Source organism: Chanodichthys erythropterus, chromosome 8, assembly GCF_024489055.1.
Source record: "Chanodichthys erythropterus isolate Z2021 chromosome 8, ASM2448905v1, whole genome shotgun sequence".
Lineage (NCBI taxonomy): Eukaryota > Metazoa > Chordata > Actinopteri > Cypriniformes > Xenocyprididae > Chanodichthys > Chanodichthys erythropterus.
The window spans coordinates 31,477,687-31,549,775 of record NC_090228.1 but is presented as its reverse complement, the minus strand read 5'-3'; the positions used below and the strand labels follow the sequence as shown (position 1 = coordinate 31,549,775).

The 72,089-nt window shown below is 40.6% G+C and overlaps 2 protein-coding genes across 2 annotated transcripts in view; both read left to right on the top strand.

Moving 5' to 3' along the window:
* LOC137024768 (membrane-spanning 4-domains subfamily A member 8-like) overlaps positions 1-5,289 on the top strand; it is a 12,046-nt gene extending 6,757 nt beyond the window's left edge. The window contains exons 2-8 of the mRNA XM_067392642.1: positions 916-1,120; positions 1,332-1,442; positions 1,529-1,603; positions 3,515-3,658; positions 3,992-4,105; positions 4,415-4,480; positions 4,866-5,289. Of these exons, the coding sequence (XP_067248743.1) occupies positions 941-1,120; positions 1,332-1,442; positions 1,529-1,603; positions 3,515-3,658; positions 3,992-4,105; positions 4,415-4,480; positions 4,866-4,949 (774 nt within the window). The 5' untranslated portion in view covers positions 916-940 and the 3' untranslated portion in view covers positions 4,950-5,289. The remainder of the gene's footprint in view (positions 1-915; positions 1,121-1,331; positions 1,443-1,528; positions 1,604-3,514; positions 3,659-3,991; positions 4,106-4,414; positions 4,481-4,865) is intronic.
* Positions 5,290-39,310: 34,021 nt separating this feature from the next.
* On the top strand, positions 39,311-55,991 carry LOC137025141 (membrane-spanning 4-domains subfamily A member 15-like). The gene is made up of 7 exons (XM_067393172.1): positions 39,311-39,436; positions 42,059-42,263; positions 42,477-42,587; positions 42,674-42,748; positions 43,163-43,282; positions 53,018-53,119; positions 55,950-55,991. The coding sequence occupies exons 2-7, from the start codon at positions 42,084-42,086 to the stop codon at positions 55,989-55,991; spliced, it is 630 nt and encodes a 209-aa protein (XP_067249273.1). The 5' UTR covers positions 39,311-39,436; positions 42,059-42,083.
* Positions 55,992-72,089: the final 16,098 nt, after the last annotated feature.

Below are 72,089 nucleotides of genomic sequence, written 5' to 3'. Positions count from 1 at the left end.
ACTTTCATGAGGGTGGCCTGAGGGCCCAACGTCCTCTAGTGGGTCATGTGCTCACTGCCCGGCATTGTGGAGCTCGATTGGCATTTGTCATTGGACACCAGAATTGGCAGGTCCACCACTGGCACCCTGTGCTTTTCACAGATGAGAGCAGCTTCACCCTAAGCATGAAAGGGTCTGGAGAAGTAGTGGAGAATGTTATGCTGCCTGTAACATCATTCATCATGACTGGTTTGGTGGTGGGTCAGTCATAGTCTGGGAAGGCATATCCATGGAGGGATGCACAGACCTCTACAGGCTAGACAACAGAATCCTGACTGCCATTAGGTATCCGGATGAAATCCCTGGACCCACTGTCAGACCCTACGCTGGTGCCAGCAATGCCTGGCAGTTTCTGGAGGATGAAGGACTTAAAACAATTGAATGGCCCTCATGCCCGCCTGACCCAAATCCAATAGAACACCTCTGGGACATTATGTTTCGGTCTATCCAATGCCACCAGGTTGCACCTAAGACTGTCCAGGATCTCAGTGATGCCCTGGTCTAGATCTGGGAGGGAATACCCAAGGACACCATCCATTGCCTCATTGAGAACATGCCCCGACATTGTCAGGCTTGCATACAAGCAAATGGGGGCAATATAAACTACTGAGTACCATTTTGAGTTGCTGCAATGAAATTTCAGCAAATGCATCATTTTTTCAGTTTGATTTTTGAGGTGTCTAGAATTCTGTCCTCTGTAGGTTGATAATTTTAATTTCCATCAAACAATGTGGCATCCTTTCATTCCTAACATCAGATGTGTTTTTTAAACATGTTTTTTGATCAGTGTTTAATATTTTAATAAATACACTGGTATTTTATGTTCTTATTCTTCACATGTTTTTTCATGTCTTCATTAACTGTGATTTTGTACAGGTCAGTCTCATATTCAGAAACAAGAATGTCCAGTACCGTCATACCCACAAATTCTGGGACGCTGATCATCCAGTTTCAGCAACCAGAACAAATGGCACCAGCTGAAAGAGGGACAAATGCTCCAGTGACTGTTCATGTCCCACAGGCAGCTTCACTTCCTCGAGGACTTGAGGCATTTCTGAAAGGACAACCAAAAGCACTTGGGGTAATAAGAAATCATTCAATAATTAATTATCATATGTGTCTGTCAGTCTGTAGAAGAAAGTGTACGGGAACAAATCCAAAAAAGCAGGAGTACAAACATTAACTGTTGAGATGGGCAGGTTTTGTTGTGCAGATCTGGTGACCCTGCTCAGCTGACAACTGTGATTAATTATGACCCCTGCAATAAATATCTGTTTTCTGGTCTTATTCAGACTGTCCAGATAATGATCGGCCTGCTGATTCTCCTGTTTGGCATTGTGTGTACAATCTATGCAGAAACCATCTTTGTCTTCAGTGGTATTCCTTACTGGGGATCTCTCATCGTAAGCAAAATTTATACAATTAAGTACAGTTCTGTCTTTTATAAGCTTAATATTCTAACTGAAGCTTCCTTTCTCTCTTCTCTCAGTACATTATCGGAGGATCACTGAGCATTGCTGCAGAAAATGCACTCCATGTCAAAGGCCCCTGCAGTCTGTGTTTGGTATGTACACATTTTTATTTATAGAACACTTTAAGTACTTCGATACCACTGCAGCAACTATAAGTCTTATCAAAGACAAGCGAATAGACAGTAAAAATAAGACTACACATAATGGCTAATTGCCTATTTTTTCTAAACGCAAAGTCCAAACATTACAAAACTTGGTGGACCACAAGACATTCTGAGTAAACATGCAAAATGTTGTCCACAAGAGGGAGGCACGGGATAAAATCTTTATAAATGGTTAATTTGAATGACCATGCATAAAATTCATTATATTTTCATAAAGCTTTGTGAAGTCTAATCAGTTTGAAAAGAAATCAGTGATCTCCAAATGACCTTTATTTTTACGATACAGAAAACATGTCAAGGTGCCAGTCAAGAATAAATGTATTTCTATCCAATTAAAATGAAGAGACAATATTATTTGTCTGTTGTAAAATAGTTGTAAGGCCCGCCAATTGGTCCAATGGCGGTTTCCCACAGGACGGGGAAGGTTAACGCGTGTATGCCTTTTCAGTGCCTCTGTGAAGTTCACTTAATTTCACTCGTTTAATCTGACTCCAATTTCAAATGATTCTTATTCTTAGGTTGTGCTTCCAATTAGAAATTAATCATTAGTTATGCCTTAATTTAGATTTTTGATTATTCTGGATATCTCTTATTATCAATTATTCTTTCATTACAGACCCATATCACTAAGAAAAGTCACTTCGGCCGTTAAGTTCTTTTCACGATCACAAACTCGCCAGTTCTGGTCTTAGTCAGAGGGTGCAGAGTTTACTAATGCATTTGAGTCGAACGGCCACATGCTTGTTCATACAAAAACACAGTTTTCTTAGTCACGATACTTAGTCACGATACTGGCTAAGCCAGATGATAGACCAAAATCAAAAGGTCCCATGATCTGCAACATGCTCCTTTCATTGAGCCTTTAGTTTTAATTTATCCTGACGCAGATTTGTGGAAATATGGACTCCAATAATTTACCGGTCATAATGATTTCAGAAGAATCCAGAGTAAATCAAATATAACATTTTATTTGTCAAGTAAACAATGTCAATTTCATGGTTTTACAATTAGAAGCCAATTCAGAAATAATAAATGCATACCTTCAATGACTCAAAGAAATGCATATACACACAGTGGTGGACTAGTGTTTGAAGACACTTGTCCATCACTGCGTGGGGGTCTCTGACTACAGACAATCCCCCCTTACTGCTTTTGCACTTTACCTTTTATACCAGACCAGAACAAAAGGGTTGTAAATATTTACTACACCAACACCTGTTTTGGGGGAGAGAGGAATGGGCTTTCACAAAAGGCACCACCCAAAAGAGGACAGAATTTTCCTGAGTTTTCAATCTTCTTCATAATACCAGTGACCGCTGAGAAATTGAGACCGTTTTACCATTCGCACTGAGACAAATTAAATGATACCAAACATGAAAAGGGAAAAACAATAAATACACAAGTTACATTATTGAATAACTTTCAGTCTGGGGGAAGGGATAGTGTGTTTGTGTGTGTGTGTGTGTGTGGTGGGGGAGGCATTGTCCTTTTGCTACTCCTTTGAGATCTTCTTTCCAGATTAAAGTTTTATTACTTTATTGCAGGACGCTTGATCTCAGTTTCTGTCTAGCAGGAAATTCAAGCCTTAAATAGTACATAGAAGAATAGTTCCATACAGAGACACCTGTATTATGTTTGAAATTCTAAGACTTGTATTATATTTGAAGAGAGATATTGCCATTGAATAAATATATTGTGTCTTTATGAGTCATTTGTATTTGGACCCCGATTATTGCCATATATTAAAGCGTCATATTGTTTCATGATCTGCTTTAACACATTGGGTTAAGTGCTTGCTAACTTATTAACTTGTTTTTTGTTACTGTTTTCTGCCCATAGGTGAAAGGTTCACTTGGAATGAGCATCATAAGTGCTATAACTGCAGGCATTTCCATTATTATACTTTCACTGGATTTGTCTATAATACAACCATACTCTTATTGCAGTGGTTATGACTGTTATAGTTCAAGTTACAAGTATGAGGTATGTTAACAACTTTTCTATTCACTTCTATTTAGTAATTACTATAAGATCACTGTGTTGTCAGTAAAGTTAAAGTCCAGCTGTAATCTGCAATAACCTGTCCATTCTGTGTTTACTGACATTTACTGGCATTTCAAATATGTAATAGATCTACTATTACTGATCATAAGAAGGAATTAACATTACACATTAATTGTAAACTCAGTCTAGTTTGTTATATTACCAAATGAACCTCAAGGATTGTACATTCTGCACTTTCAGTCAGTGTACCAGTGTGAGTAACTATCACTTATTTGATTAATATTTGTGCTAATGATGAGTGGTTTGTTTCAGACCCTCTTCCGGGGGATCAGTGGAGTGTCTTTGGTATTCACTGTCCTTGAGTTCATCATCTCCATCTGTCTGTCAGCATTTGCCTGTAAAGCCAACGCCTGCTGTTCTTCTCAGGTGAGTCATGTGTTCAGGTCTAGAAGATGAGTGGCCACTATGGTTGCTAGGCAGTTGCTACGGTGTTCTGGGTGGTTGGTAGGACATTGCAGATTGACAGAAAGATGGGTAGTTTTTAGTTTCAATAATCTGCACAAAGACACAAGTTTCCAAACCAAAACATTTCAGCAGGATTTTTGTTTTTTCTTTGTTCTATTTCTGTTTGAAATACAGTTCTGTCTATAAACCTGTAATACTGGAACTGCCAATGTTATTGAATTTATATCACAGTAAGAAGGTATAAAACACTACATGTGCATTTCTCCAAAGGTGCTGAATGTTCACCATGTTGTAATTCCACAGCCCTTTCAGTCACATGATCTTAACCAGTCAGAGGTAAGAGAAGCTTGTAGCCCCAGTCTAATAGGACTTTGTGTAAAATCGTAAAAATATATGTATGTACATAACTGGCAAAAAGTCTGGGATTGGTAAGATTTTTAATGTTTTTAAAATAAGTTTTTTCTGCTTACCAAGGCTGCATTTATTTAATTAAAAATACAGTAATATTGTGAAATATTATTACAATTTAAAATAACTGTTTTCTCTTTGAATATATTTTACAATAAATTAGTAATTTATTCCTGTGTGTGATATATATATATATATATATATATATATATATATATATATATATATATATATATATATAAATTATTATGTTCAAGAATTAATTGAACATAAATAACCATTGAAGCTGATGGCACGCTTGTTTTTCGTGCAGGTTCCTCTGGTCAGCATCTCTTCTATGCCTCACCTTCCTGCAGAAAATCCCCCACAATACAGTGAAACAGCTCCGAAATATTAATCTTAAAAAGTGGACAGAGCTCTGGTCCTGCTGTTGATTTACCAGTGATTTACTGTCCTTTATCTCTGCTTTCCTTTCTCTAAAAAGAGGATAACTGATTTATTACTAACGTTTGTGTAAACAAACTATTCAAGAAAAGATACTGTTTCGTAATTTTGTTTATATCAACAATGCTACCTGATCATCAGTGAAACTCACTCTTTTTTACTTTATAGATAATAAATAAACTCTTTAAATACCTTAACAAATATTACTGATACAAACTGAATGTTTAAAACTTTAAAAGCAAAAGAAAACGTTCATAAAATTCATAAAATTACTCAAAGTCTCAGTCTTTTGTGTCTCCTTTAGCAACGGCATGAACTCTAGAAGCCACTCAAAACTGAATTCAAAGAATTACGGCAGGGGTGTCCAAACTCAGTCCTGGAGGAACACCCCAGCAAACAAGGGACGTCCCCCGGACGTTGTGAACGTCCGTTAAGGTCCGCGTTTGGTCCGCTTTGTAACGTTCGCTGGCGGACGTTCGGGGGACATTCAAGTCCTTGACAGTTTGCGAAAGTCCTACTGACGTCCCTCATCTGGTATTTCCATAACAACACTTGTAAAAAAAAACAGCGTTGCCTTTTATCAACAGACCTGATACCTTGAAACTCAGACAAAGGGCAAATGAAACTAAACCTACTGGATTTAAAGGAGGTTGTGTTCCTTAAAAATCCCTAAAACATGATAATGGATTTACAGAAACCATGATTGTTTTGTTGTGCAGGTTGATATTATGGTTTTACTTCAAGTAAAAATAGTTGAATTCGGGTCATTCTACAGAAAAGTCCACTTTTGGTATGACAAAATGTCTTAAAATGTATTTATTTTTCTAACGTTTAAACTTAGACCACATTATTATATTACACATTGACTTTATGAATACAAATGACAGCTTTATGATTTATTATTATTATTATTATTATTTTGTGCATTTAAAGACAGCATGTACCATTTTTTTGTCACTGGTGTTACCATACTTCTCTGGCATTTTAAACATTTTTATGAAATTATATTTCTCAATTTTTTTTCAGCACATGCAGTCAGTTACAGAAAAAAAGATAATGAAAAAAATAAGGAGATTGTGTGTGTTTTTTTTTTTGTTTTGTTTTTTTTTAATCAGGTTAGTTAAAAGTGATTGAATTATGCTAATTTATTATGCATGTATTTGCTATAACAATGGAAATATTTGAAAAACAGTTAAGTAATGCAATTCTTTACATCTTAATTCTTGAGTTTAGCAGAATTCAATGAATGTAAAAGTATTATCATGTCACATATGACACATTTTATTTAATGAGACAGACAAAAAACAGTAACAACAGTGACACAATGAATCACCAGTGACAGATACGACCAAAGATAGCCTACTATTCTTCAACTAATCAAGGAGAGGAGACTACATTTTTTACATTTTTTATACAATCAAAGACTTTTCATTGACACTTAGTGAAAGCAGTCAGTAAAAGATCATAAACAACATTTTAAAAATGTCTGTAAAATACGCTGTCCATAAAGTCGCTGCTTCTCAGCTTCTCAGTTTAGCCAAATACCCTCAATTTAGCCATATCTGACCAAAGGAGGATTAACAATAGGAAAAAAAGTTAGAATCACATTATTTAGTGCTATTTTATGCAAAATAACTAAATAAATAGCTTTGAATAAAGTTTTTTTTTTTTTTTTTCTATAAACAACACCAGTGACAGTAACACCAGTGACATTTTTCATGAAAAATGCATTTTATGGCTGCTGCAAGGTATCAATCCACGTGTTGTCAATCATGGTATATTCACTAAATTAAGTAGTTTAATCCATTTGTATTCTAGTTTTTTAAAATTCCCTAATAATAAAGTAGGTCACACCAGTGACTTCAACTAAAAGCTTCATATGAAATTATGATTTTCTAATTAAAATTTCTGATAACTGAAAAGAGATTCTTCATGGATCTTCAGGAAATAGGAAGAAGGTAGTCAATTGATGTCAACAGTGTGATTTTTATTTCAAAATAAGAGATTTTTGTTAAAGGTAACACCAGTGACACAACACCAGGCTTTATATATATATATATATTTTATAATATTTATTCAGCATTTGTTTTTGTTTTTTTATGTCATTTACATAATATATTTGACAGTTATGCATATTATTGTATTTAAACCCTGTTTCTGAGCTCAAAATAAAGCACTTTCCCACATGACTGTGGGGACGAGCACTTCTGTGCTGTTTGGAATTTATATAATTTAAAAAACAAATACTGCCACATTGATGCGCAAGAAGGTTTAATTGTTCAAATATTGTTTCATATTAAAATTAAAAAAAAAAAAAATGTTTTCAATATAAAAAAAAGTGTTTTCAAGTGTAATATTTCTGTAAAGGGACAGAAAAGTTGACTTTTCTGTAGATTGACCCATTCATTGTAAAATGAAGCAGTAACTTCAACCTACTACTAACTAATTAAGGATGTCATCAGATCATGTGTGCTTTCAGCAGTTAACATTTTAAACATTAAAATCATGATGCCCCCCAATAGTAGGTTACTGAATATAAGATGTGGGATAATATAAGAATGGGACATAAAATAATGTTAATGACTTCAACTGATGAATGCAGCCAAACAAAAGATGAAGAATGGAAAAGCACTTTGCTGGCAAAGAAATTGGAAAATAACACAGGTAAGACAATTCCTATACCCATAAATACCTGTCAAACATGTTTTTATTAAAGAGAAGTTATTTTTAAAAAAATTACTTTAATTTTTACACATAAGAAAGGTATAGCATGTGGCAAAAAGTGTAATATAGCCACACTGAGATACAAGCAAGTGACGCTCGAGTGACGTCATTCTTTAGGTTACGCGCATGTATCCATGGCAACGCTCGGCTGCGTCGACAGTTAACGGTCCTGCTGGTGATTTTCTCAGATGAGGCCTTGAGTTTTCTCTTTCGTCGGTCGAAAAGGTATTTTAAATTTTAGTTTAGCAGACATTAGCTACCATAACCACTGTTTATCTTGTAAAGTTTAAATTATAATATATAATATAATATTAATATTAATTAGACCGTTACGGCCTATCTTCAAATGTACGCTAATCTTGGTCTCACGATCCAAATTGTCAGTAACAAATGTTTCTTAATAGACAAACGATACCTGAAACATTATTGAATGTGTTCATTTTGTCGTTTTAGGTTAGAAGCCATCGAAAAAACGTCTCGGGTTACAGATGTAACCCTGGTTCCCTGAGTAGGGAACGAGACGCTGCGTGACAACGCATTGGGAACCTTCTGCGTGATGTCGTCACTGAAGCACTCATGTATCTAACCAATCGCGTAGCGAGACGTCAGAGACGGGTGACGTCACGGACCAGGAAACTATAAAGCACACCTGGATGCAGAGCACGGTAGCTTCTGGATAAGTCTGAAGCAAGCACTCACAAGTGTGCAGGGGTACGGCAAGAGACGCAGCGTCTCGTTCCCTACTCAGGGAACCAGGGTTACATCTGTAACCCGAGACGTTCCCTTTCGTGGGAACTATCGACGCTGCGTGACAACGCATTGGGAACGCAATCCCAACTGAGCCGTAGCTCAAACACTTGTCAATGATATCGGCTCCACCCTAGGGTCCTCCGGGTTGTCAAGATAACTAAGTTATAATACTTAATAAATGTGTGCTGGTATGACCATCCAGCTGCATCACATATATCACCCATGGAAACTCCTGACATCAAAGCTTTTGATGCCGCCATACCCCTAGTTGAATGGGCGCGAACATTCAAAGGAGAAGGCTGTCCGGCCGCTTCATAGGCAAGTGAGATGGCCTCGACCACCCACTTGCTCATTCTCTGCTTTGATGCTGGGCCGCCTTTTTTTTTAGGGGACCAATAACAGACAAACAATTGATCTGACTTACGCCACAGGGCAGCTCTGTGGACATAAGCATCCAAAGCCCTTACTGGGCACAGCAGATTAAATTTTTCCTGATCCGCAGATTCAAATGGAGGAGGATAGAAGGCCTGAAGCACAATGGGGCCTGGGACATTGGTAGGGACCTTTGGGACATAACCCGGTCTAGGATACGGGAATGCTTTCACCATTCCCGGAGCAAATTCAAGAAAAGAAGGAGCAACAGAAAGTGCTTGTAAGTCTCCTATCCGCTTCAGAGAAGTGATAGCCAATAAAAGAATCGTTTTAAGAGTGAGGAACCTCTCAGGAACCTCCTCTAGTGGTTCAAAAGGGAGCCTCAGCTAACCCCTGTAAGACCACGGCCAAGTCCCAGGCCGGAACCCTTGTGCGCACTGGAGGCCTCAACCTCAATGTGCCACGGAGGAAGCATGTGACGAGGGGGTCTCGACCTACCGAGATATTCCCCTCAAGAGGAGCATGTTATGCTGAAATTGCTGCAATGTAAACCTTCAAGGTTGAGTGAGATAGGCCCTCCGAGAATTTTTCCTGGAGGAATTTTAGCACACAGCTAATAGAAGAAAGGACAGGGTCCGTATTATTGTTTCTACACCAGGTAGAAAACAAATTCCATTTGTAGGCATGCAACTTCCTCGTGGCGGCAGCATGGGTCCCTGGGACAGGAATCAAGGCTTTTTCCACATGACCCGAGCACGAAGGCATCGCTGCGTGACTTCGATCATGCGAAAAGGGTTTCCCCTCAGGGAAAACCCCTTGGTCCTGTGCCACCACTGTAAGGGTCTCATGTGCAGAAGGCCAATAGTAATCACGTTGGACGCAGCTGCCATCAGACCCAACAGTCTCTGAAACTGTTTTAAAGTGAGAGTGGTTCGAAGGGAGCCTCAGCTAACCCTTGTAATACCACAGCCAGGTCCCAGGCTGGCCTCAACCTCAGTGTGCCACAGAGGAAGCGAGTAACGAGGGGGACTCGACCCACCGAGAAGCCACCCTCAAAAGAAGCATGAAAGGCTGAGATAGCCGCAACGTAAACCTTCAAGGTTGAAGGCGATAGGCCCTCCGATAATTTTTCTTGGAGAAATCTTAGCACAAAGCTGATAGGAGGGTGGACAGAGTCCATATTATTCTGTCTGCACCAAGCAGAAAATAAATTCCGTTTATAGGAATAAAGCTTCCTCGTGGCGGGAGCTCTGGAGTTAAGGATGGTCTCCACAACCTCAGTTGGAAGACCAGCATCTATGAGCTTGGCCCCCTCAGAGGCTAGGCCCATAGCTTCCACAGTTCTGGGCGGGGATGTATTATCGAGCCGCCCGCTTGCGACAGGAGGTCCTGTCTAAGGGAAAGCTCCATTGGGGAGCCGTCTAGTAAGGACACTAGGTCCGAGAACCATATTCTGGTTGGCCAGAAGGGGGCTACCAGTATTAGGCTGACCCCTTCCCGGTGTACTTTCTCCAGAACTCCCGGGAGCAAGGTGATCGGGGGAAATGCATACAGACGTAGCTTCGGCCACGTCTGTACCATGGTATCCAGACCCAGAGGTGCTGGATGTGTTCGGGAGTACCAGAGTGGTCACTGGGTTGACTCTCCCAAAGCAAATAGGTCGACTTCCGCTCGACCGAAATTTTTCCATAGGAGATCCACCACTTCTGGGTGGAGTCTCCACTCCCCGGGCCTCGGCCCCTGCCTCGACAGGGCGTCTGCTCCCTTTATGCCCCAGGATGAAAGCTGGCTTCAGAGAGAGCAGCTTCCCTAGGGGCCATCGGAGGATCCGACGGGCCAAGTAGTAAAGTTGGCAAGACCGCAGACCCCCCTGATGGTTTATATATAAGACCACTGCCGTGTTGTCCGTGCGGACCAACACGTGATGGCCTCTCTGGTCTGGGAGAAAGTGTTTTAATGCTAGAAACACCCCCATCATCTCCAACCGATTTATGTGCCGGCCTGGTATGCAGAAAGGCTTTCACCATACCAGGTGCAAACTGCTGACAGCGCTTGTAAATCACCAATTCTCTTCAAAGAAGAGACGGCCAGGAGAAAGATAGTTTTAAGTGTCAAGAACTTGTCTGACACCTTCCAGGACCTCCCATAGACCCTGAGCTGAGCGACCACTCATGATCGCCCCCCAGCCCGTGAGGGAGGCATCTGTCGTAAGCATTACATGACGACCAGAAATCCCCAGCACGGGTACCTGGGACAGGAACCAGGGTTCTTTCCACATGGCCAGAGCACGAAGGCATTGCCGCGCGACTTTTGATCATGCGAAAAGGATTTCCCCTCGGAGAAAATCCCCTGGTCCTGAGTCACCACTGTAAGAGTCATATGTGCAGAAGGCCAAAAAGGTATGACGTTGGACGCAGCTGCCATAAGACCCAACAGTTTCTGGAACTGTTTTACAGTGAGTGACTGGCCTAACTTCACCCCCTTCACGGCTGCGAGAATGGAACTCACCTAGATAAGTGGTAGTCTGAGCCGGAACTAGCACACTCTTTTTTTTTTTTTTTTTTGGCATTGAGCCTCAGCCCGAGCCTTTTCATGTGGTACAGAGCAGCATCTCGATGCTGAACTGCTAGTTGCTCTGATTGAGCTAGAATCACTTTCTATGTAATTCAGTACGCGGATGCCCTGGAGTCTCAGTGGAGCCAGCACTGCATCCACGCACTTCGTGAATGTGCGTGGTGATAATAACAGGCCGAAAGGAAGAACCCTGTATTGGTAAGCTTTGCCCCCGAAAGCAAACCTGAGGAACTTCCTATGGGAAGGATGGATGGACACCTGAAAGTATGCCTCTCTCAGGTCTATCGCCACAAACCAGTCCTTGGACCTGATCTGTGGGATAATCTGTTTAAGTGTAAGCATCTTGAATTTGAGCTTTCGTATTGAGTGATTTAACACATGTAAATCTATGATAGGACACATCCTTCTTTGGAACAATGAAGTAGCGGCTGTAGAAGCCTGACAGCTTGCTGGGAGGAGGAACCCTTCTATAGCTCCATTTCGCAAGAGTGTCATAACCTCTTGTTCCATAACCAGAGACTGCTTGGGGGTCACCACTATGGGAAAGACCCCATTGAATCTGGGCGGGCGAGACCCTGTAACCCTCTGATGAGCAGCATCCATTTTGATATATTCGGTAGAAGTTTCCATTCTACCATAAAATCTACTAAGGGAACCAGTCTCTCGAGACTGACCTCTGGTGTTTTTGAGCACTCGATTCAACGTTCTGGAGCGGCGCACCGGCAGAAAACAGACGAATCAAGTCATAACCGGCTCTCCTCGGAGAGTCGGTGGAGACCGTTGTGCCCTGACGCACACTGGGTGGCAGGGTTAGCATAACGGCCCCCTGAGGGCGCCAAAGGGGGACGGGTGTCAGATATTCTAACACAGGACCCCCTCCGGAGGGGGCTGCCCTCATGGATCCTGGCCCACAGATGTCAGGACCTCTTTGAAGCCTTCTTGGTGGTAATAACAGTCCGCAGATCTGTCCTACTTCACAAGGACTTCAGCTGTGTCACCTGTCCCGGTCCCCAAGCTTCCTGCGGGGGAGCAAGGGTGGTGACACCCTTTTTTTCCTTTAAATTCCTCAGAATTTAATGTATTCAATATTTCATTTAATCATTAAATTAAATGCAGCCCAAAACAGTCAAAAATGACAGGCTGAATATATTAGAATACAAAGAGAATTATAGCTCGTAATAGTTTGCAAGGTATTATAGGGAAAGAGAGAAAGGGAAACTCCCGTCTGCTCAGTTCCCTCCAGATATATATATTATGTATAAACATTATATACAATATATACTACGTGCACGCAATCTATGCGCAGCCTTGGCAAACGCAAGATCCGAGCGAGCCGTATATTTTTTTGTTGCACACTTAATCTACGCGCTGCCTCGGCAAACGCGAGATTCGAGCTATATATTCCTTATTGCAGGCTTAATCCACGCGCTGCCTCGGCAAACGCGAGATCTAAGCCTCGTGTTAGACTTTTATTCCCTCGAGAATAAAGCCAACAGGAGTGGAGATAAAAACTCCCGCTAGTTCATTTCTTTTACACTCCGGGACATTTTTATGAATGAACCGTCAGCTGCTTTGTTTTTGAACTGACGTGCATGCTCCACTCCCTAACACGATGTGTGTGAGGTGGCGAGTCCTCAGATCGATATCACAATATCCACCTCCTCAGAGCTGGCATGTGAAATACCGGTGCCTCAACCCGGGGAAGAAACCGCAGAGCGTGCTTCCACCTGGGAGACGGCACTGAACCTGGCAGGTAAGGGCAGAGAAAAGGCAACGCCCGTCTCTAACCCCTCTGTCAGATCCATTTGTGAACCCCACGAATGGCTTCTTTTCCGCGATCCGCGGGGAACACTGGAACACAGTATTCTGAGAGCGAGTTTTTTTTTTTTATTATAGTGCACACAGACGGCTCCCTCGAGGGCTGCCCAGGCTTACTCAACTCCCATTCAACTGCTGTTTCTCGCCATAATACGTGTCTTTTTTATATATATATATATATATATATATATATATATATATATGGATTGGTGTGAGATACTCTTGTCCTCAGACAAAGATATCGTGACTTGTTTATATGAAATAAGACAAACAACACCAAATAAGACACACGATAACATAGAGTGCTTGCTGAAGACACAGAAGCTACCGTGCTCTGCATCCAGGTGTGCTTTATAGTTTCCTGGTCCGTGACGTCACCCGTCTCTGACGTCTCGCTACGCGATTGGTTAGATACATGAGTGCTTCAGTGACGACATCACGCAGAAGGTTCCCAATGCGTTGTCACGCAGCGTCGATAGTTCCCACGAAAGGGAACTGCCATCGGACTATCACAGCTGACGAGAGACGCGCGTGCACAACTGCATAACACACACACACACACACACACACACACACGGAAAGAGCACAACAATTATGAAACTGCTCATTTATTATAAATAAATAAATGTATTTTTCTCCTTACAACGTGTTTGTGTTCTTTTGTTAACCTAGAAGTAAAATAAAAAACAATAAGAGGACTTAATCGAAAGTCCCCTAAACGTCCCGAATGGCCGCTGAACGTCCTGTGAACGTCCCCATCCCCGGGACAGCCAGAGGACCCTACACATGGACGTTCGGGGGACGTTCGCAGAGGCCATTCAGGGGACGTCCTGGGGACCTTTTTTTGTTAGCTGGGACTGAAATCATTTCTTGTCAGGTAGGTGAAATATTAAGCTAAAAACTAATTTTGCTGTGTAAGACACTCATATTGACATTACGTTGATGTTTGTTAAATTCTTGGCTAAAAAATGATTCCAATCTCATTTAATAACCTACTCTGATATTACAAGACTTATTTTCTGAAGACATAATTTATAAGACATTTTCTGTAAAATGTTACTGAAATTTAGTTAATGGTGCTATATTTACTATTATTGTATTGTAGGTAAAAGGTCTGCCCTATACAAGAAGGATGATCCAGATTGGGTGCCAAGCGTCAATATGAGAGGAAAGCAAGAACCACAGCCACCTAAGGACTCCCTGACATCACGCTACACACGCCGTGTGAATCGAGCCCAGCAGAAACTCAAGGATGCTGCTGCCCATTCTTTGCTTCTCATGGACACACCAGATGATGATTCTGCTACAAGTGACTATGTCGGCGATAACCTCTGCAGTGTAGGAATTCAAACTGAAATGACTGCTGATTTGATTGATTCTATGACCAGTGAACTTCAAAATCTGAGAACAGAAAACATTCAGCTGCGTTCTTGTGTTGAAAATTTGTCCTCTTCCTATGACCAAAATGAATTTGAGGGTAAAGATGAAAAGGTTTTATTTTTCACTGGTCTACCTACATACCAGATTTTGTTAGCACTATTTACATACATTAGTCCCCACCTCCCTGTGAAGAAGACACTCAATGCATTCAAGATGCTCATGCTGACATTAATGAGACTAAGGCTTAATGTTTCTACAACATTTCTGTCTTATGCATTCAACGTGTCAATCGCCACTGCATCAAGGGTATTCACTGATGTTATTGATGTCATGTTTATTCGGATGAAACCTCTTGTTATATGGCCAGAAAGGGAACAGTTGGTGAAAACCATGCCAATGCAATTTACAAAAGAATTTGGGAAAAATATGTTGCTATTATCGACTGCTTTGAGGTCTTTATAGACCGTCCATCTAACCTTATAGCCAGAGCAGAAACATGGTCATCCTACAAGCACCATAACACAGTCAAGTTCTTAATTGGTATTACACCACAGGGCACAGTCTCTTACATATCAAATGCATGGGGAGGAAGAGTAAGTGACAAGTACATCACAGAAAACTGTGGCTTTCTGGACAACATTTTACCTGGTGATTTAGTTCTTGCTGATCGTGGCTTTGACATTCAGGACACTTTAGGTTGCATTATGGCTAAGGTAGAAATGCCAGCCTTTACCCGTGGGAAGTCACAGCTAGCTCCAGTTGATGTAGAAACCACAAGGAAAATCGCTCATGTTAGGATTCACGTTGAACGTGTGATTGGTTGTGTGCGCCAGAAATATTGTATATTGGGGGGGACATTGCCAATTGATTTCTTGATGAGAAAAGACGATAATTTTTGTACAGTAGACAAGATCGGACTTGTCTGTTGTGCTCTGGTGAACCTTTGTCCATCAGTTGTTGATTTTGACTGAAGTTGCTTGTTTTAGGCAATGTTGGTAAAAAAAAAAAATCCTTGAAATTTCATTGAAAATATTTTAAACAGTACTGTTTAGTACAAACACATAGATTACCACCCAGCCAGCAATGACATGTGGGGCCCAGATGAGGGCTTCATGGGCGGCAAATGTGGGCCCCATTATGGGCTTGCACCCGGGATCCACATTGGGGCAAGCCGTGGAAGCCCAGACGTACTAAAAGTGGGACCTGTAAGGGTACTGCATGGGTCTTAATTGGGCAATTCATGTCAGACCCATTTGGGCCCCACCTGCCCAAAGGGGTTTAAAGTGGGCTTGCACCAGGATTCAACCGTGAATGCCCATATGGGCTTAAAGTGGGCTCTGTAAGGATCTTATGTTGGTCCTAACTGGGCAATTCATGCAAGGTAAGCCCAACCATTCATTTAAGGAAACAATCTAAGAAAAATTAAAAATGAAGAATGAATGTAAGTACAAGATAAATACAAGACACTTGATGCTTTGAACTGCAAGAAATATATTAAATTGAACAACAAAAATTATCTTTAAAAAACAATGTCACAACATACGGTAAACTAAAAAATATATTTTAAAAAAATCTCTGGAAAAAAACCTAATCTTTAACAATTAAAATTTTACAACGTACCAGTAAATAAATAAAAAATATATTTTTTAAAAAAAATGTCTGAAAAAAAGAAAACAAAACATCTCTCCAAAAAATACATCCAAAACAGTCATGGCGTTTGTGTTGTCAATGTTCTTTTTTACCCATAGATATATGAGCAATATCACACTCGTAGCCGTGCGATATGGCTGTATATCAGCACGCTGTGATTCGTCCGTAGGTAATCACTGCGTGCTGATATACAGCCATATCGCACGGCTACGAGTGTGATATTGCGTTTATACAACAGTTCGACGGCACGACTTCGGTAAAGTTGGTTTTATATTTGCACATTCGGACTTATGATAAATTCAAACTTTCCAATGAATGTGCAATAAATTAACCCATACGGTAAAAAAAATTATTTTCAAATATATTTTTAAATATATTTCAAAATATACAAAAAATGGCCAAAAAATATATTCGCTATAAATATATTTTGACATATTAATATATTTTCTAAAAATATATTTTTTGGCAATTTTTTTGTATATTTTTTAAAAATATATTTTCAAAATATATTTTTTGGCCATTTTTTTGTATATTTTTTAAAAATATATTTTCAAAATATATTTTACAAAAGCATTTAAAAATATATTTTGCCCTACATATATTTCAACCCAAGAAAATACATTCACATGTCACATTTGAAAAACTTTTATTTGTTGTCTATAACACGTGAACATTTGAATAAAAATCAGCAAGGAACATACTTTACAATGTTCAAAAAATTACAATATTCAAACAAATATAACTTTTTCGCTTTCAAGAAGTCTCAGATTCCCCACGTCAAATCCTCAAAGCCTCTTTGGACACATTTGGAAATCTCTTCTTGACTGTGAGACAAAAATCAGTTATTTTTTAGAACTTAATGTTTCTAGTAAATTTTCCTTTCACTAAGTATTAACTTACCGTATATATGGCTGCCATGGTTTCCTCATCAAAGGCACTTCTTCTCTGTCTCTACCACTGTACTCATACAAAAGACAAAACACAATTACTGAACATCAGTACAGGTACAGAGGGCATGCACTTTGTCCTCTAACTAGTTTTGGATTTCCTGAAATTTTTGTTTACACTGGAACTAAAACAATTACAGGTATACTGGATTTTAAAGATATTTAATGGGCATATTTTTAGACAGTACAGTAAAGAAACTGATGATTGAGGAGAGGTCGAATTAGCCTTTCTTTACACTTCTGCATTGCATTTTCACTTTTACAAATGAAGGGATAGTGGAATATCACAAAGTCACTCAGTTAAGCTAACTTAACAAAGGGATATTTACCCTCATGCTGTTCCAGTTGATTATGACATTCTCTCAAAGTCAACATGTTGTAATTTGTGATGTGTTTTAAAGCTTGAGGAATCATTTGCATGTACAGACTTTAAAATATTAGTATTTTTCTAACACACACCTAGTGTTTCACTTCAACTAGGGTCATGTTGACTATTTCATGTTTTTTACTGTGAAGCTGTTTTGTATAAAGTGCCACAGAGATGAAGATGACTTGACTATGAACATTATCCTGTACCTGTGACTTGTGGTTCTCCAGCACAATCGTTGGGCTGGTGGGGCGGACAGCAAGTGGACAAGCGTCTTGACAGATGGGTTTTGACCCGCACCTGTTCCAGACAGAAACAGATATTAACACAAGTGCAGAGAACATATCAATTCATAAATTACACAAATAAAATAATATAATTTGCTTAACAGTGCTTAATTAAAAAAAAAATCTACTTCTTAAAGTGTCTCATCATTCTCACCTTGTTGCTGTTGCACAAACCGTCTCTGCTTCTGCTACTGAAAGTAAAAAGGCAGATTTTTTCAGTAATGAATGACACATGTAAACCTGTAAGTCGTGACAAATAAGCATCTTCTGTTACAAGCAACTTACTGAATCAACTGGATAATCGAAAACAGCTTCATTCAGCAGAAAGTGAATAAAAATTATATTATAGTAAGGCTATATTAATATACTAATGATAATAATAATAGTAGAAAAATTGAGCGTATGAAATGCCATTAATGCCAAACCAGCATATGCCTGAACTTTAATAACGAGAAAATAATGTGTGCCTAATTAACAAGTTTAGTAAAACATTACGGAAGCCCTGAACCGCATGGTGAAAAAAAAAAAAAAAAAAACTTGGTAGGGAGAAAAAAAAAATCGAAAAGTTATCTCGTTATTTCAACATAATAAGTTGTTATAACGACATAATATCTCGTTATTTCAACATAATAAGTCGTTATAACGACATAATATCTCGTTATTTCAAGATATTAAGTCGTTATAACGACATAATATCTCGTTATTTCAACATAATAAGTCGTTATAACGACATAATATCTCGTTATTTCAAGATATTAAGTCGTTATAACGACATAATGTCTCGTTATTTCAAGATATTAAGTCGTTATAACGACATAATATCTCGTTATTTCAACATAATAAGTCGTTATAACAACATAATATCTCGTTATTTCAAGATATTAAGTCGTTATAACAACATTTTATCTCGTTATTCCAACATAATAAGTCGTTATAACGACATAATATCTCGTTATTTCAAGATATTAAGTCGTTATAACGACATAATATCTCGTTATTTCAAGATATTAAGTCGTTATAACGACATAATATCTCGTTATTTCAACATAAGTCGTTATAACGACATAATATCTCGCTATTTCAAGATATTAAGTCGTTATAACGACATTTTATCTCGTTATTCCAACATAATAAGTCGTTATAACGACATAATATCTCGTTATTTCAACATAATAACTCTTCATTATCTATCAAGTATGATAAAGGAGGTGTACTTATTAATGTCCCCAGTGGCGCATCCCTAAAGTATTGGACCGCCAGTCAAGCTTTTACTGCGATCGCCGCGGTTTCGAATCCGCCTTTTGCCGAGTTCGTTCTTCTCTAGTTTCACATCACATATCAAAAAAGGCATTTATTTTCAATAAAAATTAAAAAAATGTTATAAAAGTGCAAATAACCTGCCTAACGAGTGTTTAATAACATTAAAAGTATTCATTGGGCAGGGTTAGCAGCATGTTCGATATTACCCACTAGAGGACAGAATAAGACAGGGAATCAATTAAAGAATGCAATAGTAATGTTGAATTACTGTTACAATTTGGTGCTCCAAAATCCCAGAGGTTTATCATGGGAATTTGCGTTCATCCCAGGCTAACCTTTATTGAGGTTAAATTTATTAGACCATAGTAAATAAAACAATTTACAGTGCAAATGTCAGGGGTGTCAAACTTACAGCCCGGTGTCCAATTTGATTTGAACTATAATAAAACATAGAGATGCACTAGTCCAGGTGTTACAGATCCCTTGTTTCCCTGGACTCCATTTCCCAGAATCCTCCTGTTCTCCACACCTGCACTCACTTCCCTCGTCAGTTCCTCATCATCACTCATCACCTGCACCTGGACTCTATTGTTAGCACTCCCTTTATATTGCACTCACTCCCTTCACTCCTTGTCCGTTCTCTGTTTTGTTAAGGTGTCTGTCTGTTGTTCATTGCCATTGTTTGAAGTAAAGTGTCTATTATCGTGGAAATCCGTATCTGCCTCATCTCTCTACCAGCCACCCGTAACACCAGGGGCCAAAAACGTTTTTAAGCGGGTTTTTTTTTTATTATTATTATTCTGGGCTTGCAAACAAACTGCTTTGTAATATTTTCCCAAAATTTCATCTGTGTATTTACAAAGTATGTAAGCATGTATGTAATTTAAATTAAAAACAACTGCTCATGCTCATGTGCATAACATCTTTGTCTATGATAAAAAATGCCTCTAATATCCAAATGCCAGTGTTTGCCTCAAATATCAAAGATATATTTGTTTAAGGCCAGTTTGGCCTGTGAAAAAATAAACAACAAATAAATTTGCTTTAAAAAAAATCTGCAACCAATATCAGAATCAGAAGTTTTGCTTCTTATAAAAATTGAAATTGGCCATGATAAATCAAAATAGTAAATAATCATAAAAATCGAATAGTCTTTTCACTGTAAAAAAACAAAAAAAAAAACAATGCAGTTTTCTTGCAAATTAATTTGATGTTCATATGTTTAATATTAATGCAACTATCTGCTCACTAAGGTAGTTATAAGAAGAAGGTAATTCGGCCCGCATATGGTTAATTTCTGTCCAGTCCGTCCCTCAAACTAAAATGAGTTTGACACCCCTACTGTAGATGCTATTTACACTAAGTGAAAATACCCATACATCCTATTTATACTAAATGACAATAGCAGCATTTTCACGATATGCTCTTTATACTAGGTGAAATAGCGATATATTCTATTGACACCATGTAAAAGCCTATCAGTTCTTTGCAAGAAGTGTAAGTAGTATTTAGATGCTGTAGGCTAGTATTGGCAGATACTATTTGTACCTCAGTATTTTTGTACAGGATGCAATAATATCTTATAGAGTGATTATATTTATTAAAATGATTAAATGGAAAACTTTTTTGAAAATGTATATGATGAGAAAATAGGAGTGAGCTCTATTATTGGGTGAGCTCTGCAAAATGCTGATTCGACCCCACAGCGATCGCTGTAAAAGCCAAATCTGAAACCCTACATGTTATTGTTACGCCACTGAATACATCAAATTACAACTGTCCCTTTTTAAACTTGAGTGGCCCAACCAGACATTGGAGCTATACTGTAAAGAGTGTTTGTCAACAAGGGACGCTATTTGCACTTACTGTAAATAGACACTCCGTGTCCTATTATTTCAATATATTAGCACCTATTTTGATTTTTATATCTTTAGAAAATATTACACAACAGTTTGTTTGCAAGCCCAGAATAATAATTAAAAAAAAAAAAACGCTTAAAAACGTTTTTGGCCCCTGGACTAGTGCATCTCTATGTTTTATTATAGTTCAAATCAAATTGGACACCGGGCTGTAAGTTTGACACCCCTGACATTTGCACTGTAAATTGTTTTATTTACTATGGTCTAATAAATTTAACCTCAATAAAGGTTAGCCTGGGATGAACGCAAATTCCCATGATAAACCTCTGGGATTTTGGAGCACCAAATTGTAACAGTAGTTCAACATTACTATTGCATTCTTTAATTGATTCCCTGTCTTATTCTGCCCTCTAGTGGGTAATATCGAACATGCTGCTAACCCTGCCCAATAAATACGTTTAATGTTATTAAACACTCGTTAGGCAGGTTATTTGCACTTTTATAACATTGTTTTAATTTCTATTGAAAATAAATTCTTTTTTTGATATGTGATGTGAAACTAGAGAAGAACGAACGAAGGACGTCAATAAGTACACCTCCTTTATCATACTTGATAGATAATGAAAAGTTATTATGTTGAAATAGCGACTTATTATGTTTAAATAACGAGACATTATGTCGTTATAACGACTTATTATGTTGAAATAACGAGATATTATGTCGTTTTAATGACTTAATATCTTGAAATAACGAGATATTATGTCGTTATAACAACTTATTATGTTGAAATAACGAGATATTATGTCGTTATAACGACTTATTATGTTGAAATAACGAGATAACTTTTCGATTTTTTTTTCCTCCCTACCAAGTTTTTTTTTTTTTTTTTTTTTTAAACATGCGGTTCAGGGCTTCCGTAAAACATTAAATTTAGCAAAAAAAAAAAAAAAAAAAAACTTACGTTACAGGCCACTATCAGTGACAGGAGCATCATAGATCGACAACAGCAGGCAGCACGGTCTCCCAAACAATCTACAGCTGAAATTTAAAAAGAAAATATTAAACGTTAGTTTTCACTAGTGTCCAAATTAAAAACAGCTAACTGTAAAACGGAAATCTGAAAATATCAAATGCGTCTCATGTGAGCAGATAAACAAACGGGGCATTAATTTGACAAATAAAGTGAAAAAAAAAACCCTTGACAATAAAACATTATACATTCAAAGTAGCAATGAACATTACATATGTGAAAAATGACGACTAAAAATAAAGTTATAAGGTTAGCTCTTATGTTTTACTCCGAGAACTCCCGACATCCCGACTGACGACCGTTACAGTTCAAAATGACGCGCATGCGCAGTACTCCAAAAGTCCGTGACCGCTGCTAGTGGTTTCCCATTCAAATTACATCACAGTTAACATCGTACATCTAGCGATTTTATTAATCTATTGTATTTGATGTAGATCTAAACACTATATTACACTGGCAATAAATTACAATTAAATAAATAAATGAATTCACTAATTAATAAGTAATAGACTAAAACACACATTTGTGAGGTGCCATGATTACACATATCTGTATTTTTGGGAAGATATGTGAATGTGGAAAATGTGGAAAATGTGTGTAAATTCATGTTTTTCTGTAAGTGTTTAAAATTCTTCAAACATAATGGATAGTTTTGTTCGCAAGGCTTTCTTCCACGCACATTTGCATTGTCGACTGTAAGATTGGAAATGTATTTCCTTGCGCCCTGAAATATATTTTTATATATAAATATATTTTTCCTGCCCCTGAAGTATATGAAGGTTGAAACAAAATATATTTTTAGTCACTGTTTGCAACATATATTTACCATATATTTAAAATATATTTTGGCCAGATAAAATATATTTTTTTACCGTATGGGAATGTTTGCGAATTTTAAGCAGTGACATGATATTGACAACCAACAATTGTCAACTTACAACATTTTTCACAGTCGATCAAAATAGTCAAGTATTGTTTTAATGGCATATTTACTTGTGAATGTCCACTGAATGTCCAATGTAGTGTGATTAACAAGGCTATTGAATAGGGATGTCTGAATGTGCGAATATAAAACCAACTTTACCCAAGTGACGGCATGAGTGTGTAAATAAATAAGAACAACAACGAGTGTCTTTAAAACCCTCTTTTGTGCAGCACTACTTCCTTCCGCCACGGATTCAAATCGCAAGTTGTCAGTTGGACCAAGCCTCCGTTACTAACTCTAAAACGTCACTTTAGAACTAGTGACGAAGGAACGTCGAGTCGCTTCATTGAAACACATTGAATTTTATACAGTATTAGAGAGAGGGAGAGAGAGTAGGCTATTACCTGTGTCTGATATATTGCATTACATTCATTCTTCAAGTCGATGTCCATAATATTATATCCATTATAAAAGTCCGTTTGAATGTCCTCTGAGGAAAGCGATCTTTGTATAACACCACAGCGCTAAAAACAACTTCCTTTGCAAAAGTTCCTTTCAATTTAAAAGTCTCTTGTGCTTCACTGACTCATTCTCCTGTAAAGTGTTGCTGCCATCTAATGGCGTATTAATGTAACTTTCACTCAATCCATATTACTTACTAATGGACATATTTATATAAAATAATATTTATTGAACAACAAATAAGCACAATTGTACAGTTCAGTCAAACAAAGCACTAGTTATTTACAAAAAAAAAAAAACATTTACGTTTGTATGTGGGTTTTACAAATATTTAACGAATGAAAAGGATTTAAAGAGCTTGTGACAAAACCTCTTATCTCCATTGGATCCTCAAACTGTCAATCAAACCTTATTACATTAATCCGCCTCCCCTGGTGAATGAAGTGTGCACGCAGTTTGGAAATCTCCTCTATGCAATGTCAAGGTAAATAAAGATCTGATGTTTGAAAAAAAAAAATTGTAAATCGTTTTCTTTACTCAAAAAAACCCTATGTTTATAAAGTTTAATGTTTTACGTATTTGAAGAGCGGAGAAGAGTCTTCGTCTGATATGTCCCGTCTAGTTGAAGCCAATATGCTAGCCTATATATAATGATGTAACATAACGTTGTTTATTATTATCAAATTTAACATAGCACAATTCGACTTGCTCTGGAACAAATAATAGATTAATAAAGACCAAAGATTGCCTGTTCTATGTACTCAAATTGAATAATGTCTCATGTTTAACCACTATAAGAGCCAGCGGCAAATCCACGAGTCACTGGCCGAGATTAAGCTGTTCTCGGCAGTTACAGAAGCACTGAACGGCCGCTGACGCCCTGGAGCTCACAAGTTGTAAAATAGGCGCTGTTATTAAATATGAGTCACATATTTCAGGTCTAAACAACTACATTCTCGCCTAAAAAACTATTAAAACTACAGTTTGTGGTACAACAAGTAGTATTTGTAAAAATTACGGTTGATTTGGTCGGCCGCCATGACGGTCACTTCAAGCGGAGTGATACAAACGGTGAAAAGGTAGGAGGAGTGCTGTTATCGCTGAAATATCGCATGGCTATCAGCCAATCAGATTCGAGAACCAGACAGAACTGTTGTATAAATATATATAAGACCCATATATGTGTTCCCAGTTCAAACCCATGCCCACTTGGCCCATAAAATTTTTATGCAGGACCCATATGTGCATTCCCAGTTCAAACCCATGCCCACTTGGCCCATAAATATGTCATGCAAGACCCATATATGTGTTCCCAGATCAAACCCATGCCCACTTGGCCCATAAAATTTCTATGCAGGACCCATATGTGCATTCCCAGTTCAAACCCATGTCCACTTGGCCCATAAATATGTCATGCAAGACCCATATATGTGTTCCCAGATCAAACCCATGCCCACTTGGCCCATAAAATTTCTATGCAGGACCCATATGTGTATTCCCAGTTCAAACCCATGCCCACTTGGCCCATAAATATGTCATGCAAGACCCATATATGTGTTCCCAGATCAAACCCATGCCCACTTGGCCCATAAATATGCCATTCAAGACCCATATATGTGTTCCCAGATCAAACCCATGCCCACTTGGCCCATAAAATTTCTATGCAGGACCCATATGTGCATTCCCAGTTCAAACCCATGTCCACTTGACCCATAAATATGCCATTCAAGACCCATATATGTATTCCCAGTTCAAACCCATGCCCACTTGGCCCATAAAATTTCTATGCAGGACCCATATGTGCATTCCCAGTTCAAACCCATGCCCACTTGGCCCATAAATATGTCATGCAAGACCCATATATGTGTTCCTTGTTCAAACCCATGCCCACTTGGCCCATAAATATGCCATTCAAGACCCATATATGTGTTCCCAGATCAAACCCATGCCCACTTGGCCCATAAATATGTCATGCAAGACCCATATATGTGTTCCCAGTTCAAACCCATGCCCACTTGGCCCATAAAATTTCTATGCAGGACCCATATGTGCATTCCCAGTTCAAACCCATGTCCACTTGGCCCATAAATATGCCATTCAAGACCCATATATGTGTTCCCAGATCAAACCCATGCCCACTTGGCCCATAAATATGTCATGCAAGACCCATATATGTGTTCCCAGTTCAAACCCATGCCCACTTGGCCCATGCCTGTCCCTTATGGGGCCCATGTAATCAGCTCATATGGGCTTCCTATGTGGGACTCGTACTACAAAACCTACATGGGACCCGCTGATTTCACCCAGCCAAAGCCCATGCCCACACAGTACCCATGGAACCTGTAGTTAACCTATCTGGGCCCCACGTGTCATTGCTGGCTGGGCACTGTCCTTACAACAACACAGATGTATTAAAAGAGCAACAGAACAGTTAGGTATGCAACAACTTTTTGCTTTTTTGTATGATGTACAAATGAAATGAAAATGTACTCAGTTCTAAAATAAAACTAACAAAAAAAAGGTATCAGTGTGAATTGCCTAAATTACACACATTAAATTTTCAAAAGAAAATAAAATAAATATTTGAGCATAATTTAAAAAAAGTGCTCAAGGAAAAAAATGCATTGCCTAAACTTAGGCTGTACATCACAGATGTAAATGAAAACATGTGAACCTACAGAAGGGTTTACTGCATATAACTTTTTTTTTTTTTACTTGATACCTTTCTTTAACCTTTTTGGAAGAAACTGAGGTAGCTTACGGCAGTTTGAACAGTACCATTTTCCTTTTGGAGCAATCTCAACACTAACGCATGAATAGTGAAACCACTGAATATGACATTTTGCATTGTCACACAAAATCATCTGACCAAACTCAACCTGGCCACAGTTGCACCAGTTTTTTTCTTGCCCACTGCCACTTGCACCATTGTCAGAACCATCCGAATCAGAGACAGATACACCAGGTTGTTCTGACACATTAGCCATGGTCGATGAAAGCCTAGTGTAGAACTTACCAACTAGTTCGGGCATAATGGCTGTGTCAAAAATGTGTTTGCTTTTCTTACATATCATGTCCCAGAACTCTTCATTAAACAAAATTTGTTCAACGTGCAAGTCTTTCTCTGTTCAAACAACAAAATAGGCAGACTCTAGTTTGCACACTCCAAGCTGCGTTTGGACCTGGTAGAAATACTGGTGGTTTCTGTTTAGTGTCAATTTCCCATCACCATCCTTCTCCAAGTAAAATCCTGTAACACTGTCTAACTTATCAGATTTTACACAGAATGGACATTTAATTTCAATGACACTGACACCACAACAATCACAAGAAACAAGGCCATCCGGGGAAGCACCTAAGTATGGCACACATGGATTAATGAAAAAACCTGTCTCGTGCACTTTCACATTTTCATGAGATTTCTTATGGTCATCTGTAAACATATCACGTGCAAATTTCTCATGAGAACATCCCCAGGTAGTAGCTTTTGATGTAAATTTGTATGACTGGGGATAGCATACACTTTTTATAAAGCTCTGAGCTGGTTGATTGGGATCAGTGCAACATGCAGTTTTCATTTTAGATGCTGTGATTCGACCAGCACGAAATTGAAACCACAGTTTAGAAGAAGCTTGATCCCTTGTAGCCATTTCAACTGCCTTTGCTTGCTCATCTGATACTGAAATGTTTATATCATTACAAATGGACAATACATCACTGTAGTCCATGTGAAGTGCCTCCTCATTTCGCAGTTCAGTCAACACTAGAGGAAACTTTTCACTAATTGGTTTGGGAATAAAATCATCTGAATGATGATCAATGAGGGATAAAATAGCAGACTTTGAGCCAGTTGTGCTGAGAGTGTTGAATAATGATGAAAATTCATCACTGGTAGGATGCGGTGTTCTGCTTCCTTTAACAGTAAAACTGGCACAGTCTTTCTCAAATGACTGTACATGACCAGCACAGTCACTCTTAGCAGCTATTTTACTTTATATGTCTTTGCTGCAGTAAAGTCAATCTCTCGACATTCCTTGTACTCTACCTTTGACTTTCCTGTAGGTAACATCCAATATGCCTTTTCCTGAGTCACTGTCTTTGAGTCCCTCAGTTTCACTGTAGCTTCAATCAGAAACAACAAAGCAGCAACATGTGTGCACGTCTCCCTCAGGCCAGCCATACAAGTACAGTGGGCTCCAAGAATCCTTCCAGACTTTTCAGCAATTACCCAGGGTTCCAGGGGTTTTTCTCGTATTCGCTGGGAATGAAGTACCTACATAAAATATAAGACAACTAAATATAAGCATGTAAGAATTACAAACTAGCCTCTCATTCATTTATTTCTTTAATAAACTAACTGAACAGGTAACAGGTGCAACAGAGCAGTGGATCACCTACCTTGGCTTTCACAATGCACATGTCATTGATGAGCTGATGTTGTGCCTCTCTCACCCATCCACACACCATCTGGTTATAGGCCTCCAAACCTTTGTAACATTTAAGGTCCTCAGCCGTGTATGGGCTTGGCGAAAACACCAAATAGTTTACTATGTCAGGATAAGAAATGTTAGGAAGAATTGTCGGGTCGTCAGTCCACGACAAAGGAGCCAGCTCGTACGGATCTTTACCACCTATTAACTTTAGTTTGTCAAAATATCTCGCCCTTTCCTGCTTACCAAGTCCTTCTCTATATGATTTAGCAGCTTCCACTCGTTTTTTCTGTGGTTTAGACATCAAAATTTAGCAAAACAACGTCTTATATAGTACATTAACCGTGCATTCTGTACCGTTGTTTACATCCGAGTATCTCCAATATGGCCGCGCATCCGGGCAACTTACCAAACCGTGACGTAGGTGCAAACACTCTATTACAATGCAGTGTAACACAATGTGATTCAATGGGGAAAAAATGATGCTATATGCAAGTCAAACTTTTTATTTTTTCTCAAATTTAATTTAATTTATTTATTTATACCAAAATCTGTTTTATTTTAATGGTTTCCTAAAACATGTCTAATTAATTGAATTTAAAAAATACAGCATTATTGATTTGTTTAGAATAATAGGGCCCTATGAATTATTATTATTTATTTTATTTTTTCAGAAATTTTATTGTGTTTTAATTTTCTGGAAATCAGAAAAATGGCATAAAACTTTTATTTATTTTCAATTAAATTAAATTTAAATAAACCCTTTCCTTTTTTGGAAAACTGCACAACAGGTTACCGTTAAATTGAATTGTAATACATGACACTACTTATTGTACTTATTTTACTATTTATATGGTGCTTAAAATATATATTTTGTCCAGCTGATTACAAACAGTATCTCTAATGTTTTCAACTACTTGTAAATCATGAGAAAATTCCCATTCTAAACAGTAACACGGGGCAGTGCAGTCGCCTGTCAATGACGTCACTTACCCTTGTTACCGCCTTTACTGACGTAGAAACCACATGACAATAGTGCCGTGGACAAACGCTGCTCGTGAGGCGTGTGTTGATCAATCGCTCAAAAATTGTTTTTCTTCATTTTATCTTTGTCTCTGACATTCAGAACAAGTAAAATGAACAATGGGATAAAAGAATGAGACTCACTATACTTTTATTTTAAACATGTTTTATTTTTCTTTTAGCAGACACAACACTCCGCCACATATATATTATTTCACTGCTGAGCATCACTTGGATCGTCTGTGCCATGGTGTGCTGTTGATCCATTTCACAATCTGAAACGAAGAATCCAGTGTTTATGCTCATACTTAGTTCTTTTATTATAATAATATACATTTCACAACATCAACATGCAGATTTACTACAACTGCGTCATTTTATTTGAGTTTGCATGATGTTGCGCACGCATATGGCAAGCCGTTTTGACTTTTATTCACATCTCAGGATATGAATTATTTTCAATTGAATTGTTGATATCATGAATTACATTTCCACTAGTAACAATGTTTATTCTTGATATCAACATTTGAATTTCCACTAGTAAAAGTAGAATTCTTGATATCTGTAATTGTATTTTCACTAGTGAAACGTCACCATAGGCTGCCATTCAAATTCAATTGTTATCAAGAACGTCTCGGTTACGTATGTAACCCTCGTTCCCTGAAGGAGGGAACGGAGACTTACGTCAGTAGTGACCGACGAATTGGGATATCGCTTAGAGAGCCCTATCATCTTCGTGTAAACTAAAACAAGCCAATGGAATTGGCGTGCGATATTTGCATAATGCGCACCGCCCCCGTCAGGTGTATATAAATAGGAAGCAGATGCAATCGCACTCTGTTTTTCGCTGAGGAGACAACTGGTGTCCGCGCTACAGCGAGGGTACAGAAACTGTGGCGACGGGACGTACGTCTCCGTTCCCTCCTTCAGGGAACGAGGGTTACATACGTAACCGAGACGTTCCCTTTCAGTCGGTCACGTTCGACGTACGTCAGTAGTGACCGACGAATTGGGATCCCAACTAAAGCGCCACAGTTACGAAACCCCTTCCAGTGCCCAGCGCAAGCTCAGCCGCCCATAGCACCGGCTGGCGGTGAAGGGGGCGAGCTTACACCGAGAGAGTCTACTGCTGTCTAACCACTACCCACTAAGTAAACTAGACACACTGGGGAAGCGAACCCGTGAGGGACGCTGCGGAGACCACTACCTACCCCATGGGGGAGGAGTTTACGTGGGAATACACACATGGACTGGCCCGGGGGGCAGTACGCATATGGAGTCCCTGGGATGGCTCCACCTGGTTAGGGGGAGACTCATCTGACAGGTGACAGCAGAGCTGGCTCTGCTAAGGGAAAGACACGGACTCGGCCCGTAGGGAGTTTTAAACCGTGGAAAATACACATATGGGACCGCTCACGTAGAGGGGTCACGACATATGGGCCCCAGCCAACAGACAGCGTCAGCGACGGATGTAGGCCTGGCATCAGACACTCCGCAATGTCCGAGCCGAAGGGGGAGGCGGAGGAACTCGACAGGGTTCGCCAAGCGGGGAACGCGACTGGAGTGAAAGTATGCACGTATCCGGCCAGTGGCGGGAATGGCATTGCAAGCCGACACTTAGAGTGGGTACAACACGTCTACCGACTAGTGGATGCGAGTACACGCGAGGATACCGGCTCTACACGTAGGCTATAAAACCTAGCGAACGTGTTAGGTGTCGCCCAGCCCGCAGCTCTACAGATATCTGTCAGCGAGGCGCCATGAGCCAGCGCCCAGGAAGAGGCCACCCCTCTGGTGGAGTGGGCTCTCAACCCGAGCGGGCAAGGCACGCCCTGGGATTCGTACGCCAAGGCTATGGCATCCACTATCCAGTGGGCCATCCTCTGCTTGGAGACAGCCTTTCCCTTCTGCTGGCCTCCGTAACAGATGAAGAGCTGATCTGAGGTCCTGAAGCTTTGCGTTCTGTCCACGTAAACGCGCAGAGCGCGGACGGGACAGAGCAAAGCTAGGGCTGGGTCTGCCTCCTCCGAGGGCAGCGCTTGCAGGTTCACTACCTGATCTCTGAAGGGAGTGGTAGGAACCTTGGGCACGTATCCAGGCCGGGGTCTCAGGATGACGTGAGAAGCACCGGGCCCGAATTCTAGGCACGTTTCGTCGACCGAAAATGCATGCAGATCCCCTACCCTCTTCAGGGAAGCCAATGCAACCAGAAGAACCGTCTTAAGAGACATTAGTTTCAGGTCGACTGATTGCAAAGGTTCGAAGGGATGACCCCGGAGAGCTGTGAGAACCAGGGTCAAATCCCAAGAGGGTACGGAGGAAGGGCGAGGAGGATTCAGTCTCCTGGCCCCCCTCAGGAATCTGACGATCAGATCGTGTTTCCCCAGGGACTTACCCTCAACTGCATGGTGATGTGCGGCAATGGCGGCAACATACACCTTGAGGGTGGAGGGAGACAGCCTTCGCTCCAACCCATCCTGCAGAAAGGAAAGCACGGATCCGACCGAACATGATCGGGGGTCCTCTCGGCGAGAGGCGCACCATTCGACGAACAGGTTCCACTTCAGCGCGTAGCGATTCCTAGTAGAAGGAGCTCTAGCGGAAGTGATGGTGTCTACGACCGCTTGCGGGAGATCACTCAGAACCTCCGCATCCCATCCAGGGACCACACGTGGAGGTTCCACAGATCGGGAGGCGGGTGCCACAGGGTGCCCCGTCTCTGAGTCAGGGTGTCCATCCTCAGAGGAATCGGCCAGGGAGGTGCTGTCACGAGGAGAATGAGGTCTGAGAATCAGGTCCGAGTGGGCCAATACGGAGCCACTAACAGAACCTGCTCCCCGTCCTCCCTGACCTTGCACATGAATAGTGCGAGAAGGCTCACTGGGGGAAGCGCATGTTTGCGCAGACCCGGGGGCCAGCTGTGTGCCAGGGCATCCGTGCCGAGCGTGCCGCCGGTCAGGGAATAAAACCACTGGCGGAGGGCAGTTTCCGGGGAGGCAAGCAGGACTACCTGGGCCTCGCCGAACCGCTGCCCAATCAGCTGGACCGCCTGGGGGTGGAGCCGCCACTCGCCCGCAAGTAGATGCTGCCGTGACAGCTCGTCGGCTGCACGGTTGAGCACACCTGAGACACGAGTGGCCCGAAGGGACCTCAGATCCTTCTGACTCCACAACAAGAGATGGCGGGCGAGTTGCAACATGCGACGGAAGCGTAGACCACCTTGACGGTAGGTGTACGCAACGGCCGCAATGCTTAGTGAGCGGACTAGAACGTGCTTGCCTGACAACAGCTCCTTGAAGCGGGCCAGCGCAAGACGAACCGCTAGCAACTCGAGGCAATTGGTATGCCAATGCAGCTGAGGCCCCGTCCAAAGACCTGTCACTGCATGCCTGTTGTACGTGGCCCCCCATCCCGTGGCAGAGACATCTGTGGAGACCACAGCGTGCCTGGACACTCGTTCGAGGGGTACTCCGGCCCACAGGAACGAAGGGTCCAACCACCGGATAAGGGTGCGACGGCAGCTCGGTGTCACGGGGACACGGAGCGTGCCGCACTGCCACGCCCATCTCGGGACCCGGCCGCGGAGCCAGTGTTGAAGCGGTCTCATATGAAGCAATCCGAGCGGCGTTACCGCGGCTGCAGATGCCATATGCCCCAGGAGCCTCTGAAAATCTTTCAGTGGAGCCGCTGTCCTGCACTTGAGCGAGCTCAGGCAGTTCAACACCGACTGGACGCGCACCTCGGTGAGACGCGCAGTCCGTGCGACCGAGTCTAGCTCGAGACCGAAACAAGAGATCCTCTACCCGGGGGCGAGTTAGCTCTTGTCCCAGTTGACCTGAAGACCCAACCGGTTGGGAGCTACAACCATGTCGGGTAGGACTTTGTACTGACATGCCCGACCCTCGAACGCACACCGACCTAGGAAGGGTCTGCGTCGAGGCAGAATCGAGACATGAAAGTATGCGTCCTTCAGGTCTATTGCTGCAAACCAATCCTGGGGACGGTCCAGGATTGGCCGTAGCCCACCGCCCTTTTACGGTACAATGAAGTAGGGGCTGTAAAACCCCGACTTCATATCGGCTGGAGGGACCGGCTTGATTGTACCCTTCGCCAGGAGGATAGCAATCTCCACCCGGAGAACAGGAGCACTGTCCAACGACACCTGAGTGAAGTGGACAGCCCTGAAGACCGGGGGACGCCGGGCGAACTGAATCGCATAGCCGAGTCTGATAGTACGAATGAGCCAACTGGACAGGCTGGGGAGCATGCTCCACGCTTCCAGACACTGAGCCAGCAGGACCAAAGGCACCACAGACGCACCGGGGGTGGGGCAGCAAGGCAGAGAGGGACCCGACCCGGACGGCTTGGGGGCGGCCCGGAGTGGGGCCGGGACGCGGTCTGCACCATCACACTGCCACCTGCTGGCGAATGGGGAGGGAGCTGACAGCAGCGAGGCGGAGCCTGGCACACTGGCAGACACCCCCTGTTGTGACCTGGAGTTTGAGGAAACTGCTCCTTTTGTGGCAAAGTGGGTACCGCTGGACTCCGGAGAGCCAGCGGCGGTAGATGGACAGCCGCCACAAAATCCCCCCCGGCCCTCCTCCGGGGGTGGGAGAGCAGATGGAATACTCTCCCAAAGGGCAGGAACCTTCCGCTCCAGGTCGCCCATCTCAGGGCCGAGTTTTCCCCGACCGCTTGCCACCTGGCTGGCAGAGACGGGCTGGGCACCACGTCCGCGCCCGGCACCCTGCTGTTTGGCTGGTGTAGGCTGCTGCTTTGCCAACTTAGCAGGGGCGGAGGAAGACGCAGGCGGGCGCCCTCGGCGACGAGCGGGCTGAGGCTGAGCCACGGGCGGCTGGGTGGAGGCAGCAGCGGACCGCCGTGGCATGACATGTCTGATAGCCTCAGCCTGCTTCTGTGCAGCGGAGGACTGTTGGGCACAGCTCTCCACCGCGTCGCCGAAAAGGCCGACCGGAGACACGGGGGAATCCAGGAACCGATGTTTGTCGGTCTCCCTCATGTCTGCCAAGGTCAGCCAGAGGTGGCGTTGCTGGGCTACCAGAGTAGACATCGCCTGGCCAACAGAACGCGCTGTCACCTTCGTTGCCCGGAGGGCAAGGTCAGTGGCAGCGCGCAGCTCCCCAAGCAGCTGTTGGTCAGGACCTTCCTGGGGCATCTGCGACAGCGCTTTTGCCTGATAGACCTGCAAAAGGGCCACCGCGTGCAGGGCAGAGGCAGCCTGCCCACAGGCACTGTAAGCTTTCTCAGTCAGACCGGCTGAGAATTCACAGGCCTGGGACGGGAGACGCGGCTCACCGCGCCAGCCAGCGGCCGTTGGACACAACTGCGTCACAACAGACCGCTCGACTGGCGGGATCTTCGCGTACCCCCTGGCTAGCCCGCCGTCCAGGGAGGTGAAGGCGGACGAGGGACCAGGCCCTGTACGAGCCCCATGCGGAGCTTGCCAAGACCTGGTCACCTCATCGTGTACTTCCGGGAAGAAAGGCATTGGGGCGGGACGCTGGATTTGACCAGCGCGACCCCCCGCCAAGTACCAATCGTCCAACCGAGATGGGCCGGGACAGGGTGGAGGGTTCCACTCAAGCCCGACGCACAAGGCAGCCCGGGAGAGCACAGCCGTAAGCTCGGGATCCGACTCGGGCAACGCTACCGTCCCGGGCGGCAGCGCGTCCGAATCCTCCCCCGAGGACTCAGGCTCACCTTCCGATGCAGCGATCGACATCTGATCCGCCGCCGGCACACCAAAGGTAACGGCTGGACAGTCCGTAGAGGGCCCAGCGGAAACCAACGGTGGCACGATGGGTTGCGGTGCTGATGAGGCGGCAGGGGCCCGAGGAGCGTTTCCGCTCGGCGGGGAAGCCCTGACCGTAATCCTCCGGTCACCCTTCCTATACAGCGCCGTACCGTCATTCCGGTTCCCGGGGCCGGAAAAAACGGTCGTACGCGGCATAGGAGAGGGGACCCCCGCTTCCTGAGACTTCAGGAAGGAGAGTCTCGACCTCAGCATCGCGATAGTCATGTTCCCGCAATGGGAACATGAACCATCCACAAAAGCTGCTTCAGCGTGCAGAATGCCCAAACACGAGATGCAACGATTGTGCCCATCAGCAGGGACCAGGGAACGACCGCACCCATTAACGCACAGACGAAATGACATACTGTCAGGGTTCGTCTGTAAAGCTCTTTTAGAAGGGGAAGTCAACTCACTCGTGCTGAAGCACCCAGGGAGCGACGCGATGTGTCAGGTACACCACTCCCTGACACACCGAGGAACCGGCCCAAATCGCTACACACGCACACACTCTTTGTGTTGCTGTGAAAACAGCAGTTTTCGAGCTTATAGCTCAGCTCCTCGGAGACTCGCGACCTCGCTGAACGTGCCCTTTCACCAGCACTGAAAGCTCGCTGTAAATCCTCTTCTGAGGCAATGTTTCAGAATAAAACAAATGAAGAAAGGAGTCTTCTAAAACAGGACACCAGTGAATGGCTCCGAAGCGAAAGACAGAGTGCGATTGCATCTGCTTCCTATTTATATACACCTGACGGGGGCGGTGCGCATTATGCAAATATCGCACGCCAATTCCATTGGCTTGTTTTAGTTTACACGAAGATGATAGGGCTCTCTAAGCGATATCCCAATTCGTCGGTCACTACTGACGTACGTCGAACGTGACCGACTGAAAGGGAACTGATTTCTTACTAGTTGAAATTCCAATTTCACATATCAGAAATACAATTCTTACTAGTAAAAATCGTAATTTTTTCAATAATTACATTGCTACTAGTGAAATGTGAATTTTTGATATCAAGAATTCAATTGTCACTAGTTGAAATGTCAGTTCTTGATATCAACAATTGAATTGCTACTAGTAAAAATGTCAATTTTTGATATCTGAAAATGTATTTCTGATATCAACATAATTTCAGATATCTAAAATGGCTTTCTTACTAGTAACAATCACATTCATGATATAAGAAACTAACATTGTCACTATTGACAATCACATTATTGATATCAAAAATGAACATTTTTACCAGTTGCAATTCAATAGTTGATATCAAGAACTTACATTTTAACTAGTGACAATTGAATTCTTTAGATCAAAAATTCACATTTTTACTAGTAAGAATTGTATTTTTGATATGAGAAATTAGAATTTCAACTAGTAAGAAATCAGTTCTTTATATCAACAATTGAATTTGAATGGCAGCCTATGGTGACATTTCACTAGTGAAAATACAATTACAGATATCAAGAATTCTAGTTTTTACTAGTGGAAATGTAATTCCTGATATCAAGAATTAGCATTTTAACTAGTGAAAATTGAATTGTTGATATCAAAAATTGCCATTGTTTCTAGTGGAAATGTAATTCTTGATATCAAAAATGAGCATTTTAACTAGTGAAAATTGAATTGTTGATATCAAGAATTCATATCCTGAGAATGAAGCGTTGATTATACAAGACACCCTTTCTACATGTTTTGTCAAATAACTGCTTATTTGCTGTGTTTTCCCATTTCTAAATAATAATTATATCAAGAAATATGTATTAGCCTTGTAAATTTAGAAATATAAGAGCTTACCAGTCAAACGCAGTCTCTTTCTCGACTATTGTTGGCTCATCTCTTTCCATTAGAGCGCTCCTGGCAAACACATCATACTTTCACTTTTAAAGTTGCCCTAAACAGCTTCATTCCGTGTCACTGGTGCTCAGTCCTCTTCATATACCATTTTAGAAACCAAAACAATACACAAACTTTATATACACATGGAAATCTTTCTTCAAAACATGCTCTCTTGTAAGCCGCGTAAGCAGCTGTGTGTGCGTCAGTTTTGACGAGAGTCCAATATCGAATATCGAAAATCTCAGACTCCAGAGGCTTAACGCTCTTGTTAAGGCAACTTGTTTGTATATTTAGGACTCAGACAAGTTTGGCAGATGGTGTGAAGATCGGATAGAGATCAGGTTTCATCATTTGAGGGGATTTTCTCATTGCAGACATACGGCGACTCAACAGTGGATTATTTAGCAACAAAAGCTCACAGAAAAGTAAAAATTAGCTAATTCGAAATAAGACATCCGAAGGTAAAAGATGATATAGACTTTGTGGCTGTTTTTAGTGTAGAGAATTAGTGATTGGCGTAGAAATGTGAGTGTTTGTTTACACGCAGTGATCATATTTCACTGCGTGATTCTTTCGAAGGTTATTGGAACTACTATGTTAAAACATTATAACAAACTATATAGCTGAATACCTGAGAATGAGAGCTTTCTTATGATATGTGACTTGTCTGTTTGGTGAAAAGCATATAAAATACATGATTCATTCTACGAAACGGGTGCCATTTCCACTTTGCACTTTTCAAAATTTATTAAACAAACCTACAACTTGAAAGATATGTTAATCCTCCAAAAAACACATTTTCCCACCTCAGGCACAAACTCTTTATTAATAGTTTCCTTTTTATTCAGGCAAGACGGCCATTCTCATGGACAATATGTATGCCACTGGAGTAGTAAAAGAAGAAATAGATTTTTAAAATATGATGTTTTCCTAATAGAAAAATGTCCCTTTTTTGGAAACCATCAATAGAAAGGATGTAATTTATTTTTTTTTTTTTATTCTTAGATTTTTAATCTTGAAATATGAATTTGACCTTTCAATGACCTGATTGTTTGTACTGAAATAATTAATTCACTGAAAAAATACAAATTAATTTAAATTTATCTGATCAGTCCACACAACAAGAACATAATTCAACATTAATTTATGTACTATTTCATTTTCTTTCCATAAACTTTTAACAAAATGACCCTGTGACGGGGTGGTAAATGTGACGGGGTGGTAACTGATGTGACGGGGTGGTATGGACGAAGTGTTTCTCTATATGATCTGGCTGGGGTTAAACTTTAAAAACTGGGGAAGGGAGACCTTCAAATTGAGTAAAAAGTGTGTGAGTGATATAGAGTGAATTAATAAACCAAACAGTGTTGCCAAGTCTGTGTTTTTTCCGCAAAATTGGGCTAGGCTACTTTTACACTGTTGCCGTGGGTTGTTTTTCATGTCCACGGGTTGAAGCGAGCCCAAAAAACATGATATTTAGCCCTTGGAATGCACATTTTACCAAGGGAACCTTGCCAAAAATAAAAAGTTTTAAAAATGTGAAAGGGTGGTAAATTTCATCACAAAATGTCCGCAAATCTCCTATGTGGTCAAGTTTCTCACCTAGCATACATGCATTCAATCTGAAATTTAATTTTCTTTGTATTAATAATGTGAAAAAATGAATAAAAAACAGTTTTCCCTATCTATTTTGTGTGACAGGGTGGTAAGTTTAAACTTGACGGACCCTGCCTGACATGAAAAAACAACAAATAAACAATGTAAAAAAATGACTATAAGGCTCAAATGATGTCATTTAAAGGAACAGTTCACTATTTATAAATAAAACAAGTGTGACGGGGTGGTAAGTCAAACTGAGGGACGTGCATAAATCATAAAATATTTACAAAAAAAAAAAAGGTTTATTGTGAATAAGTGTATCTGGTGTAAACAGGGACACACATATAATCCTGAGAATAGTATATGTTTGAAAACGATATATAACTTACTTGGTGATATTTTAAATGCAAATGTCATGTTGGTTAACACGGACATGTGAAATTGGCTATATAATAATGAAAATTAATTAAAAATAGTATGCTAATCTTCAGAAAAAAGCATGTTATCATATATCATGTTAAAAGAACACTTGAATTAATGACCTTAAGCTTTGGAAACAGACTTTGGGACATTTTTTTGTGCTTTATGCATCTGATCAAACGTTGCGGGCCCAAATGGCACCCGTTTCGTAGAATGACTCACATTTAAATATTCATATTTCTTCCCCCCCCATCACGGCAGGGGGCGATGTAGGATGACTATAAATTTAAACCATAATTTATTACTTTGTGTAACATAAAAACAAAGTCATTATATTTTATGTAAAGCTGAGAATCTAAGCTTTTAAATGGTAGGCTACCATGTATGGAGTTTTATTAATGCCAAAAGGTTAATCAGCATTTAATTTCTTAATATTCTACATTCCCCATTCAATCTACTAATCATTACTACTAATTTAGTTACCCTGTGACACATATTCAGAGTTTTCACTTAACCTCCTTCCTGAAACGGCCTCTGCTCACCAGCTCGCGTCACCACTGCTCAGCTCAGTGAATACCTGTGTCTCATCCCCTGTTTGTGAGTGACAGTACTGTTTTAGTTTGACAGTTGTTTATTCTTGTATATGTATTGTTCATGATTTCCTGTCCTTTTGTAGTCTTGTACTTGGTCTTTGTAGTTCTTCTACTGCTTCCCCACCCTAATTAAGCCTAAGTGCTCCCTGTTTTCCCTCGAGTAGTCATGTATTTTAGCCCTGTGTTGGCCACTGTCTCGCATCTGCTGTTGCTTGTATTCCTTGTTCATTTCATGTATTATGTTTCAGCTTTTGATTTATTGAACCACATTTAATCAGCATATAGATCCAGCTTCAACTCATTTTTAACATCATACTAGAGGTAAGTCTTGCACTACTGATTACTTGATAAATTTGTTATTGACTCTGATTGGGAAAGTGTTTATTACCTCAGGAGTTTTTGTTACAAATAAGGAAAGATTAACTTCTTTAAGCAAAACACAGAAATTCTACCCAGTTAAACATTTTCTCAGTAAATTTATAGGACACTGATGTTAGCTGCTCTTCTTATTGTATTATTCAAATTATACATAAATGCAAGTCTTCTTACCAGCATGAGGATTATATAAAGTACAACAAAGACAAATAAAGTAAGATTTAATTTAATCATATTATGAATGGGAATATATACTACAGTGGAGTTTCAGGCTTTATTCCTTGGAAACAGTGGACAGCTTTGCTGCCCCTCATAACCATCTGAGATCCACCCACTTATCTTTCATTCTGGGAAAATTCATAACACAAGATGTGTTACCTCAGAGGAGTGAACTAAAAACACACAGCAAAGTATTTATTTCTGGTAAAACAAAATAGAGCCTTTATACAAATGACTGTGCATTATGTTTGCATTTTGTTGTTTATTTTACTTGTTCTTGGCTTTTATACATGTTTCAGGGGTGGTGTAGCAACTGTAACAACCATCCAATGAGAAAATACATTACATCATTGTAGAACGTCAGACATTATTAGAGTAATAAGTCTGTATATGGTCAGTTTCCGGCTGAAGAGAGACAAAGAAAGATGGACCCTTTCTTCGCTGCTTTCCAAGAAACACACACACATACACAGTGTACATTAAAACAGATATGTGATGAATCAGTCATCTCCTCTCACGCATCCTTGAAGACCAGATAGAGAGAAAACGGAGAAACTAAGAAAGAAAAGTCAGGCTGATTGGATTTATCTTTCATTAGTAATGTGTGGATTTATAATGGTGGTAGAGCACTTTTGTTAATCTGTTTGGAATACAGCAACTGTTAAATGCCTTAAATGCTGTAGATCAGTTTAAACATGAGTTGTTTGTAATATGGACTGATCAGGCATAACATTATGACCACCTTCTTAATATTGTGTTGGTCCCCCTTTTGCTGCTAAAACAGCCCTGACCTGTCGAGTCATGGACTCCTCTAAACCCCTGAAGGTGAGCTGTGGTATCTGGACCAAGATGTTAGCAGCAGATCCTTTAAGTCCTGTAAGTTGCGAGGTGGAGCCTCCATGGATCGTACTTGTTTGTTCAGCACATCCCACAGATACTCGTTGGATTGAGATCTGAGGAATTTCGAGGCTTTTTCAACACATCAAACTCGTTGTTGTGCTCCTCAAACCATTCCTGGACCATTTTTGCTTTGTGGCAGGAGCATTATCCTGCTGAAAGACGCCTCAGCCACCAGGGAATAACGTTTCCATGAAAGGGTTTATATGGTCTCAACAATGCTTAGGTAGGTGGTAAGTGTCTAAGTAACATCCACATGGATGGCAGGACCCAAGGTTTCCCAGCAGAACATTGCCCAAAGCATCACACTGCCTCCGTCGGCTTGCCTTCTTCCCATATTGGATCCTGGTACCATGTGAGAGACACACACACATCCGGCCATCCACGTGATGTAAAAGAAAACGTGATTCATCAAACAAGGCCACCTTCTTCCTCCGTGGTCCAGTTCTGATGCTCACGTGCATCAATGAGCATTGGCCGTCCATGACTCTGTCACTGGTTCACCACTGTTCCTTCCTTGGATCACTTTTGATACATACTGACCACTGCAGACTGGGAACACCCCCACAAGAGCTGCAGTTTTGGAGATGCTCTGACCCAGTCATCTAGCCATCACAATTTGGCTCTTGTCAAACTTTCTCAAATCCTTATCTCCGTTGGCCATTTTCCTGCTTCTAACACATCAACTCTGAGGACAAAGGGTGCTTCTCAGAGAACTGAGATGTCCTTCAAGATGGCTGAGCTCGATCGATTTCCGGGTCATATGATGGAGGACGTAGGCGCGAGGAAATGGGATATTGAGAAGCACCCATTATGTTCACTTGCTGCCTAATATATCCACCCACTAAAAGGTGCCGTGATAAAGTGATAATCAGTGTTATTCACTTCATCTGTCAGTGCTCATAATGTCTAATATCTGTGAAAATTCTGGTTGCTTCTCAATATCCCTCCTCATTTCCTCGCTCCTCCGTCCTCTATCCTATGACCTGGAAAACGATCGAGCTCAGCCATCTTGAAGGATTCTCTAATTGCACCGTGTTTTTTTTTTTTGTGGGTAGATCCCCTGGAGTGCAGCTGATGACGCTTTGAAGTGACGCTAAAGGGAGCGAGGATACATCATTTAACTTGATTCAATTCCTCCGTCCTCGCGTCTTTTCCTTGCGTCCTTCTCTCGCATACTGAAATGGTAGAGCTAAGACGTGAGGAAAGGAAACGAGGAAAATAAGAATTGAGAAGCACCCTCTCTGTTTTCAAGGCCTCGTGGAGTTACTCTAGCTATCAATAATTCTGTGGCATGACAGCTTTCAGAAGTTTTTCCAGAATATGAAGACCACAGATTGCTCATTATAATCATGAATGTTAACATATAATATTTTAATAAATACACTGGTATTTTATATTCTTATTCTTCAAATGTTTTTACATGTTTTGATTAACTGTGATTTCATACAGGTCAATCTCATATTCAGAAACAAGAATGTCCAGTACCGTCATACCCACAAACTCTGGGACGCTGATCATCCAGTTTCAGCAACCAGAACAAACGGCACCAGCTGAAAGAGGGACAAATGCTCCAGTGACTGTTCATGTCCCACAGGCAGCTTCACTTCCTCAAGGACTTGAGGCATTTCTAAAAGGACAACCAAAAGCACTTGGGGTGAGAAATCTTCCAATAATTGATTATCATATGTGTCTGTCAGTGTGAAGGAGGAAATTTATGGGAACAAATCCAAAAAAAGCAGGAGTACAAACATTAGCAAACTGTCAAATTTGGCGGGTTTTGTTGTGCAGATCTGGCGACTCTGCTCAGCTGACAACTGTGATTAATTATGACCCCTGTAATAATTATCTGTTTTCTGGTCTTACTCAGATTGTCCAGATAATGATCGGCCTGCTGACTCTCCTGTTTGAAATTGTGTCTACTGTCCGTGCAGAATCCAACTTTGTCTTTGGTGGAATTCCTTACTGGGATTCTCTCGTTGTGAGCAAATATTATACAATTAAGTACAGTTCTGTCTTTTATAAGCGAAATATTCAAACAGAATCGTCCTTTCTCTCTCCTCTCAGTACATTATCACAGGATCATTGAGCATTGCTGCAGAAAATGTACTCCATGTCAAAGGACCCTCCAGTCTGTGTTTGGTATGTACACATTGCTTGTTATTTTCTTGTTATTGTAAGATTAAACAAAGTGTCCTAAACAGGATGAAAGTAAATGTAAGATTAACCATTTACTTTATTTTTACATGATACAGAAAATATGTCAAGTTGTCAGACATGAATAAAAAAAGTATTTCTATCCAATTAAATCGAAGAGAAAATACTATCTGTCTATGGTAAAATATTACATGCTTTTAAGACTTGCCATTGTATAAATGTATTGTCTTCTCAAGTCATTTGTACTTGGACCCCAATAATCGCCACTTGCAATTTTATTATTTATTTTTATACTGCTCCATATATATTGTTTCATGATCTGTTTTAACACACTGGATAAAGAGCTTGCTAACTTTTTATTAACTTTTTTTTTGTTTAATTTTTTTTTTCTGTCTATAGGTGAAAGCTTCACTTGGAATGAGCATCATAAGTGCTATAACTGCAGGCATTTCCATTATGTTTTTATTGCGGTCGGTTTTAAGACCAGTGAACCTTGACGAATCGCATTGCACGTATAAGGTTTGTTAACTTTTCTAGTCACTTTTATCAAGTTCAGCTGTAATCTGCAATATCCTGCAATTAATTTAATAGAAGAATCTAATAGACATCCTACTAATTACTGATCATTTACATGAATCAGAGCTTGACATTAACACCCACCGCATATGGGTGGATTTCAGCAGTGGCATGTGATGCAGTACCTCCTACTAGCCACTTCAGTTGGTTGAATTTTATATATACATTTTTCAAAAAGGCATCTGAAATAATAAAGTAAGTGCAATGTATGTTAAATATCGATTTTTTTTAAATTATTATTCATATTGATACTGACAATGCGCAGTGGATTGGCGCGATGACATGCACAGTGGTTGTCATGAGAGACATATAATACACAGTAGATGTGTAAAGGTAGAAATGTGTGTGACGTGAGCTGTGAGTTGATTTCATGCTTAAACGTTGACAAATAAAAATCTGTAAAGTTCCACATAAAATGTATGCCTGTATTATTTCGATGGACCCATTCTAAAGAGACTGCAGTTTTCTCATATGGTCTACAGCCCGTCTTACATTTCTGGTGGCAGCAGGTTTGGACGACATCATTTGTATGGGTAAAGATTTTGTGGATCACATGAAAAACCTCACAGACATTTTGACCAGGTTCAGGGAAGTAGGTCTCAAGCTTAACCCTGCGAAGTGACATTTTTGCAAGGCATCTATAATGTACATGGGTCATGTTTTCTCAAAGGATGGGCTGTGTCTTGATCCAGCTCATAGCGAGAAGGTACTAGATTGACCAACTCCAAAATCATTATAGGCTATTATAGGCGTTTCGTTCAAGACTGTGCCTTTAAGGCTCAACCCCTACACAGACTGACCCACAAAGATGTTCGTTTTGAATGGACCGATGAGTGTTAAGCAGGCTTTCATAACCTAAAAGATACTCTGACATCTCTGCTTGTCATGGCACTCCCTCATTTTGATCAACCGTTTACATTAAGTACAGATGCGTCTAATACAGTTATTGGTGCCTTCCTGTCTCAAATTCAAGATGGCAAAGAGTAATTGCCCTTTTACAATTGTCACCAATCACAAATCTATGTTGGCCTGAGAAAATTGAACTTTGTTGATCCCACAGGAAGTAGAGGTTGGTGGGCTATGGAGCTTGATCCATATGAATGGGTGATTTTTCACAAAGATGGCAAGAGACATACTAATGCAGATGCCATGTCTCGTATTCTTGTAGATTCATCTATGACTCCGACACCTCTCACACAGACCATATCTATTCAAAGAGATGACTTGCCTCTCAGTTCTCAGACTGCTGTTTTTGTTGGTGGCAATGGTATAGAATGTCGGCCTAATGTGGAATCACAAATTTGTCTGACCGAATGTGAAATTGATGAGGATTTTTCTTAGTCTACTGTGCATTGTGATTAATGTAGTGGTGGGCATAGATTAATTAAAGAAGGCATTCAGAATATGTGTGCTACCCAAATAATGACTAAAAGTAAGTCATTAATTAATTAATAAACTTGTTTTTAATTATTCAGTTTGGGTTAAAGTATGGTGTATTATAAAAAACTAAACTAGCCATAAAATTAGATATATAAACATATTTTAGTTATTACACAGACAGCAATATAGGCTCTAGCCTACCCAAATTAAACCAGAGTTTGCTGTCTTTTCTCGCCGAGTTTGCTGTGTTGTAAACATGTTCACGCGTCAGATGATGTAAAACACAAAGCTTACCTCATTTGTGTGTAGCAATGGATAACACAAGGCTTTTATTTATTTATATTGATTTTACGTTTATATGTGAGTGTTATACACCTTGCATGTTAACAAACTTTCAAGACTATCAAGTTTATAAATGACCAACTTATAAAAACAAATTTATAGCTGTCTTTGTAAAGAAATGCTCTCTTTATATTCAGTTTGGAGCCGCTGCTGTGACGCTGTACAAACACTTCCAGTGTGAATACTCGCACGTCTCTGCAGCTGCAGTGACGATGTAGTTAAGCTCACGCATTGCTCATGCTTGCAGTGTGAAAAAGGCGTTAGTCTTGTCGAGGTTTCCATTGGGAAGCTTCTTAAAAATAAGCGGTTATGAAGCAAACCCGGCGGCTTCATAGCTGCATCCATGTTAGCACGTCACAGTTGATGTTGTAATTTCACAGTAGGCAAACACACAGGTTTGAAGACTCGTTCTCGCCCCCTACAGTGCATCCGCGCTAAAATATCAAGGTGAAAGTCATCATAGCTTGCGTAGTATAGACCCAGTTCCCAACCCAACTTTGAGAATAGATTAACGGCGATTTTTTTTTATCGCCCGATAAGAGTCTTGCATTAACACAGCACGTTAACGCCGATAACGGCCCACCACTAGATTAATGTGAAGCTTGTGAATCTTGGAAAATGCCTGTTTCTCAGCAAAGGGCACCTCTCCAGTCTATTAATGCTGTGTGACCTTTTCAGTTTGTGTGTACTGATATCACAGAATTGCCTGTCACATCCAGTAGTAATAGGTATGTGTTGGTCGTGCAAGATCACTTTACTAAATATGTCAACGCATATCCTATGGTGGACAAAACAGCCAGTACAGTGGCACGGTTGTTGTGTGAACGGTACATACCTAAACATGGTGTTCCAGAGGAATTGTTCTCTGATCAGGGACGTCAGTATGATTCAGAGATTTTGCAGGACATCTGTAAGAGATTAAACATCAGTAAAATGAGAACTGCACCTTGCCATCCTCATGGTAATGGAATGGTAGAACGGTGCAACAAAACATTGAAGGATCAGTTGGCGAAGGTTCTCTTTCATAGTGGTGGCGAATGGGACCATACTTATCTGCAGTTGTACTGTACTCTAATGCTACACCCCATTCTAGCACCGGGTACTCGCCATTCTCCATCAGATGGAGCCATGGACGCTCCGCAGACTTATGGTTCAGCTCTAGTCAATCGTATGGAAACTGTGTTTCAAGAAGTCTTAAATACTAGTACAGATCAGAAACTTTAGTGTGAGTACTACTTTAATAGGTCTGAGAAGTTCAGGCCCTTTAAAGTGGGTGACCTGGTGTGGATGAATGATCCAACTACACAAAGAAAGAAACTTGAACCAAAATTGACAGGACCATATTTATACATTATATAAATATAATTTATATGTATTTTGTTGTCAGATTCAGAAAGAGCTTTATTGCCAGGTATGTTTACACATACTAGGAATTTGTCCACAGTGCAACAGAGTGACAGCAACAAGACAAGAAACATAATAAAAAGAATAAAAGAATAATATACAAATTTACAAGATACAAAGCAAAAAAAAAAAAAAAAAAAAATATATATATATATATATATATATATATATATATATATATGAGCAATATCACACGAGTAGCCGTGCGATATGGCTGTATATCAGCACGCTGTGATTACCTACGGCACTCGTATCATATCGCACGGCTACTCGTGTGATATTGCGTTTATACAACAGTTCGACGGCACGAGTGTGTAAATAAATAAGAACAACAACGGAGTGTCTTTAAAACCCTCTTTTGTGCAGCACTACTTCCTTCCGCCACGGATTCAAATCTCAATTTGACAGTTGGACCAAGCCTCCGCTACTAATTCTAAAACGTCACTTCAGAACTAGTAACAAAGGAACGTTTCAAAACTCAAGTTGTCAGTTAAACCAAGCCTCCGTTGCTAACTCTAAAATCTCACTTTAGAACTAGTAACAAAGGAACGTTGAGTCGCTTCATTGAAACACATTGAATTTTCTACAGTATTACTGTGCGTTCACACCGCCGCCGGCGAGAGCGTCAACATTCGCCTTGGCCGCCCTGCCAACAACGCTGTGCTGTTCGTTCAAACCGCCGCGACGGGAGGGTCAACCAATCGGAAGCCTCTCAATCGAGGACCTCTACATTCTAATTGGTTGCCGCCGAACCGCGTCATAGCTCATTACCATAAAGTTAACCTGATTTCAACTCTCCTCGCCGCTCTCACCGTCCAAGACGCGCCGCGCCGCTCTCGCCGGAGCTTGCCGCCGGGCTCTCATTGAAAATGAATGACTAGCGTCACTTTGAACTGTGTGAACACACAGTTAGAGAGAGAGAGAGTAGCTATTACCTGTCTGGTATATTGCATTACATTCATTCATCAAGTCGATGTCCATAATATTACTTTGGGAATTTTCCATCCATAACACCACAGCGCTAAAACAACTTAAAATAATATTTATTGAACAACATATAAGCACAATTGTACAGTTCAGTCAAACATGAAGCACTAGTTATTAAAAAAAAAAATAGGTCACCATTTATGCTGGTATGTGGGTTTTACAAATATTTAACGAATGAAAATGATTTTAAAGAGCTTGTGACAAAACCTACTAACTCCATTGGATCCTCAATCTGTCAATCAAGCGTCATTAATCCGCCACACCTCGTGAATGAAGTGCGCACGCAGTTTGGACATCTCTGTGCAATGCAAATGTAAATAAAAGATCTGATGTTTGAAAAAAAAATGTAAAGTGTTTTCTTTACTCAAAAAAACATGTTTATAAAGTTTAATGTTTTACATATTTGAAGCAGAGAAGAGTCTGATATGTCCCGTCTAGTTGTAGTCAATGTGCTATATGTAACGTAACGTTTATTATTATCAAATTTAATATAGCACAATTCGACTTGCTCTGTAACAAATAATAGATTAATAAGACCAAAGATTGCCCGTTCTATGTAAATTGAATTATGTCTCGTGTTTAACCACTATAAGAGCCAGCGGCAAATCTCCAAGTCACTGGCCGAGATGAAGCTATTCTCAGCGGTTACAGAATCACTGAACGGCCGCTGACGCACTCAAGCTCGCATCTCCGAAAACACCAAAACAAATTGTAAAATAGGCGCTGTTATTAAATATGAGTCACATATTTCAGGTATAAACAACTACATTCTCGCCTAAAAACTATTAAAACTACAGTTCGTGGTACAAGAAGTAGTATTTGAAAAAATTACGGTTGATTTGATCGGCCGCCATGACGGTCACTTCAAGCGGAGTGATACAAACGGTGAAAAGGCAGTAGGAGTGCTGTTATCACTGAAATATCGCATGGCTATCAGCCAATCAGATTCAAGAACCAGACAGAACTGTTGTATAAATATATATATACAGTGGGTATGGAAAGTATTCATACCCCCTTAAATTTTTCACTTTTTGTTATATTGCAGCCATTTGCTAAAATCATTTAAGTTAATTTTTTTCCTCATTAATGTACACACAGCACCCCATATTGACAGAAAAACACAGAATTGTTGACATTGTTGCAGATTTATTAAAAAAGAAAAACTGAAATATCACATGGTTCTAAGTATTCAGACCCTTTGTTGTGACACTCATATATTTAACTCAGGTGCTGTCCATTTCTTCTGATCATCCTCGAGATGGTTCTACACCTTCATTTGAGTCCAGCTGTGTTTGATTATACTGTTTGGACTTGATTAGGAAAGCCACACACCTGTATATATAAGACCTTACAGCTCACAGTGCATGTCAGAGAAAATGAGAATCATGAGGTCAAAAGAAACTGCCTGAATTGTGGCAAGGCACAGATCTGGCCAAGGTTACAAAAAAATTCTGCTGCACTTAAGGTTCCTAAGAGCACAGTGGCCTCCATAATCCTTAAATGGAAGACGTTGGAGTGTCACAAAAATGAGCATCACACATTTGTGACCAGTCACGGAAAGTAGGGACAGTTCTGGGGCATTTTGAGTTATTCACAGATTCTGAAAGTGTAGTCTCCAAGCTTTCCAACGATGTGTGTCACATGGGAATCTGATAATGTTTGGAGAAGTTGTGGCCATTTGAAGGTAGGCATTCAAGAAAGCTCTATAGGGAGAAAAACGCCTCTAAAGTTGCAGTTCTCACCTGTTCCCACCTGCTGGGAGTGACAATAGGGCTCATTTACATCTCATTTAGATAAACCATACCCCCTGTAAAGCTGCATGGACCGCATACTATTAATAATAAAGGTTAATGTGCATTATAAATGTCAGTAATTTATCTTTTTTGACTTTTATAAAAATGATTTAGAGGCTGAAATATATGACTTTTTTTGTCAAAACTCTATTTGAACTTGTGCATTGTAGATTGTTGTAAGACACTCCTTTAAAATCTGCCCATCATTTTTAATGTTATTATTTTAATGTTTATGTAAAGAAAAAGTACATATTGATGCTAATTTTATTTGTTATTTGCTGGTTTTCCACATGAAACTCTGTGAATTGACTTTTTGAACAGGATTCTGTGATAACCTTGATCATTTTGGTCACTATAATCATGAAATGAAATTTTCTCAGCTGAGAAGCCTGTTAAAGAAGAATAGGCAATCCAGGAACTAACTGGACTAACAGAGGCCAGAGATCGCTAACTATGGCTATTCAAAACACTTTTCAAGAAAATAAATACATGATTGAGACGATGAATGCATGTGTTGACTGAATTTGTCTGAATTTGCGTCTGAATAGCGCTGGCTCCGTGGGCGTGGCCGCATTAGCGGATAATGAGCTGAATCACAGACTTCTGACATGGCTCTCTTTTCATACAGATTACATAAACACAGAATGTTTGTTTTCGATTTGACTTACACGATTTAAAAGCTGACATTTCAATGTTTTTTCAGACACAAGTATAATTTTTTTATGATTAGTATTCTCTAAGTTACAGTTCATTTTCTGAGAACTATCAGATTGGACTTCGTTCAGAGGGAGATGAGAGATCACGCATCATGTTAGTTTTCTTTATTTTACAAAAAGCACAACATTTTGTTTTTACTTTGAGTGTACACAAATAAAAGAAGACATTCTATAGTTTCAGTTGATATATTACTTTTGTCTCTATGACAAAAAATGACGGAGTATTTTAAGTCTGTTTTGCTGCAATGCGAAAAAAATCCTGCAAAATGCGCCGGCGTGTTACCCGACTCCAGAGAGGTAATGTCTTATTATGCCGCTTTCATCGTCGCTCAGATCGTCTTCAGAATCAGTGAGCGCTTGTTCATAAGCATCCGGCTTGTCGAAGAAGTACTTCAAAACATTTTCGGTGTAACGGCCACGGTTCTTCATTGAATTTTGATATCAGCTAGAGACGGCCAGAGTGCTGCATAGTAAGTAGCCACGCTTCCCAGTATGGAAATACACACAGACATGACACGCCCCTACTGCGTGCTAGAATCTCTGAAAAACAAGCCGATTTCAACCTCAAAATATACGCTTTTAAATATACCAATACTGCTATCTCAAACACGGAAAGGCTTCTTCATGATCTCAACTAACAGATTCTGCAAAAAAACGAAAATCACCAATTTTGAAAAAAAATGCTTCTTTCTCATTTTGCTCGAAAGTTGTGCTGCCGACTTGTGTCCCTGGTTTCCGTGACGGGTCACATTTCTTTCTCTCTTTTTTTTTGTTAATCTGTTAATTATTTAAATGAAATATATGTCATGCATAGTCCTATTTATTTTATTCCTTTTAAATTCTACCTAATTTTTATTCTGGATTTCTTGGTTCACAGAAGCGCTGCAGGTGCATGATGTATCTCATGTTCTTTTGTTTATGATGCGATTTGTGCATGTAAACCTAAACCCCTGGGGAAAAAAAACAACATTATTGTATTATTTTTAATGGGTCACAAAAGTTCTTCCATTCTAATTGAATAAAATTTGAATATGACATTTCAGTTTATGATCGATTACCTTCAGTTGTTTGTCAGGAAAATAATAATGATGAAAATGTTCTCATTACATTTCTCCACCAGATTTACTTTGCTGCATGCAATTGTTCATGCTCAAAAACTTGAGTACACAAGCTGAGACCTGATCCAAGATTTGATAGTAGCCACCGTCATGTCCATAATGATGAATAGCAAGTTTTGTGTGGAAATGGCTGTATGCTCCGTTTTCGTTTGTTTGTTTGATAAATGAGACCTAGTCAGTATGTGTAAGAATAAAATGGATTCATGTGTCAGGTCTTAAAGTGACAGCAGATATTTGATCTATTGTCAAATTATGAGATGGTATTAAAAATACATATCTTAATGGCAGTTCTCTTTCAGTCAGTTGCGTTCACGTATGTCAGAAGTGAACCAACAAACTGGGATATCGCATGAGAGCTCAGTTGTTCTACTGACTGAGGGCACTCTCTGCATGGATGCACTGGCACACAGCTGGCCCCGGGACCTTCGCAAATATGAGTTTCCCCCCAGTGAGCCTACTTACAGAACTGTTGTGCAAAGTGCTAGTTGCGCCCTATTGGCCCAGACTTTGTGGTGTGTCTGTTGCCAGGTCAAGCACTCATTTTCTCGTCTGTGCTAGGCTGGGTGCCATATGTTGCGACCCCTACGGTGGTCCCATATGAGTGCTCCCAAATCTGCCTTTCTCCTAGTGAGCCTACTTGCAGAACTTTTGTGCAAAGTCGGGAAGGATGAGAAGCTGGTCCTGCTAGTTGTGCCCTATTGGCCCAGCTGGACCTGGTTTCCAGAACTGATGCTCCTTGCGACAGCACCTCCTTGGCCCATTCCTCTGAGGAAGGACCTTCTGACTCAGAGACAGGGCACCCTATTGTACCCGTTTTCGGACCTCTGAAAACTCCATGTCTGATCCCTAGATGGGATGGCGAGCTTCTATGTAATCTACCCCAGGCAGTGGTAGACACCATCACTTCTACTAGAGCTTCTACGAAGCGCCTCTATACTTTGAAGTGGAACCTGTTTATTGAGTGGTGTTCTTCTCACCAAGAGGACCCTGGATCTTGCTTGATCAGGGGTTGGAGCAAAGGCTGTGCCCTGGACATGTGCCCAAGGTTTCTACTACTCCCTTTAGAGATTGTGTAGTGATCCTGCAAGCGCTGCCCCTGGAGGAGGCAGACCCAGCCCTGGCTTTGCGAACCCTGTTGAGTTCCTGCGCCACCCTTTGCAAACTCAGACATTGTGGAGTGTCTGTCGCCAGGCCAAACACTCATTACCTCACCTGTGGTAGGCTGAGTGCGATATGTTGTGACCTTTGCAGTGGTCCCATATGAGTGTATCTCCATGGTAGCCTCCCTATGGTAAGCCTGTGTCTTTCCCTCCGCAGAGTCCGCTCTGCTGCCTTTGCCGAGTGTGTCTCCCACTGATGCCTGGAGTCATATGTGCACCGCCCATGGCCAGTGCATGTGTGTTTTCCCATGTAGGTAGGTTGTGGTCTCTGCAGTGTTCCCGGTGGGCATGCTTTCCAAGTGTTATCCAAGTCTTATGGAACAGCAGTAGACTCTCTTAGCGTAAGCCTGGTCCCATCTTCCGCCCCAAGGTGCAGGGTGCTGGAAGGGGTCAGTAATTCTGGCATTTTATTAGGAAACCCAATTTGTCGGTTTACTTCTGACATACATCTCTGTTCCCTCCTTCGGATAAAGAGGGTTACATATGTAAATGAGATGTTATTCCCCAATTGAAAAAAATAAAATAAATAAAACTTGTGGCCAGTAAAAATGCTGAGTGGCTAGTAACTTTGGAAAACTGCAGTGGCTGATGAGTTAATGTCAGGCCCTATTTACAATCAAACATTAATTGTAAACTCATTTTAGTTTGATTTATGCTACATTACCAAATGAACCTCAAGGATTGTACATTCTGCACTTGCAGCCAGTGCAAGTGCAACTATAATTTATTTTAATAATATTTGTGCTAATGATGAGTGTTTTCTCAGGCCCTCTTACAGGGGTTCAGTGGTGTCTCCATTGTATTCACTCTCCTTGAGTTCATCATCTCCATCTGTCTGTCAGTATTTGCCTGTAAAGCCAACGCCTGCTGTTCTTCTCAGGTGAGTCATGCTTTTAGGTCTAGAAGCATACAGAAATGCAATATATGAAACGTAAATCACATCCCTACTCAAATATAGGGACATATATGTACATATAAGGCAATATATTACTAGCACATATAAACATCCTCATGATATATGAATATATAGGTTTATACCATGAATGAAATGAATGATTTTTTTTTATATTAACATTATATTATAATTATTTATATGATGACTTTTTATGTGGTACTGTATGTTAACATATACCAGTCCCTCCATAAAAACGTGATTATGCGATCGCCTGATTTAATGCATAATCAGCCAAAGTCCGCATAATTATGCGGGGGTCGTATTTTTTCAAATACGCCGCACTTTCGCCGCATAAATTGCCGATTTCAGCAAGCAAAATATGCGGGGCTAGCATGATTTCTCCTCCCCCTCCACCATCTCCTCCCTCTCAAATGCTCCACTGCGGATTCGTTGGTTGTGGTAAAGGAAGACTAAGGCTTTGAGGTTTTGTTTGATAGTTGATCAGCTGAGTTTGAGACAGCATCTTTGTACCGTTTGGCCAAAGAACTCAGCACAGGAAGTCTCTCCTGTAGGCCATCCCAAAACACATGCAAAAAATCCATCATGCCAGATGGCTGCAATAATGCACAAAAATACATAATCCCTGTATTTTTGTTGCAAAAAAGTCACATAGATCTTAGCAGAAAGTTGAAAAATGCTGTGTTTACTTCACACTAGTAAAGCGCTATTATTTTCCCCCTATTGCCATGGGAACCTTATGAAGTGACGTAATTACGCAACGTGAACATCATCTGCAAACCCGCAGTGGTCATTCTCATTTGCCAACAAGAATAAGTGCAAAAGACCGTGCAAAGTAGTTTCCTGGTGTGCACTCCATGCAACTGCGTGTTGAACCACAGACGGAGGTCGACACTGAAAAACCACTTTGTCACCGCCAAACATTTGAGGATGGTTAAAGCAGCAGCAGATGAAGCAGGCAAGAAGAAGCAGCTCACCTACACCGAGGCGTCAACTTCCAAAACAGTTGCTAGGGCTGAATGAATCAAGGTCAGTAGCTTAGAAGATTATAGCTTGTAAAATTATGAAAAGGTTGATAGTTAACTGTTAAATTGAAAACTGAATGAAATGAAACAGAGAGGGTGTGTGACTGTTAATGAGATTTCCAAGTATGTGGTGTGTTGATGTAAGTTAACTTTAGGGTTAGATAGCCTAACAGTAGTGTAATTTCCAATGCAAGATGATTGATTTTGCCTTGAAAGAATTATGTTTTATTTGCAGAAACACTACTGTTCTGTGAAAGGCTTTGTAGCAAATTAGCTCAAAATAAATATGAATAATTAATCATAACTAGTTATAATTAATTATTAATATTTTAATCAGTCAATAAAATTAACTTAATGTAATAAAATTAATATTACAATCAATTAACCTGTTGTTCAATGAACACACAGTGTTAATTGTTTATTAACTAAGAAATGTTCATTTCCAGGTTATGGGAAATAACAATCTTATTCTACTAAAAGCCTGTAGTCAGGACCGACATGAATAGGGACTCCCGTACATGAGCGCAAAACACGGACAACCTTACGTGTGACATGAACAAGACTTTATTAACTAGACTAAACGCTTAAACTACTCTAACATTCACACACATACATGCATACAGTTTACCAAGAGAGAGAGAGAAAGCAGAGTACAGGAAGCAAGAAGTTACAGCATTGTTGGACATTCAGCAGATCAACAGCCTTGAGCAAACCATCAGTTTAGTTTTAACAGGCCCTTCTTTAAAAGGGGTAAGGATACTCAATGTATCCGATAATGAGACTAAGTTTGATACTTGCATGTCTCTCCAAGTTGAATTAAAACTGTCCTGATGCAATTTGTGGAGGCTCCTGTTGAATCTTTGCTGATATTTTCTTGACGAAAGAGAACCGGCTGGATTCAGAGGATCTTTGGTGAATGGAAGGTCTAGGCCGAGGCCTGGCACAAGCTTGGGGTTCCTTAGAAGCTTCTAGCTTCTTAAAGCATCTTGACGTCAGCATTCATCAGCAAAAGAGAAGAAGAGGAGGAAGAGCAGGAAGAGAAGAGTTTGATCTTGTGTTCAGTGAATATAAGAGGTGAAGAGGTCACACCCTCTTAAGGTGTCTGAGCCAATAAGGAGTTGCCCCCTCGGAGGGAAGTTTTACGAGTCTTTGTTCTGTAGCAAGATATTAGCATAAGACACTGGATTGGATGAATGAGAAAAGAACCCTCTAAATTCTTATAATACTAATGTGTCACAGAGTTAGTAACATGTAACATAAATTACCAAATAGGAAATTAAAGTTGGAGTCCGTAGATACCAAACATGCTGCCAATGTGATCTCAGTCAACTATACATTTGCAACTATGGAACATTAATACCAAAATAGTTCAAAAGAGAGAATTAATACATAGAATAAAGCCTATAAAAGGAAAGTCGTGATATGGGAAAATTGGATACATGTTTATACATTTCCCAAGTGGTTATATAGAGAATACATAGGATTAAGAGAGTTTATTTGTCCCTCTCAGAAAGAATGAGTCACTGGTCTCTGCAAAATTGTTCCTGATCGTAAAAGGTCCAAGTATCTGTAACAGGACACCTAGTTCTTCCTGTAGTTTAGCTAGTTTGGGATGCTAGTTGCAGTTTTAGGGGGATGGGTTCACAGAGCTTTGATAAAGTGAGTTCATAGGTAATTCATTAACTATATTGAATCATTTTGTGTGGCTGATTAGTCCAGACGCTACATATATCCCCCCTTTTGATCGTTGTTGTTCTTTCTGTGGACAACAGCGAGCGACATTGAAGGTGCAGAAAGATCAGGCACACCACTAGCACACAAGGCTGGAAGGCTGTGATGGACTCTGGTTGTATGTGTCTCCTGGAGTGGTGATCGTTCCATGGCGGTTGATGTAGCCAGTAGGCAAGCTCAGGTCTCTGAGCTGGTGCTGCAGGAATCAAGGCAGCCAGTGCCTTGACCGTGTGTCACCTGTCAGTTAGTGTTGGTACAGTTAATGCGGGCAAGATGTTTGCTGGTGGCAAGGTTCAGGTCTCTGAGCTTGCTCAGCAGGTGTCGAAGTAGCAGGTGCCTTGACAGTGTCACCTGTCGTCTGGACGCCTGTGGAGCAGGTGGTTGTAGGAGGAGGTTACAGGAGTTGTAGTGTGAAGAGGGTTTCAGACTCACCTAGGTCTGATGGCAGAGGAGCAACCGGTGATTGTAGCCTCTGCTCTCAGTCAGAAGCAGTCTGAAGTTTGCAGTGTCACTCTGCTCTTGTGGTGTGGCTGGCTTGAGCAGGGCTGCATGGTGTTGTGTGAGTGGTCAGAATCTTGTGCTTCTGAGTACTTCTCAGGTAAGACCTGTTCAAGAAGCTCTTTTACTAGCATTAGAAGCTCCTGTGGGTCCAATGCAGGCATGTCCATTCGTCCTTGTGCAGCATCTGGATGGCTGCTGTGTGAAGGGCGTGGATGAGGAGGTGGTTGCTGCCTGCTGTTGGAGGTCCTGCGGGGTCTGCAGGATGAGGATGCTCCCATCCATGGCTTCTTCCTGTGGTAGGTCTGGTACCTGGGTCTGTCTGAATTAATCCTTCTCCTTCTGAAGCTGCAGAGGATTTCAGGAAATTGTCTGATAAGGTGTCAAGCAGAAGGCTTTGGCTTCCCCCTCTGTACCTCTGTGCTTGGCTGGGGGAGGTTCTTCTGCTGACTCCATGTGGTGAAGTGAGATGTTTCTCCTGCAGTGGTTCTGTTTGCTGCAGGTAAGAGAGTCTCAGTTCTCTTTTCTTCTGTGTCTCTATTCTGTCAGGGTCCTTGTGTCTGTCCCGAGCCTCCATCTCTAGCTGGTCTATGTGGCTTTTAGCATGCATCAGCTCCTAGTGAGTCTCTGTGATCTGGAGTTTGAGGTTGTTCACCTCCTGTTTCAAAACAGTGAGGATGTGGGCCAGGAAGAAGTTGACTTCAGTCAGATCATTGTGACCATACCTCTGGTTTGAGTCATCTGCCTTTACTTCTCTTCCATCTTTGTCCAGTTGCTTTTGGCTCTGGTGCTGTAATTGATCAGCAGCACTGGTTAGGAGGGTGTTCCTCACGACACCTAGCCAGTCCTTTTGGTCTGCCATCTGGGCAGTTAGGCTGAGCATCTGCAACATTTAGGCACGCTTGTGGTGAGAGTAAGGGCAAGAGACTACTGCAAGATCAAACAGAATTTAGGGCTAAAGGCACAGTGAGCAGCCAGGTGTATAAAATACAGCTAGGTTTAACAAATGACTTAAGATGGTTCTTGTGGTCAAATTATTTCTTAGTATTTCTTACTGATGGCTCACGACAGGCTTGACCTCTGAACAAATAGGAAAGAAAAAGGGAGAGGAAGAAGAGAGCTTTCCTATTAGATTCTGCTTATTAGTGGTGCTCAAAATTATGCCCTAGTAATTGTTCAGATTACTTTTGTAGCTGGTTCATAAAATTGAAGCAACTGTTGTAAATAAACAAAATCAAGAAGGAGAGTATGTCTAGTTGCTTGTGGTTATATTGGGAAATTAAACCACAGAAGAAAAAAAGGAAGATGTAAGTAAATCACAAAGATGAAAGAAATAATACTAGTAAAAATTAATAGCTGACTGCTATTATAATTAAAATCAATAAAAAGATTTAAAGAAGTGACTAAAACAGCAGAATGGGTTTAGATCAGTTCACACTGCATACACACAAGCTGTAGTTAAAGGCTTCACATAAATGATGCTAACCACTAACTGTAGAAGCTATTATTTAGCTTAGCCTGAGGTGCAGGGCTGCTAGGTGAGGTTAGCTTAGCCACCTAGCCTGGTTTGTTTACAATATGGCATCACAGGGTGATGAGTTAGCACTTCCTGTGACAAGTCGTTGTCATGGGAACCAATGCACATCTGAGCAATTCAAACAGTTTATTGAGACTGTCTGCTCATTTCAAACAAGTTACGTATAGAGTTAAAATGTGACGCCTATACTTTCAGATTTTCAAAAACTTGATTTTACATTCAGTAAAATGCAAATATGTTTTGCCATTTGCAAATTTTACTCATGTAAACTCTTCTCTCTACTTTAAACAACGTCTTGTACTTGTTTAAAGGGTAATTACACAGTTTGCTGTAAGTCAAAGCTTGTTTAAGCATATATAGTTAAGTCCGTCTTGTGCATGAATACTGATGTTCCTTTCAGCGAGTGAAACACAGTTTTGGTCAAAAGGTAGCTATGCTTGTAGGTGCAGGCAAAGTTTAGATGAATGACATCAATCTTAACTATAACAGTGGAGCATTACCCAAATCTACATTTATATAACACTGTACTGAGATTCATTCATCAGAAACAGGTTAAGCAATACTGCAATTGGTATTTCTCCAACCAAAGCAGAATAATCAATTCTGGTACAGTTTACATGCCGCTGAGCTGAGATTCCTTCGTCAACACAGGCTTACGCTCTAATACTGAGATTAGGATTTCTTCGCTAAAATCAGATTAACTTTACACTGATACCATTTGAACATATGCTAAAATGTGTCAAGAGTAGACTCTTTCAGTTACAGTAGAGATGTCAATTCAAGCCATCACTTTATCAGCATCTAACAAGCCAGCAATTAGTGACCAAAATGCGCATCGTCTGACATATTCTGACTGGAATTATCAAATGCACACTTTTAAATTGACAGTGGTTTAAGCTCATAACCTTTGTTTATTCATGCCCCGAATTCTCCACCATTTGTAGCAAATTAGCTCAAAATAAATATGAATAATTAATCATAACTAGTTATAATTAATTATTAATATTTTAATCAGTCAATAAAATTAACTTAATGTAATAAAATTAATATTACAATCAATTAACCTGTTGTTCAATGAACACACAGTGTTAATTGTTTATTAACTAAGAAATGTTCATTTCCAGGTTATGGGAAATAACAATCTTATTCTACTAAAAGCCTGTAGTCAGGACCGACATGAATAGGGACTCCCGTACATGAGCGCAAAACACGGACAACCTTACGTGTGACATGAACAAGACTTTATTAACTAGACTAAACGCTTAAACTACTCTAACATTCACACACATACATGCATACAGTTTACCAAGAGAGAGAGAGAAAGCAGAGTACAGGAAGCAAGAAGTTACAGCATTGTTGGACATTCAGCAGATCAACAGCCTTGAGCAAACCATCAGTTTAGTTTTAACAGGCCCTTCTTTAAAAGGGGTAAGGATACTCAATGTATCCGATAATGAGACTAAGTTTGATACTTGCATGTCTCTCCAAGTTGAATTAAAACTGTCCTGATGCAATTTGTGGAGGCTCCTGTTGAATCTTTGCTGATATTTTCTTGACGAAAGAGAACCGGCTGGATTCAGAGGATCTTTGGTGAATGGAAGGTCTAGGCCGAGGCCTGGCACAAGCTTGGGGTTCCTTAGAAGCTTCTAGCTTCTTAAAGCATCTTGACGTCAGCATTCATCAGCAAAAGAGAAGAAGAGGAGGAAGAGCAGGAAGAGAAGAGTTTGATCTTGTGTTCAGTGAATATAAGAGGTGAAGAGGTCACACCCTCTTAAGGTGTCTGAGCCAATAAGGAGTTGCCCCCTCGGAGGGAAGTTTTACGAGTCTTTGTTCTGTAGCAAGATATTAGCATAAGACACTGGATTGGATGAATGAGAAAAGAACCCTCTAAATTCTTATAATACTAATGTGTCACAGAGTTAGTAACATGTAACATAAATTACCAAATAGGAAATTAAAGTTGGAGTCCGTAGATACCAAACATTCTGCCAATGTGATCTCAGTCAACTATACATTTGCAACTATGGAACATTAATACCAAAATAGTTCAAAAGAGAGAATTAATACATAGAATAAAGCCTATAAAAGGAAAGTCGTGATATGGGAAAATTGGATACATGTTTATACATTTCCCAAGTGGTTATATAGAGAATACATAGGATTAAGAGAGTTTATTTGTCCCTCTCAGAAAGAATGAGTCACTGGTCTCTGCAAAATTGTTCCTGATCGTAAAAGGTCCAAGTATCTGTAACAGGACACCTAGTTCTTCCTGTAGTTTAGCTAGTTTGGGATGCTAGTTGCAGTTTTAGGGGGATGGGTTCACAGAGCTTTGATAAAGTGAGTTCATAGGTAATTCATTAACTATATTGAATCATTTTGTGTGGCTGATTAGTCCAGACGCTACAGCTTACTGTAAATGATTCAGTTTTATACTGCAGGTCTTTGTAGGTTACACTGGACTTTGTGTGTGTGTGTGTGTGTGTGTGTGTGTGTGTGTGTGTGTGTGTGTGTGTACACAATACAGCCAATGATACAAAAGTATTTTTCTGTTTGTAGATTTGTGAAACCTGGGTTGCCACCTGAACTGCAATCAACATCCCACTGTCTAAGAGTGACCACCCTACACTGAGGAAATTTCTGAATGAGAATGTCATCAATGGCGGCGCCATTCCAGCGTTTCGCCAGCTTCAAGATATGTACTTGGGAGCAGTATATGAGAGGGAAAAAGAGGAGCTGAAGACACTTTTTGCAGGAAAACCTCTTGCTGTGATATTCGATGAGACTCCAGATGTCGAGGGGAGATGTGTCCTGAATATCCTCCTTGCACCACTTGAGAAGGATCATTCTGGGAGGATCTTGGCCTACCTTGCAGATATAGTTTTCTTTGAGCAGTGCAATCATTCCACTGTATCCGTGGCTGTTGTAAGGTGCCTTTAAGGATACAGCATTAACAACAAGGATGTGATTGTGTTTGACACTGATAATGCAGCCTACATGAAGAAGGCATTCACAGCAGCTCTGCAATCGTTGTTCCCCAACTCACTACAAATCACATGCATGGCACACATAATGAATCTCATTGGCAATGCCTTCTGCAAACCTTTTGTTCAGTTGAACATCTCCATGCTAAGTTTCTCTCAGATGTTCTTCAATGCTGTATCAAGCAAGAGAAGGTACCTCTGCTTCATGACAAACAAGCTGCCAAGAAAAAGGGCAGTCATGTCTCCAAACCCCTGTGCAACACGCTGGAACTCCTGGTTCTCTGCAGTGCAGTACTACGCAGATCACTTTGGACTGTACAAGGAGTTCATAGAGATGGAAATCGAGGTAAAAACTTCCGTCACATAATTCCTCAATACAATCAACACTTCCTTTTCTACATCAGTTAACCCCCTTTGCATATACAATCATGAATCATTTAGTAAGATCAAAGCAAAAATGTAATTGCATTAAAAATAAATATTGTATGTTTGACCTAATTCCTTTCTTTCTATTTGTTTTTTTTTTTTGCGTGTAGCAGTAGTGCTCCACATTCTGTGGAGAGACTCCATGAGATGCTTCAAGACCCATACCTAGCTCAGTCCCTGAATGTGCAGATTAACATCATGGTTGACAAGTGCAAACACTTCCTAAGTCTACTCAGTGTCTTTCAGAGCAGGTGTCCTGTGACCACAAAGATCTTCACTTATCTGGAGGATCTGCAGGTGGTCTTTGCTGCCAACAAAGAGCTGCAGTATGAGGCGTGTGTCGAATACTTTGAATACTTACCACACACCACGAAGACACAGATGCCCTGCACAGTTGGTCAGGCATATGAAAATGCTGAAGAAAAGCTCAACAAGTACATGTCAGATGGGTAGCCGGCCATTGAGTTTCTCCAGGAGGTCAGGATGTTTGACCCTCGCAACATTGCATTCCTAGATGACTCCGTAGCAAGCTACAAGGCCATTCCAGGTTTCACTGAAGTGCCAGGTGATAAATTTGATTCTTACTTCAAGACTTTGGGATGGTCTACAGGAGAGACTTCCTGTGCTGAGTTCTACTACGGTACAAAGATGCTGTCTCAAACTCAGCTGATCAACTACCAAACAAAACCTCAAAGCCTTAGTCTTCCTTTACCACAACCAACGAGTCCGCAGTGGAGCATTTGAGAGGGAGGAGATGGTGGAGGGGGAGGAGATGGATGTTGAGGGAGAGGGGATGGAGGATGACGATGACGAATGATAGGCCAGTGTTAGAGGCTACACAGTTATAGTTTTCATTTTCACAGTGCACTGTGAAAATTTCATTTAGAAGTTGATGCAACTTTACAGTTGTAAGATTGCCCTTTTTGTTACAGAACAGTAATAATAATAATAATTATTTGTTACATTTATATAGCGCTTTTCTGGGTACTCAAAGCGTTTTACATATTGAAGGGGGAATCTCCTCAACCACCACCAATGTGCAGCATCCACTTGGATGATGCGACGGCAGCCATATTACGACAGAACGCCCACCACACACCAGCTGATTGGTGGAGAGGAGACAGAGTGATGAAGCCAATCAGTGTATGGGGATGATTAGGAGGCCATGATGGACAGAGGCCAATGGGCAAATTTGGCCAGGATGTTGGCCCTACTCTTTTAGAAGGTAACGACCACAGAGAGTCAGGACCTCGGTTTAACGTCTCATCAGAAGGACAGTGCATTTTGACAGTATAGTGTCCCCATCACTATACTGGGGCGTTAGGACCCACACAGACCACAGGGTGAGCACCCCCTGCTGGCCTCACTAACACCTCTTCCAGCAGCAACCTAGTTTTCCTAGGAGGTCTCCCATCCAGGTACTAACCAGGCTCAGCCCAGCTTAGCTTCAGTGGGCAACCAGTCTTGGGCTACAGGGTGATATGGCTGGTACCAAAACTTTACAGTTGTAAGTATATTAGTAGTATGTAAAATAATTTACATTGCAGTAAGAGATTGCAGTTTAACAGAAGATGTCTGTTTTGTATAGCTAACTCTGTAAAACAGGAAGCACACATTTTATTTTTTTATATTTGATGTATTTATTTTTACAGAAGTTGCTAAATATTCCTTTTGTAAAACTACACAACTTGTTTGACTCAATGTTTTGTAAGTTTGAGCCATGTGTTAATTAAGGTCTGAAATAAAACAGAATGAGAACTTCAATATTCTGTGATTTAGTATGCTTGCTTATCATAGGAAGTAATAAGAAATGTCTCTTTACATTAGGGTAGTAGCCTAGTGATAACAGGGTGTTGGGGGAATCACCTTTTTTCTCTTTTTCATCAAACTACAGTTTTTGCAAGTTCCCGCAATTTCATCGCATAAAATTGCAAAAATATCCTGCATATTCCATTGCATTTTTAAAAAAAAGTGTGCCGCAAATTCAAGGATTTCTGCGTTTTTCTGGAGGGACTGATATACAGAATGTGATCAATATATGTCTAATTTATATGCAAGTCTATTTAAACATAGTATGTAACAGATAGTATGTTAAAAGCACATTTTAGTTCATATTCATAGTGTTTATATAGCACAGTGGAGTACAATTAGATGCCTGTAGATTATTTTCAGAAGTATTTTAGTATATTAAGTATAAAAGTAGAGCACTTTAAATACATTATGGAAGTGTACTTTTTTCACCTGGGATATTAAGATATCTTTAATATTTCTTGAGTTTTAGAAATGCAAACTTAGAACAAAAATACACAAGATCTTTTTTCCAATTGTTTTAACTGTCATTGTTGGCATATAATGAAACAAAGATTGCTGAAGTCAATAGATTTTACTAATAGACCTACCAAACTCTGTGTAAATATAAAATAATGATGCTGCCATCTTTCTAATGTCATTTTTACCCTCTGTAATTTTGCTCCAAATCTCCCTTCTCTGCCAAATGCTATATATCCGCTCAACCAACCACAGCGCACCATTCCACGCACTGTAAACAGTAATGGCAGCACTCTGAATACTACGGAAGCCCTAAACGGCCATGGATTATAATTTTTTTCTATCTTATTTTCTCGTGATCTCGAGATAACAAAAGCTGTTTTCTCGTGATCACGACTTAATATTTTCTCGTGATCTCGAGATAACAATAGTTGTTTTGTTGTGATCACGACTTATCCTCTGCTCTAAATTACACAAATGTGCCAACAGGTGGCAGTATATTACCACATATAACTGGTGATGCGCTGTAAATATCCACTTTACTGTATTAGTTCATATTGGCTCAGATTGTACGAGTTTTGGACAGAGAGAGTTTTCTTGATCGCTTTATTTTTGCAGTATTGTGTGCCTTAAGCCTTTAACTTAACTGTTAAATGACTGATTATAATTATATTTCATTATAATTATTTTGCTTGAAAGTGTTTGTTATCATTCTGACTAGTTGCATGACTCACAGTTTCACGACCGCAATAGTTTGGTGTGATACTAAACTTATTGCTTATTAAATAATAATTTTGATGTCACTGTATAGTATTCTGTTTGAACCTTATATTGTGTATGTCATGAAAGGGAGGCTCAGGCAGGAGATCCAAGTGCAGCGTTTATTTACAGTGAGGATGGTCGTACAGGCAGAGTTAATCAGGGGCAAACAGGAACAGCAAAGGACAGGCAGGGACGACGTCAGGGTACAGGCGGTAGGTCAAAAGGCAGGCAGATATCGATCATAGAACAGGAAACAATAAACAATCCAGGGGTCCAAAGGCAAGCAGCAGAGAATCAACACGGGAAACAGACAAGGTCAGGAACAGAAAGGCAAACAGGGAAAAACGCTCAGAAATTGCAACATGAATGTTAAACAATACTTCACGGTGAGGTGGTGTGAGTGGAAGTCCTTTATAGTCCTGATAATGAGCAGCAGCTGGGTGTGGTGATCAGTGTGGTGTGCTAGGGTGGATGTGGCAACAGGTGATTGGTGTGATGTGAACATGTGACTGACAGGGAGGATTGTGGGAAGTGTAGTCCGGGAACTGACAGGAGCAGACGGTGATCGTGACATAATGCCCCCCTCCCGGAAAGCGCGTCCTCGCGACGTAAACTGAACAGCTAGGGAGGGGGGGTGGGTGCATTGGAGATCTAATGGTAGCCGGGAACGGATCTCCAATGCAGGTTCTAGGAACTTGGGCAACCACGGAGGATCAGGAGCCTCGGGTAGCCACGGCGGGTCAGGAGCCTCGGGCAGCCACGGCGGATCCGGTGGCTTGGGCTGCCACGACAGGTCATATGGTTCAGGCAGCCACGGCAGGTCAGGGGTGTCAGGAAGCCACGGCGGGTCCGGGGCCTTGGGCAGCCACGGCAGGTCAGGTGGCTCGGGCAGCCACGGCAGGACAGAGTCCATAGGTGACCCCAGCGGTTCAGAGTCCATAGATGGCCATAGTAGGTCAGGGTCCCCACCCACAAGCTCCCCACCCTCAGGTACACTGCCCCCCCCAAAAAGTTCTTGGGGATTTCAGCGAGGCCCTTCGCAGGTTCGTGGGCAAGGAGTTCGGGTGGTGCTGGCAGGGCCAGGCGTGTGGGTGAAGCCGTCGGGGCAAGACTCCTGAGTGGCGCTGGCAGCGCAAGGAGTTTGAGCGGCGCTGGCAGGGCTGGAAGCGTGGATGGCGCCGGCAGGGCAAGAAGCACTGGTGGCACCGGCAGGGCAAGAAGCACAGGTGGCTCTGGCAGGGCAAGAAGCACAGGTGGCGCCGGCAGGGCAAGAAGCACAGGTGGCGCCGGCAGAGCGAGGAGCTTGGGTGTAAGAAGGGGAAGAATAGAATGAGCCTTCCTCTTCCTCCTCCTCCTCCTCTTCCGAGGATGAGGCGATGGTTCACCAGTTGGAACGTGTTCAGGAGCAGACTTACTGGCTGAAGCGGGTTCTTGAGCGGACTCAATGGCTGGAACGCCCCTCACATCCTTGAGCACTGCAGGGGCGGCCATCTTGCCCGTGGGCACTGGCAAAGCAGCCATCTTGTCCAGCGCGTCCAGGGCGCTTGAGTCCATAGCAACCGGGGAACTTGAGTGCGTTGCAATAGGCGAATTTGAGAGCGTCGAAACAGGCGAACTTGAGAGCGTAGCGGCCGCCGGGCTTGAGAACGAAGCGGCCGGCTGACTTGAGTGCGAAGCGGCCACCGGGCTTGAGAGCGAAGCGGCCAGCTGACTTGAGTGCGAAGCGGCCACCGGGCTTGAGAGCGAAGCGGCCGGCTGGCTAGAGAGCGAAGCGGCCAGCTGACTTGAGTGCGAAGCGGCCACCGGGCTTGAGAATGAAGCGGCTGGTGGATGCTTAGGGATGCCAGCCGCTCGAGCTGAAGTCATCGGCGGATCTGCCACACTGCAACGCAGTCCTCTCCGCTCCCTGACTGATCTAGAGAGGTGACGTGACTCTGGGTGATCAGCAGAGACTTGACTTGATGTTGTTGTGGTAGTAACCGCCATTTTGTGAGTGTCTATAGGCGCGGCGGCCATTACATGACACAGCGAGGTGTCGAAATCCTCAACAACACCCACAGTAAAGGGAGACCCGCTCAGTTGCAAAGCCAGCTCGATATATTGTTCTAAAGTCCCGTTAATCTCATGTAGTGGCATGACTATACTATGACTGAGCGGGTCCGATAATCCACCGCGAAAAAATATCATTAAACAGTCCTCACTGAAACAAGTTGATGGTGCCAATTCGATAAAATCCATGACATAATCCTCAATGGGTCTGTCTCCCTGACGGAGACCCATTAACTGGGCAGATGGATTCATCTTGGCAGTGATAGAAACACTCACAGAAGCTGCTGGATCTGTGGCGGCGAAGTATTCTGTCATGAAAGGGAGGCTCAGGCAGGAGATCCAAGTGCAGCGCTTATTTACAGTGAGGATGGTCGTACAGGCAGAGTTAATCAGGGGCAAACAGGAACAGCAAAGGACAGGCAGGGACGACGTCAGGGTACAGGCGGTAGGTCAAAAGGCAGGCAGATATCGATCATAGAACAGGAAACAATAAACAATCCAGGGGTCCAAAGGCAAGCAGCAGAGAATCAACACGGGAAACAGACAAGGTCGGGAACAGAAAGGCAAACAGGGAAAAACGCTCAGAAATTGCAACATGAATGTTAAACAATACTTCGCGGTGAGGTGGTGTGAGTGGAAGTCCTTTATAGTCCTGATAATGAGCAGCAGCTGGGTGTGGTGATCAGTGTGGTGTGCTAGGGTGGATGTGGCAACAGGTGATTGGTGTGATGTGAACATGTGACTAACAGGGAGGATTGTGGGAAGTGTAGTTCGGGAACTGACAGGAGCAGACGGTGATCGTGACAGTGTATCTTTAAGACGCTATTTTAATCATCGCAGTTTCAGTGTTCGTTTACCTAAATATGTCACTTAATGTATATTGATAAGAAATGTGATTTATAGCCTGTAATTTAATTCAGTGATAGTGTGTAACCTATTTTATTTTCTACATTTCTTTGTAGAAAACACATACACATAAACATGGTTCTCAATTAGCATCCCAAGATTGTTTTAGCCTTTATCAACTGGATTAAAGTTTTTTTGTTTTGTTTTTTGGAAATCTGGAGTAGGCTATTGCATCTCTTTTTAATGGAAGATAGGAGGAAGACGCACATGAAATCACAGCCTATCCTACATGACGAATAAAAATAAAACACATTATGTAATATATAGGCTATATATATTAAAAATATATATATATATATATATATATATATATATATATATATATATATATATATATATTTAAATGAGAACGGAAAATAAAGTTGGTTTAATCTAAAAGGTTTTAGAATTATAGAATAATCTGCCATCTTTCTGAAGGCTCTGCCTGAGCTTGAGATGCTCTGTTGAATATTATGTTAATTACACAAACAATATGTTAAGCATACATTTATTGAACAGTTATTGATTAGCCTATATGTATTTATTTATTGTAAACTTTATTATTAAGTGAAGTAAATATTTAGCTGAAATATCCACAAGATATAAGAGCGCATGATTTAACCGTTGATCAGATGCGCGTCAAAGTTGTGTACGTTACTATAGCAACAGTAGAATCCGGGTGCAGTATTTCAGAATCAATCAAAAAGAACTTTTAAGTCGTGATCACAAGAAAACAACTTTTGTTATCTCGAGATCACGAGAAAATAAGTCATGATCACGAGAAAACAAGATAGAAAAAAAAATAATAATCCATGGCCGTTTAGGGCTTCCGTAGAATACAACCGGCACCCTAGTTTTCCTTATCTGCTTTGTACTTTGTGATCAACAAAAACAGAAAAATGAATCATTTTGATGACATTGCTGAACCTGTGGTGGTTTCTGTGGTGGGGAAGAAACGCAAGTCATCCAAAAGTAATCATTTACGTGAGGAGATTAAGAAGATGAAGCACTCTGTCAAGCTATATATACAGTGCTCTATGAAAGTTTGTGAACCACTTGCAGAATCTGTGAAAATATTAATAATTTTAACAATATAAGAGTGATCATACAAACTGCATGTCATCTTTTTATTTAGTACTGTCCTGAGTAAGATATTTTTACATTAGGGCTGCAGCTATCAGTTATTTTGGTAATCGAGTATTCTACCGATTATTCCATCACTTAATCAAGTAATCAGATAAGAAGTAGTTTTTCTTTATTAAAAAGCAATACTAAACATAAAATAGAAAAAAAAAAAAATCAAAATAATAGCAGGAGGAGAAAGGTGAGACCGTATTTCTAATGAAAGTTCCCAAGACTGGATAATGTACATTTATTTAATATATTTTCCTGATATTTTGCTTTCTGTGGTGTTTTTATGCATCACTGTGTTCAGAGGTGTTTGTGTGTGTGTTTGTGTCACAGAGAAAGTGAGACTATCACAATGAATGACACGTAGCTAACAGGACATCATAATATCATATTGATTGAGGCTAAATGTGAACGCTAATGTTACCTGGTATCGACTATGCAGAAAGCAAGATGAAACGGACAAATCATGTTTTCTTCTGGAGCATCAGTGAATGTTTGAACCTTTTTTAATAGTTGTGTTTGCGCAGTGTTGGGGAAAGTTACTTTTAAAAGTAATGCATTACGATATTGCGTTACTCCCTTAAAAAGTAACTAATTGCGTTACTTCGTTACTTTTTATGAAAAGTAATGCGTTACATTACTTTTGCGTTACTTTTTCTCACTGGGGCTGGGCTTGTTTGTTTTTAATAACAACAAAAAAGTTCTATTTTTTGGCAAAAAGGCCCTTTCACACCAAAAGTGAAATGAATAAACCTCAGGCTATATGAAAAGCATATTTACACCTGCACAGTAGAGGGCGCAGCTCAAACAAACCTTTCTAATCTAAAGTATTTTTTGCTTATTAGTATGGTTGAATTAGGTATATTGAAGATCAGCAGCAAAGACATTGGTTAATAACTGAGATTTAATACATAAAGCATATTTGTGTAATTTAATATAGTTAATTATTACAGGTTTGCAAAAATTCTGAGATTGCATTTCACTGTTTTTATTCATTTTGAGGAATACTGAATGTTTTCATGCAAGTGAGATAAGTAAATGCATGTTCACATTTAGTCTAAAACTACAATAACCATCATGTTCACACAGCGCACACAACACCCTCTGCACTTTATTTCTCTCAACATGGGGACATGAGATCTGTCAGTCATTAACTGTGAAAAAGTAACTTAGATATTTTGTTGTAAATTGAAAAAGTAATGCGTTACTTTACTAGTTACTTGAAAAAGTAATCTGATTACGTAACTCAAGTTACTTGTAATGCGTTACCCCCAACACTGTGTTTGCGTCCCTCAGTTGTCCTCAGTGTAAAAAGATGAATCTCAAAATCATACAGTCACTGATGGAAAGGGTTCAAATATGCAAAAGATGCTGGAAGTCTGAAGAATTTTCAAGACCTGGAGGATGTTTCTGAAGAATATTGGGCAGTTTAACTGCTCAGGACAAACAAGGGATTCATGGACAACCATCACAAAACAAAAAACAGTCATGGATCATCAGGTGACCACACACAGTATTGAGAATCAATGCTTCACAAACTTTTTTTTTTGTCTTGTGGACCATATGTAAACATCTTTTTTGTAAAATATCTTACTCAGGACAGTAATAAATAAAAAATAACATTATTTTTTAACATATTGTATGTTCCCTCTTTGTTAAAATTATTCACATTTTCACAAAATCTGCAAGGGGTTCACAAACTTTCAAGCAGCACTGTATGGGATAAATGTATGTGTCAATATATGGAATTGTTCCAATTTCTAATAGGTGTCATATATTCATATTCAGACTGCATATATGCATATACGTTTTTACTTTATATGAGCATATGTTTATATTTCATATATGTACATACATTACATTTCCATAAGGGTAAGTGGCCGCTATGGTTGCTAGGCAGTTACTAGGATGTTCTGGGTGGTTGGTAGGACATTGCAGATTGACAGAAAGACAGTTTTTCAGTTTCAATAATCTGCACAAAGACACGTTTCCACACCAAAACACTTCTGCAGGATTTGTCTTTTCCCTTTTCTATTTCTGTTTGAAATACAGTTCCGTCTATAAACCTGTAATACTGGAACTGCCAATGTTATTGAATTTATATCACAGTAAGAAGGTATAAAACACTACATGTGCATTTCTCCAAAGGTGCTGAATGTTCATCAAGTTGTAATTCCACAGCCCTTTCAGTCACATGATCTTAACCAGTCAGAGGTAAGAGAAGCTTATAGCCCCAGACTAATTGGTAATTGGTATTGCTAATTCACACACACACACACACACACACACACACACACAAAATGATCCATTATTTGGATCATATATATACAGCTAAGGAAAAAATTAAGAGACCACTCAAAGTTCAGAAATCAATGTTAAGTGGTCTCTTAATTTTTTCCTTAGCTGTAGTTGATTATATATATATATATATATATATATATATATATATATATATATATATATTTTTAAATAATTGATTAATATTAAAAAAAAAAAAACATTGATGGCACATCTGTTTTTCTTGCAGATTCCTCTGGTCAGCGACTCTTCCATGCCTCACCATCCTGCAGAAAATCCCCCACAATACAGTGAATGTTCTGCTCCTAAATATGAATCTTAAAAAGTGGACAGAGCTGTGGTCCTGTTGTTGGGTTTTACTCTTTCACAGGACACACAGGTTCTTCCAGTGATTTACTGTCCTTTATCTCTGCTTTCCTTTCTCTAAAAAGAGGACATGGATGTAATCACTGGATCATATAGTAAATTCACTTGTGTGTAAACAATTACTATTATTTACACAATAATAGTATTCATGTATTACTATATATTATACTTTTAAGACAAGATACAATTTTCTTTACATCAACAATGCTGTCTGATCATCAGCGAAACTCACTCTTTTTTAAAATAAATAAATAATAGTCAGTAAACCCTTTAAATACCTTAACAAATATTACTCATACAAACTGAATGTTTAAAACTTGCAAAGATAAAGCAAATATTAAATTATTATTCCTCAAAGTCTCAGTCCTCTGTGTCTCCTTCAGCACACTTCATGTTTTGGGATAGAAAAACAAAATCAAAGAGTGTCCCAAACACCAGTCTGATTTCTTTTCTTTCTGGATCTCAGGATTGGATCTGTTATTTTCCAGTGATAAATGGTCGATGTTTATTGAGTGTGGTCAAACATAGAAACAAGCAGATCCTGTGCAAGACAACGGCATGATCTCTAGAAGTTACCAAAACTTCAAATTCAAAGAATTATTATTTTTTTTAAACTAGGGGTGTCCAAACTTTGTCCTGGAGGGCCACTGTCCTTACAAATCAGGTGCTGTATTCACAAAACATCTTAAAGCAGAACTAAGTAACTTTTTTTACCTTCATAAATAGTTTTCTAAGTCCTTACGATGGTTAATTGACTTGTAGTGGTGTGTTTGAGGTGTGCACTAACCCCCTCTGGCACGTCTACGCTAGAAAACAGCACTTGCAAGTTGAGCAAATAATAGGCTAGTTTTATGTTGAGTTCACGAATATGAGCCCATTCACGATCTCAAACGTATTCTCAAAACGTTATAATTTTCAACATCTTCAAAATCAATATTTCGATCACTAACAGCTTCACCAGATCTATCCAGTAACAGTTA

What these genes read in the sequence shown, in the direction of transcription:
- LOC137025141 (XM_067393172.1), top strand. Translation starts at nt 42,084, where the DNA reads ATGTCCAGTACCGTCATACCCACAAACTCTGGGACGCTGATCATCCAG. An exon ending in GACAACCAAAAGCACTTGGG is followed by an intron (nt 42,264 to 42,476) that starts GTGAGAAATCTT and finishes GGTCTTACTCAG; the next exon opens with ATTGTCCAGATAATGATCGG. An exon ending in GACCCTCCAGTCTGTGTTTG is followed by an intron (nt 42,749 to 43,162) that starts GTATGTACACAT and finishes TTCTGTCTATAG; the next exon opens with GTGAAAGCTTCACTTGGAAT.